Source organism: Pongo abelii, chromosome 3 (genome assembly GCF_028885655.2).
Source record: "Pongo abelii isolate AG06213 chromosome 3, NHGRI_mPonAbe1-v2.0_pri, whole genome shotgun sequence".
NCBI classification, from domain to species: Eukaryota; Metazoa; Chordata; class Mammalia; order Primates; family Hominidae; genus Pongo; species Pongo abelii.
In genome coordinates, this window is record NC_071988.2 from 157865296 (window position 1) to 157937384 (window position 72089).

The following is a 72089-nucleotide window of genomic DNA, read 5'->3' on the forward strand; positions in this document are numbered from 1 at the left end:
TTGATATGCCCATCTATAGTGATGGCACTGGTAATTTAAACTGAAGCTGCACTTTGATTACAGTTGAGTCTAGATAAAATTAAATCAGATTGCAAAGATATGTATATATAGACATACACATATGTGATTTTTTTAAGGTGATGTATCTAAAATACTCTATTGATTTCACCATAGTCACGTTAAAAACATTGAATTTGCAGGACATACGGATTAGGATTGAAGTTTTTGAGGTGGATAAACTAGAAAATTAATTATTGTCTAGTTTATCAATTTTTAGAATGTAATTTAGGTGTTTAATATACATAGATGATAAGAAATAGTCTTTAAGGAGCCTCAAGTTTAGATAAGGTTTAGGCAGAGATACTGTGCAATAGCGGTACGAAGGCTTTAGGGCTAAAGTAAGTGTTTACCAATCTTACTGTTAAAAAAGTTTCTGGAGGTTTTCTGGAAGAAATAATAACTGAAATGAGTAATGAAGGGTGGGAAATAATTGTACATATACACATAAATAGGAGTGGAAAGAAGGTGGTGTGTGGTGAAGACGGGAGGCAAGATAACATTATACGACAGTGAATATTAGCTCAGTATAATGCAAAACAAAAATAAAGGTCATAGATGATGGTAGAGAGCTAGCTACAAGTAAGCAAGAAGAGAACTTGTAATATTTACTATTGTGAATTTTATTTTGAAGAATTTGGGGAATATTAAGAGATTTTATATATGATATATACTAACCATATTTGTAGTTAAGATATCCATTAGTTTGAGGCCACCCCGGGATGTGTCTTGGATCCAGAAAGCTTCCTATTTACTTGAGGCACAATTTCTTTCTGGTACATAGATATGGGTTACATTGTTGATAAGATGCAGTCTAAAAATCTGGCTAAAGAATAATGTCCCAGTTTATGAGAAGGGAAAATTTTGAATTTAATGTGAAGCTTGCTTTGTGTTTTTCTTTAGACTTGATTCAGACTTTTCTTAAAGACTAATTACAACTCCAATTTTAAATACTTATGATAAGCTAGTATAAAAGGGGAAGTGTGTGAAGACAATAGCCTTTGGACCAAAAACAAAAAAATGTACATTTTGCACAATCTTAACATATTACTATTGTCAAATTTTCATTTTGAAAGGGTGGTAAGTCTGTTTATTGATTATAGTTAAAAGGCAGAAAAGTACGTATTTTTTAGCTGAGATTATTACATATAAAAGATTCCTCTCTAATAGCATAACAAGATAAATTTTATTGTTAACCTCTTATGTGCCAGAAAATTTTCTAAACACTTTATCATTACTTACTTCACTGGCTTATAATGTAAAGTTAGATTTTTTTAACAGTTATATTTTGTTAATCACTAGTACTGAAAATCACGTCTGATTTCTTAAAAAATAAAAGTAATAAATGTAAATGTTTCATTAAAACAGACTCATCTGTTGTGAGAACAAGGTATCATAACTATAGTGAACCTAGTAACCACCAATGGCTTAGGCAGTGATTGGAGGCAGTGTTAGTGGGCTTGAGACCACAAAGGAGATTGAGCTCTTGGCAGAAAAATAAATGCTTTAGACGTCAAACCTGAGTAGTAGCAGTAGTGGAGCCAGACCTGGGTATAAATCCCAGTGATGAAAACTAAGTCCGTGACTTGCTGAAGTTACCTAGACTGAATCGTTCTGCCTCATTTTTAAACATTGGAAGCATAATACATTTTGAATAACAGGGATGACTAAATATATGAAAGCATCTAGCATAATTCCTAGCCCATTAGATGCTACTGAAAGTTCATTTCATTCCTTCAATTGAATATTTATGTTTAAAAGTATTTCTGTATCTTTTTGTGTTTCTCTGTGTGTGTGTGTGTGCGCCTGTGCCTTTGATTGTGGTGAGCAGTACTTTTCAGTGCATGTTCTAGATTGGAGGCTTTACATTTCTTTTTCTTTGTTTTTTAACTGACCACAGTAAGCTTACACACACACACACACACACACACATACATTATTACATCATATATATATTACATTATATATATACACATAAAATATTATTATTCACAAAAGAATATTTCAAGATTTACTTAGGTGATGCCCTCTAATATTTAATTTTCTATCCTAGCCTAGTCTTTTTTACTTTAATTTAAAGACAGCTCTGGTTTCCACACTCTCCAACATCTTCCCTAAAGGATTACACAATCATTAATAAGTCACAATGTGCACATTGAAAGCACTGTCCTAGAAAGGCCTAGGCAACTTATTCATTTCTCATTAGTGTGCAATGAGAAAAATAAAAATATTCTAGGAAAATGAGGAGCAATGCACCTTTCAGAGGTAAAGAAAGGCTTTGACAGGCCTTTCTGAATAGATAATCATAATTGTCTTAAACCCTGTGAAGATACCAGATGCCAGCTAATAGGCTGTTGTCTCCTTATAATTTGACTCCTCTCTGTAAAGCCTCTGAACATAACTGACACAAAGGGAGGTAATGAAACCTGAATTTTAATAAACAGTATTTTTGATGAGACTTCCTTATTGTGACTATTCAGTTTTAGAAAATAATTTTTTTTTGTCTAAAAGCACTCATCAGCTCTTAATTGAAAAGGAGTATTCAGGCAGCACTGCAAAAATGTGAACATTTGCCTAATACATTTGCGCTTCAAAAACGTTGGTCAAGATCTTGACCAACAAGAAGTAGTGAATTATAACAGATAAAAGATTATATGGATTGCTGAAATATGACATGCCTCTTTCCCAAAAAAAACTATTAAGGATTTTTATCATAAAATATTGACATATTTTAGTCTCCGTTAATATAGTTCAATAAGGCACTTCTTGAAATAAATATATAATCTTGGGCATTCATGTGAAAGAATCTAGAATGTATTTTTAACATTTGACTTATAAAATTAAAAATGTGTGATATAAAATTTTCAATCATCTGAAGAATTGTTATTTTATATTTAACACTAAATACATAATGAATAACCATGGCCCTGAAACAAGCAGAATGTGAACTTTCATGCTTGGTAAACTGATTGTGATCAGAGCATAACCTGAAAATTGAACACGAATTGTACCAGAAATATGATCTATTTCAACTTCTGTATAAATTTTTTTGTGATTTTTGGTATTGACTTGACTGGAAAGCATGCATTGAAAATTGTAATGTTTATGTGATGCTGGTTTTTAAATCAAAGACTTAGTAAAATTTTAAATTAAAATATGTCTGTGAAACCACTGGAAATAGCATGTGTTTAAAGACAACAGCCTCAGGGCAAAAATAATAGTAATAATAATCTTCTGTCTGCTTGCCAAATCTTATTACTGTCAAAATTTGAATGGAGTAAGAAGCCCAATTACTCACGTATGATAGATTACAGGATGCAAAGCAGAAAATTACTTAATTTTTTTACCTTAATTCATTGCATTTAATGATTCCTGTATGAGAAGAATAAAAGATAAAAAAAGTATTGCCTACCTGTTATGTCAATCCATTTTCTAAACACTTTACAATTATTTGCTTCACTAGTCAATGGAGTTGAGGTTGATTTTTAAGCAACTATTTTCTTAGTTGCTAAAAATTTGTACTGTTCTACTTGTACTTTTAAAAATAGAATGTTTTATAATTTTAATAATTAAGCATATAATCTCAAATTTAATATGAGATGGTATTCAGTAAATTCTATTTACACTTCAGGAAAACTACATGACATAGCCTTCAAGTTACAAAATCAAGCCACCAACTCTTTCTTCATCATAGAGTGTCTAATATAGAGTCTATCTTGAGCTGGAGGAAATAAAGTGATAATAAGGAAACCTATCTTTTCAGGCTGCCTGAGACCCAGGAGATACATCTTGTATTAGTCTGTTGTCATGCTGCTAATAAAGACATGCATGAGACTAGAAAATTTATAAAAGAATGAGGCTTAATTGACTCATAGTTCCATATGGATGGGGAGGCCTCACAATCATGGCAGAAGACTAATTAAGAGCAAATTTACATTGTATATGGCAGCAGGCAGTGAGAGCTGGTGTAAGGAAAGCGCTTTTGTAAAACCATCAGATCTGCTGAGACTTATTCACTATCATGAGAACATCACGGGAAAGACACATCCCCCACGATTTAATTACCACTCATGAGGTTTCTCCCACAACATGTTGGAATTATGGGAACTATAATTCAAGATAAGATTTGGCTGGGGACACAGCCAAACCATATCACCCCCTCTTAGTAGAAAAGGTGGTTCCACAGTTCCCTGAAATACTCTGAGGTCATGCTTCTTTCTCTTACTCAATAAAAACCACAGGCAGAGTCATTACTGCAAGTATTCAGGGCATACTGAATATTTCTGTATTGCTATTTAATTATGTAAACAAACTTTTATACTACAAATGTACTTTTTAAAGTGGACATTTGAAACTTTGTTAATTAAAATATTTTAGGAAAGGTAAAAATGCTAATAATTTCTGAATTTGTGAATTTCCATGTAAATCATCTTTTGCTACAGCATAAAATATTTGGTTTGTAAGCCTTCCCCACCCTTCACCTCACCAATTAATTCATTTCATATTCTATCCATCTTTTGGGGTTTTCTTGAGTCTAATATGAGTATTATGAAGAAAAATTGTTTTGCTTCATTTTGTAAACCAAAAGGTACTGAGACAGGCCTCAATCAATTGAAAAGTTCACTTTGTCAAGGTTAAAGACATGCCCAGAAGAAAAGCATATATGAGATCACTAAAACAGTCTGTGATCTGTGCTCTTCTTCAAAGAAAATTTTGAAGGCTTCAGTACTTAAAGAGGAAAAGCTGGCTGGAAGGGAAAGAGAGAAGGTATGGTAATCCACATGTTGCAAAGGAAAAGGAGCTAGTAGGGATGTAGTTATTTCTGTATTCCTTGTCTGGAGCTCAGTAAACTGAAACTTTACATTAAGGTGACGTGAGCATAGAGTAGATACCTGTGGATATATTTACCCTTTTATCTGTAGCTATCTGCTTAGGAACAAAAGAAAAGGCAGTTTCTTGCATGACTCGGCTGTCAGCTTAATTTATTTTCATTTTTGGGAGAGAAAACTGGGGTCCCAAAATTGAGGTCCCAAGTTTTTATTTGTCTTTCATAATTTATATTCATTTAAACATATAGCTGTTGTCATGCTGATAAGATCATTTAATTTTGCCCTTTTGAGTTTCTTTAAGTAATTTTCTTATTTACACACCTACTGGCTTATCTTGCTTACTTTCCTTCTCACAATTTCCCTGTTTCATTTATGCTTGATTTTCCAGTACATTTTTGAGAACACCCAAACTGTGGGTTTATAAAATATAAGAAGCCTAATTATGAGAATAACAAAATGGTAGTTACTTTCTCTTTTAAGCTTATTACTTTGTATGTTTAAAATTTCTATTAGAAGGTCATATAACAATGACTCAAAGCCTACAAGTGAGTACAGCAGGATAAAAAGCCTTAAAGTCATTACAGAAGTAGAAAAGTATTGGAATTCTCAATTATTTATGGGGAAAAAATATCAAGGATATATGGTGACCTGAGCTTTGAATATAACCAAATATGGGTAACATGTCATATGAGAGAGAGAGATTAGTTTCTTCCGTGGAAACATAAGAAATTCTGAGACCTTATAGCAATATAAACATAGATTCAGTTAACAAATATATTGTATTATTCCGCTCTTACACTGCTATAAAGGACTACCTGAGACTGGGTAATTTATAAAGGAAATAGGTTTAATTGACTCACAGTTCCACATGGCTTTAGAGACTTAGGAAACTTACAATCATGGTGGAAGGTGGAGGGGAAGCAGGCAGCTTTTTCACAGGGCAGCAGGAGAGAGAAAGAGAGCAGAGAAACCTGCCACTTATAAAACCACCATATCTCATGAGAACTCACTGTCATGAGACTAGCATGGGGGAAACTGCCCCCATGATCCAATCACCTCCCACTAGGTCCCTCCCTCAACACGTGTGGAGATCACAGTTTGAGATAAGATTTGGGTGGGGACACAGTCACACCATATCATATCTAGAAATAGAATTATAGACATCTCAAATTTAACTCCACTGATACTAAAACTAATAACTCTCTAACATCAAGTTCAATCACTTTGGACAATTATATGTCATATTTTCTTTGAAGGAGAGTTGAAATAGATAAAATAGAAGTACCTCTGTAAATCTTAGATGTTAATCTAGAGAGTTAAAGATTCCTGGTGAAATTGTTTTACTTGACAGATACGAATAGAAAAAGAAAGAACCAAAATGCAGCATACAACTTGACGTATGAGGGTATGAAAAGTGGAATTTGATTTTTGAGGATTTGTTTACAGGCTTACTCAACTCAGGACTACTTTAAACATCAAATAGTGTGCTAGTTCTTTCTTTCTATCTAATATCTCACAGATTTATCTGGAAATCATGAAGCTAAGGAAAATTTTTGTCATGCATTATGTTGTAGGTATGATCCTACTTACCATGGCTTAGGGACCTTTTCTCATGTTCCACATGACAAGGTCCACAACAGGGCCCAGATATGCAAGGATGCTTAAAGCAATGTAAGTCATCTCAGAATAAGCTGAAAATTCTCTAGTGGTCAACAATATGTTCAAACTTGCAATATTTTTATTTCACATTTTAACAAATCAAATTTTAAAATAATCATTTAATATTAGTTTCATATTGATTAATAATTCTTATATAAATAACTCTTAACATACTTTATTTTACAGTATACATAAGTATAACAGTAATATTTTCCTCACTTTCTCTTCTCTCATCTGACTTTGAAATGCTTTGCTACCAAATAACCTGAAGTAGTTAATGCACTATACCCTGAGAGGCCTTCCATATCTGTAGCAAAAGGCTGTTGTTCCTTCAGTGCCACATCTGATTGGAGAACCCGCAAGTGCACTGTAGAAGATAGCTTATCATTTCTGCAAGAGCTATTGAAACATGCAACTAAATCCCTGCTTGCAAAAATTGACCGTGGTGTGTCCCTGAATTCTAGCAGATTGAAAATAGTGTCTTTTGTAAAATGTATTATAAGCTGTGTTTGAGGTCAGAAAATGAGGAAATGGAAGAAAGCAGTAAATCATATTCCAAGAAGAAGCAAATGGTTTTACACTTAGAGCTAATATTCCTTTGATTTATAAAAACTATAAAATAGAGTAATCATCATAAGAAAATTGAATGTGAAAGTAGCAAAAATTTAGTTATCCTAATGTACGACTCAATGCTGGTCTATTGCTTAATGAGTATTAAAAAAAGAACAAAAAAAGGTAAACTAGAGGTAACATATCACAAAATTTTATAAAATTCAGTTAATAAAAACCAAGTATTTAATGGCACATACAATATGTTATCATGTTTTGGAGATGCTAATTTCAACTTCTTCTTTTATTGATTTATTAAATAGAATTATGATTTCTGGTATGCTTGTCTATTTAATACATCAAGTATATTTGTGAGTCCCTCAAAGTAGATTCAACACCTGCACATACTTCCTAACAGTGCACTTCTTCAAAGTCAAAGCAGACATTTGCAAATACAGCTAATTATCTCATAAATACAAAATAGCATAGGTCAATCAATTAAAATCAGGTTATTATTCCTATATCAGTAGAGAAAAATTATTTTGCATGCAAGGGATAAATTTTCCAGGCAATTTGTGAAACTTAATGAAACAAATTGTACCTCATATACATGAACACAAAGCTGTTCAGCTTTCTCTATAGAAAACAAAAAAGTATTGGTTCATTAAGTTATGACTATTTCTTTTTATAAGCAATATAAATCCTCCAATTTATCCCTTCAAATCTATGTTTTATTTCTTATTTCTAAAGCTTGTATTCTTATAAACATTAGATTAAACTCTTCTATGTCCTGGGGGAAATAATGCAATAAGTATATTACATGAGCATGGATAATTACCTCTCCCCCACCTAATGTGTTTAGAAGCAAACTGCCATCTTGATGGAAGAGATGGAGAAAGAAAACTCACTGAAACCAAGATTTAATGGGTGGATATGAAAAAAGAACCTTTCTTCTTGCTAACTCACGCCTATGCTATGTAGTAACTGTTGGTAGTGTAGGAACAACAACAAAAGAGATACTCTAACATTTTGTGTATAGCTAAGCCTAGATTTCATTCAGGTAGGAGAAAATTGTAGTTTGATGGAAGATATTTTTACAAGAAAAAAGCTTATATTTTCCTGAAATAAAATGTCTTCATACTAATCTAAGACACGAACAAACAAACTAACTAACAAAAATATAGTGTAAGTGGCAAAGCAGACAGTAAATACTTGGTGGAATAGCCATGAGAGATTTCCAAAGTAGGGGCTAGTACCTCCAACCTTCCTCCAGCATCATATATATTTTGTTGCTAGCTATGATGCAAACAAAAATGTTGAGCATTTGAAATATGAACACCAAAAATTCTTGATAAAATATTTATTATTAGATAAAGGATTCTGGAAAGTTGGCAATTAAAAAATGGTTTTTCATTATTTCTCTGAAAACGGAAATCTTTCCGCTTCTCCTGAATCAAGTTGTGGTTGGATTTTATGGGGGACAGAGTGTAAATGATGTATTGGACTTTATTTAGTCATGAAAAATAGATTTGATGTGGTTTTTGTACAATATGGACTGTGTAAATATCTGTATCAAGGAACATGGAGGTCAGACACCAGATATCTGGGTCCTCTTGGTAGAATGACCATATGACCACTTGACTGTGTCTGTTCTTCTTGGCCTTCACGAAGCTATGAAATAAAGGTGAAAAGGTGATTTCAGTGTCTTCAATCTCCAAAGCTGAAGATTTGTGGAATGGCAGAAGAAATTATGATGAAAGTTTACTATGAAATTCTATAGAACTACTAAAATAAAATCCTGACAGTTGACTTGAAGTTATTTGCAATAGGTATTGATGACTAAGAAGATAAAATGCACTGAAGTGTGTTTATTAAAATATCAGTTTAGGAAAACAATAACCTCAATTTTCTTACATACATGTATCTGTGTTTATTCATACTTATGTACATTTTTGATATTGTACACTCATGAATAAAATGTTGAAAAATATATTTCAGAATATATTTCAAACCTTAATGTTGTTTTTTTATGAAGGAGTGTGTGAGTGAGTAAGAGTGTGTATAAGAAGAAGAAAGGTGTGAGCGGTGGCTCACACCTGTAATCCCAGCACTTTGGGAGGCCGAGGCCGGGGGATCACGAGGTCAGGAGACCAAGACCATCCTGGCTAATTTGGTGAAACCCTGTCTCTACTAAAAATACAAAAAATTAGCCAGGTGTGGTGGCGCGCGCCTGTAGTCCCAGCTACTTGGGAGGCTGAGACAGGACAATCGTTTGAACCTGGGAGGCGGAGGTTACGGTGAGCCAAGATTGCACCACTGCACTACAGCCTGGGCAACAGAGTGAGACTCTGTCTCAAAAAAAAAAAAAAAAAGAAAAGAAAAGAAAAGAAAAAAGAAAAAAAAGACAGCATACATCCAGTTAATACAGAAAATTAAAGGAAGGCGATGCCATACAAGTTACAAATTCCTGCACCTATGCAATCCAACTCTTTTGTATGGACGTGAAGCTATATTTTTAACATATCCTTCAGGGAATCTTGTGCAAAGCAAAGATGTATAAACTGTTCCATATTAAAAAGAGTAGGACATAAAAAATTATAATTGTGACTTTAAATCTGCTCCCATTTCTAGGGAACATGTTTAATTATTCTAGAGGATAAATCAATTTCTCCTCACTATAACATTTCCAAAACGAAGTCATAATTTGGTTATCAGATAAATTAATGAACATACATTTTCAGCTTCTTCTGTTCAATTTTGAGATCCAGAAAAAATGGCACTTGAAAATATATTTGTACATCTCAACATAAACATATGTTATCTAGATTGTGACTAAAATTTTCCTAACGATTTTCTCTGCTGATAGAATGAAATTTAAGAAAACGGTTGATTTACTTATTGAACATTAATTAATTCATATCCTTGTTTCCACTTATTTATTCATTAATATATCTGCTAATTTTACAAGAGCATGTAGATGTTTAACTATAATACATACAAAAAACCCACAAAAATAAGAGTATAATTTTAATTATTTAAACAAAAATATTGTAAGCCAAAATGCTGTCTTTGTAAGAATGTAGGAATAGTAATTCTTACAGAATTACTATTATCACCATTTGACTGTCTTCCATAAGCCCTCTGGGAACACAGGGACACAGGAGTAATGTAAATACTAATTAACAGTTCATTGTATTCAGTACATCAAACACCTACCTCCATAATCCTTAGTATCTTTTGTTTTCAGCTTTTGAAGCAACCACATTCTTTACTGTCTTAGAAATTCCACAGTTCAAAATTGTCTTTTTTTTTCCTGAAATTTCAAAGGAGCAAACTAATTTTACTGTTTCAATGGCAAGTTTCTCTCAATGCAAGAGAGCTGGAATGAAGAGAAATTCACTTAATAGTGAGGCTAGAAATTTGAAAAGTTTCTCTGCAACTAATATTCTAATTTGATAGTGCCCACTGGTCATCTGCAATCACCACGTGCAGTAAGGGTAAATGTTCTTTAAAGTAATTTTCCTGTCTTGTAACTTCACTAAATTGATTACACAAAGAACAAACATCGTCATTTCTGTTATAATCCTTTCTTCAATATACATTAAATCTTAATGCCTAACACCTTCTAGAAAATAATAGCATTGTCTTTCTTACATACACAGTTCTGGACCACTAGAGATAAGTGCTGCCTAGCATATTTATCCAACCATTTAGTTTAACCTCTTTCTTATCATATAGAACTTGATATAATTCTTAAAATAAGAGCAGTACTTCTGCAAAAAAAAAATCCCCAAAATTATACAATTGATTTTTGATTCTACGTGCTATTTTTGTGACATAACAATAACTTACAGGGTTCTATTTTTTTCTATACTCTTAACCAATATTACTATTTGAATTGAGGAAATGTCTATGCCATAGTGATAATTGTCTAAATTTCTAAAGATAAATCTAAATGATGCAGCGACTTGGTAAGGTATTGTTTCATACACAAAATAGTCAGCATTTTTTTAAAGAAAATCACCAGCTACTTACTATGCTCACTCACCTTTCTTCCTAAGTGCTTTCTCTGTTTACTGAAGACAATTGGTTAAAAAAAAAAACAGCACTCAGCGAACAGATTAGATCTTACCTACACATGTAGTCTTTAGTATATTTTTTAATTATCCAAAACTGTTAAAAATCTAAAAGAAAGAAACAACTGAAGTGAAGAAATGTTAACTGTTAAATAACAATAAAGTGATTTGCCATTGGGGCAATCTCCTTCACTGCACAACAAAACTCTTAAAGTATGTCTAATACATTTTAAAAATTCATTAGCTTTTTGAAGATACTGGATACTTAGCAAATAATTCTACTTGTCTAAAGAATAACTATAATCTGAAAGAGATATAATCACTTTAAAAGGTCTTTAATTATTGTAGAAATGAGTTCACAAACTGCTGGAAGCCACATAAGAAAGCCATTCTATGTCTTAAGCTGTGCTTATGCTGTCATCAAACAAATTATTATAATATATAATTTTCATTAGGTCCCAGAAGCAACAAAAGATGTGTTGAATATGACATTAAAAACTGATTTTTATCTAAAATATTTTGCAAAATGAATATTTAGCTACCTAGTTGCGGAAACTAAAATATAATAGGCTATTAAAACTAAATCATTTTATAAATCTCTTCTGAGTTATTCACATGTTTGAAATTTATTTCGTATGTTATCTAGGACATTATAATTGAGAACTTATTTAGTTGCATTGCAATTATTTGGTTAGGTGTCAATCTTCTCTAATAAAATATGAGTTATGTTGGAGCAAGACATATGTCCTAATTATTTTTTATATGCAAATAAATTCCTATAAAGAAAGGAAAACCCTGGGGAAAAAAACTAATATTTACTGAATACAATCTGTTTCTCCAGTGTACTGAAACCATAAGATAGTAACCCACTTTATTTTTACAGTACTGCTATGTTACAATGTTGTTATCACCATAATATAGAGATATTATGTAATCTGTCCAGTATTATTGAAAGGGTATACATTGCACAGAACTTTTTTTATTTTTATATTTTTACAATTCTGGGTGCCACATTTAAAGTACAAAACTTACAAATTGAGACAGCATCCAGGGAACAATAAAGAGGATGGTTAGTGGTTTGAGAATGAGAATACATGGCATATGTTTATCCAGAAAATAGGAAGATTGGTGCAATTGGCATGTTAGAAAGTTAAATCACTTGAAGGTCTAGCATGTAGAGGCTGTCTATTTGTCCTCTGATGTCTGTGCAGATTGGACTATAATCAGTAAAGATTAAAAATCAGATATATTTCAAAACATAAAAGTTTTATTCCAACTAGTAGTGTCGTCCATCCGTGCAATACCCTGCTACAGGAAGTATTCTAGTTCCCTTCAGTAGAATTATTCAAGCAAAGCCTAAATGGGCATCTGTCAGACACAGAATAAAAGACATATTTCATTAACTGGGAATTGAACTGAATGTCCTTTATGGCCCTTTTCAGCCATAACAATTTGCAATTTTATGATAATCATCCAAATCCAAAATAATCACTATGACCACAACGTATTTCAAAATATCTTTCAGAAGCTGAAATTGAGCACAATTATTTATAGGATTATAAATAATTTTGAGTTAGAACAGGGATCAGCAAACTTTTTCTCCAAAGGACTAATAGTACATGTATTAGGCTTTGCATGCCATACAGTTCCTGTCACTAGTGTTCAAAGTGGCATTGGAAAGGAACCATAGAAAATAGGCAAAGGAATGAGCATAAATAGGCATGGTTGTGCTCCAATAAAGCTGCACATTTAAACACAGGCAGCCGACTGGCTTTGGCTCCATGGGCCATATTTTGCTGACTCCTGAGTGAGACAATTGCTGCAGTATGGTGCAAATTCTTTAAAACTGCCTCTTAAGAAACCTTAGTTTAATCTTATCTCTACTGTCTAACATCTTGGCTAATCTGGCATGAAATGCTTATTTATATTTATGTAAGAATATTTCTATCAGAGCATCTCTAAATTTTCTCCAGCACTAACGTTTTATGATTGTGGACTAGTATTTATTTATTACAACTTGTTTATATAATTCCATCTCTTTCATCTTCCAACACTCTCTTCTTTTCACAAATAATGTTTATATATTTCTTGAGCAAATAGATTAGCTGCCTCCGATTCAAATAAACAAATAAATTGTAATCCTTGGTAAGAAATAATTCAGAGTTTTGAGACACAAGATATGTATGATGGGCACAGCCAGAAAAACTGAACATCTGGAGCAGCAATAAAATGTATGCCAGAAACAATAGGCCATGAGAACAGTGACACATCTGGTTAAACCTACTAAGAGCTTAAAGCCAGAGAAATTAAGTCATCTGAAATAGAGCATGAAGATGCACAGCTTTTATTGGTCTCATTTTGTCAATGTTGAGTAAGTTAGACTTCTCTTGCACACTTGCAGTTTCCTATTTGGACCTACAAAATAAGATGGCTGCCCTCCAGGCATTCACTGGCACTATTACTTTTGATGGATTTTTGTTGCCTTGGAGATTTTTGAAAGATATAAGTGTTGAAAGGATTGATTTATACTTGACATAAAGCTAAGGTTTCTAATGTTATTCTGACAGCATTTATGAGCACTATTTTCTTTAATAATGTCTTCATTCATTTGGAAAGAGATCACTATAGTTGCCTGAAATGGTTTCCAGCTCTTGAAACTTGTGAGTATTATAATTTTACATTTTTGTTGAGATAGCAAGTAGACTAGCTCTCTCCCCAACTTTTAAATATGTGTCTGACTGAGTTCCACGTATTTTTTTTTATTCTCAGCTTAAATATAGCATTTTCACAGTGTACTTTCTTGGGTTCCATGGTGTAGTCCACCTAAATGTATTTGTGTACACGCATTTAAGTGTATTTATGTATGTGTTGCATGTTTTGTTTAATAAACATGTCTCTTTCTCTGTGCCTGTATGTGTGTGTATCTTGCACTACACTGTAAGAAAGGCTACGTATTTTTTGTCATTGCATGCACAGATTTAGCATACAACTCTTGGTACTTAGCAGGCTCTTGATCAGTAATTACTTAACGTGCAAAGATATTATGAAATAAATTATAATTGAATAAAGACAAAATGTGAGATGTAATAACTTCATTTTCATGTTGTTTAAAGATCACTACGGAAATTACTTCTACAATTATTTCAGTGTTCTGTTCAAATCAAGCGAAAACTTGTGTAATAAACAAAACAGATTTTTTAATGCATCATTTTATGTTCATAATATTAAGATGTAATTTTGGGAATAAGCATCATTGTAGAGTTTAAAATAACTAGAATTTGGAAGTAATAATACTGGTTTTGGGCTCCTGGCTTTCTCATTGTAAATGCTGATGGGAATTCCTTATGAAATCATATTCTTGTACATGCCTGCTCTTTGCACATTCCAGTTACATGTGCATGTGCTGGTGAATGCAGGTGTTTGTGCATGTGTGTGTGTGTATTTGCGTGTGATGAAAGAATTTACTTTGGTGCTTTTTTTTTTTTTTTTTGATGGACTCTCACTTTGTCGCCGAGTCTGGAGTGCAGTCACGCCATCTTGGCTCACTGCAAGCTCGCCCTCCCAGGTTCATGCCATTCTCCTACCTCATCCTCCCAAGTAGCTGGAACTACAGGCTCCCGCCACCACACCTGGCTAATTTTTTGTATTTTTAGTAGAGACGGGGTTTCACTGTGTTAGCCAGGATGGTCTCGATCTCCTGACCTCGTGATCCACCCGCCTCGGCCTCCCAAAGTGCTGCGATTACAGGCGTGAGCCACCGAGCCTGGCCTGGAGCTTTTGATCCACTTAATTTTCCATCTCTAATTTTATAGTACAACCCATCATCAGTGTCTGCCTCTTAAATCCTTATAGGCTCACCCTTGGGTAAACAAGAGAAATAACAAGACATAAGTTTCTTTTCCTTGATTTTAGAAATCCCATGTAAATTGTATAATTATTGTGACAATATGACTTCGAGAGAGATAAGAATTAATTGAGGAAAAAATGGCTGCTATATTGTGAGATAAATGAACGCAAATTTTGGACATAATGCTTCTCAAAGGTTAAGCAAAATCTTACCTACAATAACACTGTTTAGATATAGCACACCTAAGCCCAAGAGGAATTTTTTAAAAAGCTATTTGAAGTCTAGGGAGGTAATGACTAAGTCTGATTAAGTTCAATTAACATTTCAAATACCAGGTGATCATTGGGTGATGATGGAGGAAAGGTTAACCTAGAACATCCGCCCAGTATGGAGCAGAAAAGGGTAACAGTGATAGATAATGATTATATACTTTCTGTATTTAAAAGCATTTTACTTCTCTAATATCATATTCTGCAGTAATTTCCAAGTGCATTATTTTAAAATTACTCTTTTTAGATTTATATTTTTTTTAAAGTAGCAAATGTAACAAAAAGTGTTCCATTGATAACTGTAATGGTATTTTAAATATTAAGAATAATGTTAGCAGTAGGTTTTTTTCTGTATGTTTGGAATAATTTTAAAAGCTGATGATATTTGTGCTTTAAAAAAGTTCAATTAGAATAATAAAGAAAGAGAACAGCACACTATTGTAAAGTACTGATTTTAATTAACCTGTGGTATTCAGGGGGCAACCATGGAACATTTTTTTAAAGAGTCTGTACACTGTAGATCCATCTTTCTTTTCCCCTCCTCATGAATGCAATATCAATTTTCTGCATTAAAAAATCAATAGTCAATGTTTTCCAAATAGTGAAGACGTTCAAACACAATTAATGATAACCTAAAAGTATAATCTGAGAAACAAACAGCAAGAAAGGTCATCTAAGCATATAAAAAAGTTCAGTCATCCCTACTGCTTATAATAGTTCTTGGGAGAAAAGCTAAACATCGAGTAAAATGCAACTATTTTAACAAAGATATTTAATGTAAGATTTTAATAATCTAAAATGTATATTATCATTTAGAGAGAGCTAAGGGGAAGATACAACAAGCCACATTTCCACTATTTCTGAAATTTACTAAAAATTACATTAAATACTGGAAAAAAGGCAAAAAAGGATCATCCAAGCACATCAAAGTAACTATTGAAAGTTATAGATAAAGCATTTACACAAATTTCTGTAATATCCTGATCATTTTGTAAATTTTATTCAAATTTAGAAATATCTTAACATCTACCAAATTGCCAGTCATAGGTCAATGACATACCTAATATGAGAGTTTTTTGAGCTATATAAATACTATACACATATACATGCAGCAATGAAATTTATATTGGTACTTCGAGGTACAATATGTTCTGTATAGAGATACCACAGTAATATTCCAAATGTGTCATTGTTTTTTAAAACCTGATGTTCATTGCTGTCAAGTTTTTTACTGTGGAGTTTTAAAACTTTTGTTTTTCTCATCCTAAATCACTTCAAGTTGCTGCTTTTATTACTCTTTATATAAGAACATATAAGATAATTGCTATGGCCTATCTCAAATTTTACTCATTCTGTGAACATTTATTGAGTTCTTAAACTCAATAAACTAGGTATTGTGCTAGGTTTTGGAGGTAAACATATAAACAAGACATGTCTTTGACCTTGAGGAGTCTACAGTCTGAGAGGGTGAAAAAGATATATATCTATATATCTATATTTATATATAAATATATAGTCATGACTGTATACATAAAAGTGCTGTGTGTGTATACACACATATATTACAGAAATACAATAATCAGGCAATATAAATACATATATAATTTAAACAAATAGTCTGTACATAAACTTTAATCTATACCAGAAATTTAAATAAGCTATGCTACTTAATAACTTGTACTATATAGAAAAGGTTATGAATAAATATAAAGTACATTTTCTAACATGATTGTATAACTTTGAAAAGTAAAATCATTGTCAAAACTGAGTACTTTCCAAAAGGTTAAATAAATTGTACTGCCACTGAATTAAAGCTGTTGAAGGCTCTTAAAGGTCACCTTTCTGTATGCTTTTACTTGTTTACTAGTCACATTATTTATCAGAGAACTATAAGATATGCTTCACAGATTGGTAAAAACATTAAGGTATATATGACAAGATAGTATATGTGATTTAATATTAAGATTAATATTCTCGAATTCTAATTTTCACACCAGTAAATGCTCAAATAAGGACTGGCATCAACAAAAGTTACATTAATAAAATATGTATTTTAAGCTAGGGTTGAATGAAGTTATCTCACCTTACACATACATGAACACACAGCCACACACTTAGTCATCTTCTAAATGCTCAAAGGCCAAATGGCAAGTTTCTAAAGTTTACCTTTGTGACCTATTGCCTCCCTTTTTCTTTCTTTTTTTTTTTTTTTTGAAAAGGAATTTCGCTTTTGTTGCCCAGGCTGGGGTAGGATATCATCCCGGCTCAATGCAACTTCCGCCTCCCGGGTTCAAGCGATTCTCCTGCCTCAGCCTCAAGAGTGGCTGGGATTACAGGCACGCACCACCACAGCCAGCTAATTTTTTGTATTTTTAGTGGAGACGGGGTTTCACTATGTTGGTCAGGCTGGTTTCGAACTCCCGACCTCAGGTGATCCACTCACTTCAGCCTCCCAAAGTGCTGGGATTACAGGAATGAGACACTGCGCCTGGCCCTATTGCATCCCTTTTAATCCCACTTATCTCCTGGTAAACTTTTCCACCTTCTAGTTCTAAATTAGTGGTGCATTTTATTAATTGATACATGCTTCATATTTTATTTTTTAAAGGATTTATAGTAAAGTGACTACTTTTAAAAATTGTGAAGACTTAGAGCAAAGGGTATAAAATGTAATTAGGTTCCATTATGAATCAGTAAGAAATTTGGGGGATTAGGAAGAATTGCATAGCCCTTCATTAATCACACTATGTGTGAAATTTCCTCCTTTCATTTCTCATTATTTAGGAGAATTAGTTATTTTTTTATTAGAGCAATAAAATATGTTTCTGGAACATATTGGATGCATAATAAAAATGTGTTTAATGAGTAAATTAGTAAAATTATTAGCTATTATATCTTCAAACATCACTGGGATGACTCCAAAATTCAAACAAAGGCCAAATCATTCTTAATTCATTAAGAAAAGCAATAATTTAGACACTTGGCTAAACTTGAAGATTAACATAGAAAAAAATGATCTATGACCTCATGTTGCTCTTAAAATAAATCTATATCAGAATAGATACGTTGGCAGAATGAGTGATTATAATGTCCCAAAATATTTTATCCTGAAAATGCTTTATGAGGAGCATTTAGTTATTTATTGTCAGTAGGGTCATGTAATTATTTATTTATCAACATTTATTTTAGAATCAGGAGGTACATGTGTAGATTTGTTACCTGGGTATATTGTGTGATGCTGAGGTTTGGGGTATGAATAATTTTGTCACTGAGGAACTGAGCATAGTACCCTTTAGTTAGTCGTTCAACACTTCCCCCTCATCCTCCCTCCCCAACTCCGGTAGTCCCCAGTTTCTATCACTGCCATCTTTATGTCTGTGAGTACCCAAAGTTTAGTTCCCACTTATAAGTGAAAACATGCAGTATTTCTGTTCCCACTTTAATTCTCCCAGGATAATGGTCTTCAGCTGCATCCATGTTGCTGCAAAGGACATGATTTTGTTCTTTTTTAGGGCTGCATATGCAGTATTCCTTGGTGCATATGTGCCACATTTTCTTTATCCAATCCACCATTAATGGGCACCTAGCTTGATTCCATGTCTTTGCTATTGTGAATAGAGTTGTAATGAACACGAGAGTGCATGTGTCTTCTTGGTAGAATATTTTGTTCTTTTGGGGGGGTATATACCAGGTAATGAGATTCTTGGGTTGAATGGTAATTCTGTTTTAAGTTCTTTAAGAAGTCTTCAAAGTGCTGCTTTCCATACTGGCTGACGCAGTTTACATTCGTACCAGCAGTGTATAGCATTTCCTTTCTATATAGTGTATGCAGCCTAGTTAGCACCCATTGTTTTTAAAATTTACAATAACAGCCATTCTGACTGGTGTGAGATGGTATCGCATTGTGGTTTTGATTTGCATTTCTCTGATGATTAGTGATGTTGAGTATTTATGTGACAACATTGTATCTTCCTGTCTCTTTGACTTAGGAGAATATGGAGAAACTCACTTATACAAGTGGAGATTCTTTGTGACTTTTCAAAACTGTTTCTTGTGTGTACTCTCAATTCTTCAGTTTCTCCCTTCTCATAAATATATATAACATAATATATGCCATATATATCATGTATATATAATATGTATCATATTATATATAATATACACACACAAACACTCATGCAAAACACTCAAAAGTGACTGTTACTTGATGAGAGAAAAGTGAGAAGAATGAATGCTATGTAAAGGTGGCAAAACATCTCGCTTTTATTCTTTTAGAATGACCTATGATAAAAACAAATATTCTTTAAAATTAATATAGATTACTTAGGGTTCACAACCTGGATTTCTGAAAAATATCTTGATTATTTGACTCATATTCAGTCTCTAAGTGCTAGTTTCTTAAAATAAAACTGTTTGCAATGGTTGGTGTACTTCATTTGAATAAAACTCCTGAGTCAACTTTATTCATACTACTGATTTTTAAAATAATTTCCATTAATTGTGATCATTTTATTTCCTCATTCATGACTGCATTTATTTCCTGACATATGATGCTCACAGGCTTGCTAATCTCAATACCTGTTTTTTTCTTCAAATATATTGCAAACTCATGCTATATAGAATAAACATTTTTAAAGGGAAAAACCATTAAAGTAGAAGAAAATATAAAATTATTCTATGGCTAAATATGAGTAAATATATTAAGCTTTTGGATCAATATAAGCCTACATTTTATTCATAATTATATAAAAATCTCACTAATATTCAGTTACAACATGAACATGAAGTAAGGGTAAGCATATGGGATATGGAATTCAAAATGGAACCTATTTTGTTTTTTTAATGCAGCCAGTGCCTTCACAATGAACCCTGACAAAATGAGATACTTAAATGTTTAGATGTCATGGTGTTCTTGGGTATTATCAAGAAAACTTACAGTAATGGACTATTTAATTACATAAGAAATTCTACCTTTGTATACACAATTCTCAATTAAATTCAACAAACAAGTTGCCTGTTATTCTCATTAAATATTTTAATTTCTTTTAGTGCCTTAGTTTGAGTTTCCTCTTAAGCAACCTCTGAGACAAGATTTTGCTTAAAGGAAATTTATGAGACTGCTTTCTAGAAGGAACCAGTAAGGTAATGGGAAAGTGGAAAGGAACAAAGAAAACAGTCAAGCAAGTGTGGGAGATCAAACACCACAAAGAGAATGACTTTGTCTCAATTCCACGGGGAATCTCTGAAGGCAATTTGGGTAATATCTGCAATTATTTCAATCAGTTGCAAAGGAAGCAGAATGTAAATAGCTCCCCACCTCTCAGTCATTGGTTACATTCTACCCATTGAAGAAATATATTCCTGGATACTCCACTTATTCACAAGCACAGACAAAGCATCCTTTAACTGATGGTTGGTAATGAAAACATGCTGAGAGCTAGCACCTAGCACAAATAGAAAAGAGCTCTGAGGGCATTTGCCTGGAGCACTGACATGGTTTGAATATAGTTTAAGTTGCATGAAATACAATTTTAGCATTCAAGAAGCTTAAAGGCTGCTGGGTAAAGTACATAAAACCACAGGTGCTTGGAACAAATATTTCTCCACAACGTTAAATGAAACCTGCCTTGAGATCCAGTCACACCTAGTTAGGAGGAAATTAAATTTCTGCAAGTAGTGTTAAACCCTTCCCACCACAGTGCCTTGTGTTGGTTATGAGGAACTTACATATTTCTCAATTTATAAGAAATGGTTCCTGATGTTTAGTGTACTGATTTTAATGCTATTAGTGCTATGCTTATTGTCATGGTATGTCAAGCTACATAATTTACTGTATCCAGTGCAAATAAAAGTGTAGAACTCTTTGTTCAAAATGCAGGAAACTATATTGTAAAAGTACTAAAAATGAAACTTTTTCTTCCCACTATCTTTTTCTTAACTTCTCATGGTGTTTTTTTTTAAATTTGCTATTTAATGTTCTAAGAAAAGAAAAATTAAAATTTTAAATTTTCATCATGAATTTTACCATTTATCTTTATATGTATAGTGAAATGCCAGTTTTAAATGCAAATATAAGAGCATTTAACTCATATGTTGAATCACTGAAATTATACAATTTATATTTCAGAGCCAGTGCATCCATATGTATTTTGTTCTGACCAGAAGAATAAAAACACTGCACAAAACTAACTAAACTGTTTATATTTCACTTCTTGAGACATGTAAATTCTACCTACCATTTCTATGCTCTGTTACTGAAGAATAAAGAATGAGTGAAAGTTAAAAAAAAAAACAACAAAAACTAGATCTTTCTTCTTTCCTTCTTCATTTTCAGCTTAAGAGGTTGACTAATACCAAACATTACATAGTTTTAAAAGTATGTGAGCAGGTTTCCTGGTTGTTTCATAGAACACTATTGACTTCTTTCTATGTTTAAAGAAATTTCTGATTTGAAAAAAAAAAGAAAGTGATCTCTAAGGGCTGTCAATGCCACATTTGCTGTTGTAGACATAGCAGTTTATCTTAAACTCATTTTGAGCCTTACTTGAACTCCCACATTCATAAGTCCATAGGAAATCTGTGTTCATGGGGCATCACAAATGCTGTATGTGAATGGCGTGCAAGAAACATGCTCCACAGACTTCATTCACAAAACACAAGGTCAAATATAAAATTATTCAGAATTCAGGAAAACATGACAGCTTTCAATCAAGCGTGGTGCCCTTTTGAGGGCTGATCCTATGCAAGTGTATAGGTAGCTTTGAAGTTTAATTCTAGACTTACATATAAGAGTACTGGCCTTATTTGACAGACCAAACGCATGTCGGCTTCCTTGTGTGTACATAATAGCTGTTCTCCATGAAGATCCTGCCAAGTCTTTGGTTCTTTCATAAATGTGAAAGTTTATGGACATTTTTATGCAAGATCTGCAAAACCCTAACTACATTGCAATCTTAAAAGAAATTCCCCAGACTTCCACCTCTCAGGATTAATTCTCCTTTTCACACCTAAGCATTGTCATAAATCTGTCACCATTTTCAGTCTACCATACTTCTTAAATCACCTCAGGTTTACCCAATCAAAAATAAAAGCTAATTGGAGAACTGGCCTCTGGTTTCTAAGAAATTTTGTCTCTGGCCCTGCAAAGCAGCTGTCCCTAAAGAAAGAGAAACAAAGTACTAGCTAAATTGCTGAGATCAGGACGATGAGACAAACCTATATGAGATAAAGTAGCATAAAATTTATTTTCCCAGTGAATAGTTCAACTGCATAACATCACCAGATAAATCAGGCGTTTGGAGAAGGTACCTAACAAGGAAAGATGAAAGTGTGATCCAATGAGTTAATTAAAGAGCACAAAATAGCTATAGGATTCAAAAGATGAAAACAATGAAAAGATTTCTCTGTTTAATAGTCATAAACATTCATGAAACATTCTTTAAACACCAGAGAAAAGCAATATAGACACAATGCAAAAAGTAATATACTGGCTTTAATTTTTATACTGAAGGACAAAGAGTTTAGCTAATCTTACAATGATGGATGACGTCATCATTATAAACATATATCATTATATACATGACCATCATTATAAACATGACAAAACATCTCTTTTTAATGTCAGTAACATATAAATAAATGCAATTTATGAATTATAAGTTTCTTTAGTAACCGAATGCAGTTATGACTGCACATTCAAGACATGTTATACAAAACTTTATGGAAATAAATTTTTCATTTTGGATGGGCAGACATAAGACATGTATTAAAATACTTTGATAACAAATAGCCATTATTCTTTTGAATTGAATGTGGGACAGAGAACTATAACCAAAATTTCTTTTCTATTTTTGATAGCTAAATATGGTTACAGTTAAGATTCTTTGTGATCATCTGTTCAACTTGAGTAGCTATATAATCCAGATTCTTTTATTAGGAACTATTTTTGAAATAAGGAATTACTGTTTTCACAGAATAACACACTTACACTAGTTTAGGTGTTCATAAGATTTTTTTTCTAGTGAGTTTCCTGAAATGAAATTCAATTCCTTTTTTAAAAAACACTCATTCGTAATCTCATGTTTTTTTAAATAAACAATGAGTTTATGTTGTTCTTTTTCTACATAAGAGTCCACATATTCTCAAGATAATACTTACTTATGAGAGGAATTTGTAGGGAGAAGCCAAGAGTAAGAATATCTTTGCAAAATTTGTCCAAACAAGTTGAGAAATGAAAGTAAAAAAGCAACTGACCTTGGTGTTCAAGAATAAAAATAAAAGCCAGAAAAAGTAAAACACAGTTTTGAATCTTTTCAAATTATAAAAATACATAATATTTTATGCTGATCTATAAAATACCTACATGAAAATAATGTCAAAACATAAAGCCGAAATTATCTTATGCAACTTATCAACATATTGAACTTGAAATCTCTATCAATTTAACATTTATGATTGGAAGGAAATAAAGTAATACTGAACATTCAGAGTCTGTAAGGTATTGTGACCGGAATTGGTGGGTTCTTGATCTCGCTGACTTCAAGAATGAAGCCACAGACCCTCGCGGTGAGTGTTACAGTTCTTAAAGATGGTATGTCTGGAGTTTGTTCCTTCTGATGTTTGGGTGAGTCCCGAGTTTCTTCCTCCTAGTGGGTTCGTGGTCTCCCTGACTTCAGGAGTGAAGCTGCAGACCTTCATGGTGAGTGTTACAGTTCATAAAGGTGGCCCATCCAGAGTTGGTCGTTCCTCCTGGTGGGTTTGTGGTCTTGCTGACTTCAGGAGTGAAGCTGCAGACCTTCGCGGTCAGTGTTACAGCTCATAAAGGGGCGTGGACCCAAAGAATGAGCAGCAGCAAGACTTATTGAGAAGAGCGAAAGAAAAAAATCCCCTACAGCATGGAACGGGACCCCAGCGCATTGCCCCCGCGGGCTCCGGTGGCCTTTTATTCCCTTATCTGGCCCCACCCACATCCTGATGATTGGTCCATTTTACAGAGAGCTGATTGGTCCATTTTATAAAGAGCTGATTTGTCCGTTTTGCAGAGAGCTGATTGGTCCATTTTACAGAGAGTCGGCTTCACCTCTCAGTATCATGAAAATTATTTTATGTTTCATAGTATTTTATTAAATCTTCATGGAAACAATATGACAGCCTCTGATATCCTTGTTTTATTAATAATGAAGTTCAGTGTCACAGAGTCTAAGAGCTTTCTCAAGGGCACATGGCAAAGCAGTAGTGGATCTGAAATTCAAATAGCAGTCTGTATAAGAAACATTCTGTGGAGGCCAAATAAACACTAGCAGCTTTAGCTTTCCCACGTTCATATTAATAGGCCATAGTAATTATGTTTAACTATACAAGTTTCTCTTTCTGATTTCAGAGCCTCCTTTATGGAATTAAAAATAAAATTTACTTTGACCAATTGAAATTTGAAAGCAACCATTCAATTATCTAACATAGACCTTCTTTAAGCGATGATTTTGACGATATAAGGTGAGCATTATATATTTCAAATCAAGTATTGGTTATAGTTGGAATGTACCATGGTATAGTTTTCCTTACACCGGTCACCACAGTGTAATTATCAATGCTATCTTTTTTTTTCTCTCCAAAATGTACTGGTTTGAATGACAAATTATAAAATACCCTAGTTACGTGCAAAGATTAAATTATGCAAAACAAAGAAACCCAAAAAATAAAAAAAGTTGAAAATGCTTACACCAGAGAGTAAAATGTAAAACATCCAAATGTAATACTGAATCTCATGCGAATCAAGCCAATAACATGTCAGAACAATAACATTAATACAACTGCAACTATAATAAAGCTTAATTCTATTTATTTGACCCAACGACATGAAAGAAACAAAAAAAAAAATGTGACTTTCAGAATAGTTCATTTCCTGCTCTTCTAGTGATGCTCCTAAGCTATGAGACAAAATGCAAACCTTAAAAATGAGTTGCTAAACAAAGCAAGAAACTTAGCCTAGCATGTTAACTAGTAGAAATTAAAATAAGTATATAATGAATATATAGGAAAAAATACATGTAAAAAACTAATAGCTTACTGGTATACAAAAACTGTCTTTTTTGCCTTTTTTATTCAATAAAGTTGCTGTCAGTTTGTATTCATTAAAAATTTTCTTCGTAAAGGTTTTCTAAAAGCCACTGATTTTCAAAAATGCCTCTCTAGCGTCCTTCACCTGGGTACTTACCTGTCGAGTGTTCCACATAGCAATTATTGCTCCAGTCAAATTTTCCTGCCCTTATGTTTTCTAATATTTCCTCCGTTTCCACTCATATATTAATAGTTTTTATCACACTCACATAAAATTGTCTGTTTTTTATTTGCCATTTTTACTAAACTATAAGTTCCTTAATGGAAGAGATGGTGCTTAGCATAGAAGAGTCATGGAGCTAATTCGTGTTGAATGGACACATGCACACACACACACCCCTTAACTTAATTGATGACAAAGAATGGACATTTATCTTCTAGACTTCATATTTACTACACAGTATTATTCACTGAGAGAATATGATATAGCCTAAAACACGTCTGAGTACATGTAAAATTTACCAATCCAGACATAATTTGTTAGCGTTTCTATCTTTTTAATTGTGAGAGAGGCAGAAAAATAAAAACTTTATTTAAAGGATTGATTTACTTATTTATACATCCAGGTCAATATATATTTGCCATACATGCTTTAATTGCTAAATTTGTATTCTCTCTAACCAATTAAATGATGAAATACAAATCCACTAAATGAAGGTAGATACGAGTCAATCTACCACTATTTAAAAAAAAAAAGTATAAGCAGATTTCCTAGAAAATCTAACTCTTTTTTGGAAAACTCTAAATAATAAAAATATAAAATAACACTGATTTTTAAAACTACAATAATGATTTAAGCATATTTCGAATTTCCTTGTGACAAGGCTAGCATACGTTAGCCTAAACTTGAATTAATCTAGTAATTCCTAGAGTCAACCATTACGTGTTTGTGTATATGCCACTAGATTTGGGTTGTATGTTTCTTAGGGTTACTCATGTTCTTAGATAGTATGGGACTAGAGAGTATCAGTAGATGAATTTTGAGGATATTCAGAATATTTGCAACTGTAGGACATATAAGGAAAATAATATGCACAGTTTCTGAAAACCAGTTGATTATCACAAAAGTGGGACATAATAGTCTCTACTGAAGTACAGTTTATAAGGTTTATCACATTAATGTTGGATAATGCAAATGTAGTACTTTTACAAAATACTATTGTTTGAACGTAGAGCCTTAGCTAAATATTTTTAATTTGATTAACCTGTTGTTTTATAATTTAAATTCTAATGAATATTCAAATATTTATAGAAGCTTTGTAAAAATGTTTCTCCACAGGAAAAATATAGATATCAAATTGTTTAGTAACATGCACAAAAATATTTGGGTAGGATAATATATTTTATTTACCTTGTTTATAACTACTCTGTAATTTTCTATATCTTCTACTGTGTAACTGCATAAACATCAGTAATAATCTGTGTTTGGTTATCTGCTTTATATGTGGATCCTTCATATTTCTTTAATTTCTGGCAATATTCCACAACCTACACCTCATCTATGGATAAATCTCAAGACATTGAAATTAAACTTTACCCCTCAGCTTTTTTGCATACTAATATGTAACTTTGAGCAAAATGGAAATGTTCTTCTTTCTGTGCAGGCAATGTAGCCCTCTTTTAAATGTAAGTTCTAACAGTTACTTTTTTTTCTTTCATTCTGAACAGCAGGATTGGCTATGGCTTCTGAGTCTTTGAATTTTGTCTCAATTATATCTCTAACATTGCTCCTTCCAAGTCTGTATCATCAATTACGGTAAAACATCTTTGAAAATAAGCTCACTGATTGAGCCAAATTCAAAGAGACATTCAGTAACACATTCACATTTGTTTAATAACCTCATCCTCATCTCTAATCCATGAGTTTAATTAAACTCTGTGCTTTTATTTCCAGGCATACATTTTCAATGTTATCTTCGTGAATTCAAACCAAGGCTCTGTCCCAGTCGAATGAAACCTAGAAGAATTATAAGCAAAAGCAATGAGTCAGTGCAAACCATGGAATACAGATTTCAGAGTCTTGTATTAGATATTATTCCCCAAGAATGAATTCTACAAAGCTTTTTCTCATTTATGCCATTTAATTGAAAGTATTATGGGAAAAAAATGGCAAGAGTTGGGTCTCTGACAAGAATATTGAAATACAAATTTATTAACTGAAGGCCTGTATGTTTAACTTCAGTTAGCAGAAAGCTAAGAAAAATTAAATAGAGAAAAATATTTGATATAAAATTGAACATTGGAACATGTGTAAATTTAGCCCTCTCTGTGTATATCTACATTTTCCCCCACCCATCACATTTGCCATTATTTCATTGTTAAGTGTCTAAAGGCACAATGAAAAGAAACAAAATGTCATAGGCTACTTAACACATTGCTTTCAGATACTACAGAGAATTGTAAAGCTGACTAAACAAACACACAAAACCCAAAAGTTGCCTATACTTTGGTGATTTCATCCTCACAATTCAACCTGGAAAGTTCTCAGGAAGCCTCAGACTTCCCCAGTCAGGAGATTTCTCAATCAACTCCAGTCCCCTTCAGCTTCCAGTAAGATAATTCGTTACTGCTAATCAATTTGCAAGCATTTTTTTTTTCTCTCTAAACTTCAAACTGGTTAATTTTCAGGGACGTTTACCACAGGTTTTGATGAATCTAGTATGGTTGCAATTGATTCTTCTCATGAATGCAGTTCTCTTGTGGGATCAAGATTTAATTCCTGCTCCCAGATACTAAAGCACCTAGGGAATTGGTGTGATGTTAATTATAATCAAGTTTCAATTGGAGAAAAAAAAATCAATGTTTTTTTCTTTCCTTTTTTTTTCTTTTTTACTTTTTTGCAATAATGGTAAGAAAACTTGCATATACTTTTAAGCGTGGCTTAAATCTATATACACGTCAGACATCCTGTTTAGTTGGTACAGTATTTCTTTGTTTCTTATCATTTCGTAAACTTCTTTTCTGGTTTTGGTTTATGAATTTTCTTTTCCCTTTTACTAGAATAGCGTTTCCAGTTTTCAGGCAGAACTCGGCCTGAGCACTTCAGAACTGCAGATGTACTAGTGATTTGACAGTTATTCTGAAATTTTTTACTTTGTATTTCAAAATCTCACTTCTTTACCTCCTGTCTAACTATCAGCACCAAAAAGCTATTTCTTTCCGAGGCATTTCTTCCCCAGTGTTTTCTTTCATTTTTAGTATCTATTACTTTGGAATTAAAGTTGCAATTCTACTTATTTTATCCACCTATAGTATAGTAATGAACTAACTCTAATCAAATAAATATATAAGTAAATAAGAATAAACCTACTAAGTTTACAAAGAAACCAGTTGCCATAAAGCTCATGCATCAATACTGCATGTATTTTAATCATATTACTTAGATATCTGAAATTTCATAAATATTAATCAGGGTTTAGCACAGGAAATGGAACAAGAGAGGTTTTAAACAGAAAGTGATTTTATTGTTAGAAAAAACTATAGCGGGAGCTAGAGAAACTCACTCTGAGCTAGAGAAACTCACTCTGAGCTAGGCATTCCTGAGTTACTCTCAGCATGTGGCAGAACTCATTCAGTTCCGCAACATGAGATACCAGTGAAATACAGATATCAAACAATATCTTAGTTGAGATATAACACTCAGGAAGCCGAAGTCAGAAAAATGCCGCCATTGTTCCTGCCTACAATGGAGCTGTCATCACGACTACAACTGACTCTCTCTCAATAATGGAGAAAGTCAGAAAATAGATACTGGATGTTGACTTCAGGAAAAAAATTTACAAAAACAAAGATCAAAGCAATGTCTCCACAGGTTGGTCTGGTGCATGCAATTGTCTGAATTTGACCCTTATCCACAGCACTATCTTCAAGAGAGTCATAGAAATGTGCAGAGTCAGGTCATTCTATTATAGAAAGGCTCATGAGAACATGTGACATAAGGCCAAGTGCTTAATTATCTCATCCTATTTAATATTTAAAAGGAATATTACTTACATTATTTGGTAGAAGATAAAGAATAATGACTCATTTAAGTAATGTAACAAAAGATTCCTTAAAAACACGAAATCTCTAAATTCAAAGGTAATGAGAAATATAAAAAAGGGAAACATAGACCTACTCATTACATTAATTTTAACATTATCATTCCATGACAACTTTACAAATAGTATTTGCAAAATCAAGGCAGTCAAGGAAACTGCAATAGATTCCTATGTTTGGTGTCAAAGGGGGACTTCATTACTCAGGGAAAAGACATTGCAAGATAGATATTTAAAAGATGGTGCTTTTGTTAATGTTAAGTGTTTGGAGCAGTTCTCTAGATCCTTGAAGGAATCGGAAGAAAAAAATTAAACCTCTTTTTAAAAAAGGGCTTGCTTTTTGAAAGAAAACAAAATCCTTTCAACTACCTACTAATTCAATGGCTATCAATAGACAATTAATGTTTGAGATTCACCATGACAGCCACAGTATTTTGCAGATTTTGAATGAGTGGACGGGCATTAAGTAAATGTTTGATTAATAAACGAATACCATTTTAAATGACTGATTAAATCAACAAGAAAGAAACTAAATTACATTTGCTTTACTATATAATGAGTGGGAAAAGTGTGTCATAAGTTTTTGGAAGATTTCTAACAGAATTGTTATAGTGAAGGTTCCAGTTAGTTACTGGGAGAATTGCAATCATCTAGACAATGCATGTTTGTGAAATAGCTAATTTGCCAATGATGACAGATAAAGAAAGCAGAATCACTATATTAATTTTGGAGAAATATTCTCAATTTAATAAAAAAAGCTGACAGTTGTTCTGTTTTTTCTGTTTTAGTATCAAGGCCTTATATTTTGTTCACTCTGTTTCTCTTGTAATACTGGAAGTTAAAATAAATATGGTATTAATATGGAACTTAACTGTCACCTTAATAATATATGATTAAATAAATGAAATAGACCCTGAACTTGACATTATTTAAAATATGTCATCCCTGAGATGATAACTTCCAAATAAGTATTTTGTCATTTCTGTAGTCCTGAAATGTAGTATACCCTAAACATTATATATTGCTGTCAAATCCTCTGCTAGAAATAATACATAATTTCAAATTTATTTTAGTTTTTATACAATAAACCTCTATAGAAATTTGCTAAATATAATTAAATATTTTCAAACAACTATTCTCTATTTTCAAACAACTATTCTCTAGAAAGTTCTATTCTCTAGAACTTTTTTTTATTTTTTATTTATTGATTTTTAATTTAATTGAGACATAGTCTTGCTCTGTCTCCCAGACTGGAGTGCAGTGGAGTGATCTCGGCTCACTGCAAGCTCCGCCTCCTTGGTTCACGCCAATCTCCTGCCTCAGCCTCTGGAGTAGCTGGGACTACAGGCACCCACCACCACGCCAGGCTAATTTTTTGTATTAGTAGAGACGGGGTTTCACGGTGTTAGCCAGGATGGTCTCGATCTCCTGACTGTGATCCGCCCGCCTCGGCCTCCCAAAGTGCTGGGATTAAAGGCATTAATTCAAGATGGATTAAAGCCTTAAACGTTAGACCTAAAACCATAAAAACCCTAGAAGAAAACCTAGGCATTACCATTCAGGACATAGACATGGTCAAGGACTTCATGTCTAAAACACCAAAACCAATGGCAACAAAAGCCAAAATTGACAAATGGGATCTCATTAAACTAAAGAGCTTCTGCACAGCAAAAGAAACTACCATCAGAGTGAACAGGCAACCTACAAAATGGGAGAAAATTTTCGCAACCTACTCATCTGACAAAGGGCTAATATCCAGAATCTACAATGAACTCAAACTAATTTACAAGAAAAAACAAACAACCCCATCAAAAAGTGGGTGAAGGACATGAACAGATACTTCTCAAAAGAAGACATTTATGCAGCCAAAAGACACATGAAAAAATGCTCATCATCACTGGCCATCAGAGAAATGCAAATCAAAACCACAATGAGATACCATCTCACACCAGTTAGAATGGCAATCATTAAAAAGTCAGGAAACAACAGGTGCTGGAGAGGCTGTGGAGAAATAGGAACACTTTGACACTGTTGGTGGGACTGTAAACTAGTTCAACCATTGTGGAAGTCAGTGTGGTGATTCCTCAGGGATCTAGAACTAGAAATACCATTTGACCCAGCCATCCCATTACTGGGTATATACCTAAAGGACTATAAATCATGCTGCTATAAAGACACATGCACACATAGGTTTATTGCGGCACTATTCACAATAGCAAAGACTTGGAACCAACCCAAATGTCCAACAATTATAGACTGGATTAAGAAAATGTGGCACATATACACCATGGAATACTATGCAGCCATAAAAAATGATGAGTTCATGTCCTTTGTAGGGACATGGATGAAATTGGAAATCATCATTCTCAGTAAACTATCACAAGAACAAAAAACCAAACACTGCATATTCTCACTCACAGGTGGGAATTGAACAATGAGAACACATGGACACAGGAAGGGGAACATCACACTCTGGGGACTGTTGTGGGGTGGGGGGAGGGGGAGGGATAGTTTTAGGAGATGTACCTAATGCTAAATGACGAGTTAATGGGTGCAGCACACCAGCATGGCACATGTATACATATGTAACTAACCTGCACATTGTGCACATGTACCCTAAAACTTAAAGTATAATAACAATAAAATAAAATAAAAATAAATAAAAAATAAAAATAAAATAAAATAAAATAAAATAAGTAAATAAATAAAGGCATGAACCACCATGCCTGGCCCCTCTAGAAGTTTCAAACTATTCTCTAGAACTATTCTCTAGAAGTTTTCACAATTTTTACTTACATGATTTGCAATTTTCAATGTATTGTAAAGAATAGTATACTTAAATTTTATATTGATATACTTGTTTGACATTCATGAAGATTTATTAGGTTGGTGCAAATGTAGTCGCAGTTTTTGTTATTACTTTTAATGGCAAAAACTGCAATTATATTTGCACCAGCCTAAGGCCTTAAGTGGAACCTAGAACCTAGCTTTGGGCTTTATATCTAATTTATACTACAATTCATTAAATATGCCATGCAAGTTGATCACATTCTCTTATTAGTGAGTTGATTTAATACTTACAGATGTGATATATATATTTCATCTTAATTAAATATGTAACATTAATTTATGTATTATGTATTACATATTACACATATATTTTTAATTACCAAAATATATGACATTAGAGAAGGAAATTATAAGGATATTAAGAATATGTTAGAGAATAAAAAACAAGAATAAGAAAGAAATAGGTCTACTCCCACTGTGTGCTCATGGATACAATAGTAAAATACATGACATCCAATTCATAAAAATAAAACTAGATCTCAGAGTTTACGGCTCTGAAATTCAATGTATTACATAGTGTATTTATTATTTGATATTATTGAAAATCTCAGTATGCATTATGATTTTATTGACATAGATATAACAGATACAATTATTTACTAGATATACTCGTTTAACACATTTTTACTCTTTAACTGATAAGACATTTTTATTGTGACTAGCCTGAGCAACATAGTGAGATCCTGTGTCTCCAAATTTTTTTAAAAAAAGACATATTTTTATATACCTCATAGCTATTCATTGTAAAAGTAATTTTCTCCTTGTCAAATGTATAATGAGAAATGCCTAATTATAGTCTATCTGTGCTAGTTGTAAGTATGAAAACTCTTTTGAAAATAACTATTGTTAGATAAATAGACTCATTGCCTAACTTATACGTGATCAATACCTATACTAATCCTTCCTTTCTAAATATTACTCATTTTCATTTTCTGAAACACCTGTTTCTTATGGTGCTCAGTGTTTTTGAAGTTTTCTTCCCCGACTGGAGAGCATCAGTTCTATCAGATGCACTAATAGAAGGATTTGCTGAGCCCTTGCTGCTTAGATAAATGGTCCTCTGTTAGAGCCCGTTGTTTTCTTAAGATGTTTCCCATACATTTCCAATTAATCTCCTTTAGCTTCAATTGGCCAAAGCTGGTTTCTGTGGCTTGCAAGAAAGCTAAATTAACTGATTCCACTGATAGTTAGAAAAACGGATTGAGAACAAGTTCTACAATCTTTATCAATTTTAAATGGTCACTTACCTTTGTAGCTTATTTCACTGATGATGGGTGCAGTTTGAAATCATAAAAGTAAATTAAAAAGTGATCGGGTTTTCTACTGACAGTAATATTATCTTTACACCATTTTCAAAACAAAGACAAATTACTCACCTGATGACATTTTACAGCATTTCATGATAATTCTGACATATGATTTTGGTGAATATTGTGTATACAAAAATAGATTTCATAGAAATACAAATAATTAAATTTATTCTTTAGAGGGTTATTGACATTGCTCTAGTATAAGCAAAATTTGGTCATAGGTGTAGTGTTACATTGATCTTTTTTATAAATATGTGAATATTATATTTATTTGTTCTACTTATCCTTTAATTGTACAGTATTCTACAAAATAAATTATTTCAAGTAGATGTAAAATTCCATTCAAAGAAGTACACAGAATCTTACTTTTTCCCATTAGGTAACTTTTTAATTTATTCATTTAATGCTGTCTTCTCTCTTGGGCTTTCCAGTTTAACTTTATAATCAGATCTGTACAATGGCATGTGTAGGAGCTTTCATATCTTTGTTCTATCACATACCCATCATGCAATTTTTGGCAAGTTGCTTAATCTCACTAAGCCTCAGTTGCTTCATGTATATGTATATAAAATATCCATTTCTAATTTTTGATGATAAAATTAGAAAATTTATCTAAAATGCATAGACAATTTATCTACGATGTGACTGATGCATATTAAGAATTCAATAGTTAGTTCTCCTAGGTGGAATTTTTAGTTGATGCCAACTGATATAGTAAGTGATGTGTTTAAATGAATGAAAACAGAGATAACTGAGAATGGATGGGAATAATTCTCTGGTTATCTAGGGTGAGATAAAATATATTTTGAGTGCTCAAAACTTTTAAAAATCTCTCTCTAAAGTAATTGAAAAGATAGTAAAGATTATGTACTACATTGGAAAATCTGCTTAAGAAAATCCTTTTTTTCCTTAGCCATCTATGTGACTTTTTACAAGACATTTTACCTGAATTGTCTTCAGGAGCTATAAGAACTGAGTCTAATTTAGTGCCATATTTTTAAATAGCATATGTATTCATGATGGTACAATAAATAATCACTTCACAAAACTCTTTCCAATAAGAGTTTGATTTTTTCTCCTATGATTGAATTGCTTTAAAAATAAAATTAAGGAATATAATAGCATTTTTAGTATAATATAAAAGTAATTTTAGAATTAAAAATATCAAATTACTATACTATGTGCTAGTTGTTTACAAAATTATCAAGTAGGAGATATTACATTGGTTATCTTTATAATTTTATATATAACATTCTTTGATACAAATCCCATTGTAAAATAACAAAAATTTTACATTTTTCAAAGTTTCTGTTGTAATCTTTGAATAAAAACAAATAAACAAGCAACAACAAGAAAATTCCATGAACTCAAAAATAACTAAGAATAAGAGATGTATAATTTTGAATCAATGGTTACTTTTTGGTTACCGTTGCCATACACGATATAAATAGTTCAGTTTGAAGAAAGAAGAAACACACTTGGCCCTCAATTGCTTGCTACTAAATTCCTTTGTACAGGTATTTCTGGTTCATTTTCTGTCATTTCATTTTACAGTTGATCACATGTAACTTTATATATATGTTTAAATTCTTTAAAAATTTAACTAGACTCAAAGCACAACATGTTTATAACTATGTAATTTTACATATGCTAATTTGTTTTTCTCACAATATTTCACTTGGAAAATGTAGTCTTTTCTTCTTTTACTTTATTTTTTAAATTATGCAAAGTAAGTATGTGACTAAAACCCTGAGCAAAACTCTTCTTAAGTTATTGTTACAAGATAAAAATGGAATAAGTGGGCATGTAGGAAAAGTTGAGTGCACTTTAAAAGTTAGTCATTAATTTAAACGTATTAATTTTATCTGCAAGAAGAAATGCTAATGCATTGGTGTACAAAATGCTGTACATAATAAAAAGCTAACAACCTTCAGGGTATCCATTCACCATAAAAGTAATTTCACACCTAGTCTATTATGTAATGTGCTATGAAAATAGCTCTTTGCTTCAAGATATTATTATATTAGCTTGCACGAAAAATTGGGTTTGCCTCTCTGAAATGAAGATTGCAAGCATAGTAATAATCAAACACCTGGACTTGATCGATGAATTCATTCTTATTTTCCATGTTTAGAAAAATTATTGTTTCTGTAGTAACCCAATTATAAGAAAGTAAATAGAGGAAAAGAGATAAAACTATTTGTTAGCCATACATCTCTATATTTGATGGGAGGGTAGAATAAAATGCATGGCAATTTCATTGCATTGACCTTCTTTCCTAGATATTTCCTTTTATCAATTTCTGGCAGGAACGTCAAATAAGAATATTCCTCTTTTTTTTTTTTTTTTTTTTTTTCAGACAGAGACTCCCTCTGTCACCCAGGCAGGAGTGCAGTGGCGCAACCTCAGCTCACTGCAACCTCCACCTCCTGAGTTCAAGCGATCTCCTGCCTCAGCCTCCGGAGCAGCTGGGATTACAGGTGTGCATCATTACACCCAGCTAATTTTTGCATTTTTAGTAGAGAAGGGGTTTCACCGTACTGGCCAGGCAGATCTCGAACTCCTGACCTCTGGTGATCCTCCTGCCTCGCCTCCAAAGTGCTAGGATTATGGGCGTGATCCACTGTGCCCAGCAAAGAATACTCACTAGTAAAAACATCATCTTACCCTGACCATATGCACTTTGACACTGAATGATAATGAAGAAACTGGCAATCACATTTGAATAAAATATGTATTTCAAAAAAGAATACAGTTAGGTAAAATAATAGAAGCCTCACATAGTACCTAAAATGTTTAATTTTGTATATCAGAATTCACCATTTGAATTTTATTCACCTAATATTATTATACAAAGCTTCCCCCAATTCTGTTAAGTCACATTAGGGAAACAAAAAAAATTTTTTTTTGACCAAGAGAAGATCCTCATTTTCCACTTTTATTTTTATTATTTTTTCATCAATATTCTATTTGGAATAGATTGGATTAACTGGTGATTTAAAAACTGATGTGTAGTGTTGCAATCCCTGGGTTAGCAAGTTTTTTATTTTTATTTTTTTACATATCCATAGTTTACTGTCATAATGGGAAAAAAGAGGAAATAAAAGGAAGAAAAAAAATCCCTCTGGATTTTTGAAGAAAAGCTGATGACTATAAAACAATTTAAAGTCTACTAGATACTACTTCAAGATAAGACACAGTACTTAAATTTAATGTTATTTTTATATATACAAATACATGTAAATATATATATAATTTTACATATATTTATATATATTTTTTTTTTTTGAGACAGATTCTTGCTCTGTCACCCAGGCTGGAGCGCAGTGCCGCAATCTCTTGGCTCACTGCAACCTCCACCTCCCGGGTTCAAGTGATTCTCCTGCCTCATCCCCGAGTAGCTGGGATTATAGGCATGTGCCACCATGCCCGGCTAATTTCTATATTTTTTAGAGGAGACTGGCTTTCACCATGTTGGCCAGGCTGGTCTACAACTCCTGGCCTCGCCTCAAGTGATACACACACTTCGGCCTCCTAAAGTGCTGGGGTTGCAGGCTTGAGCCACCTCACCAGGCCAAATTTAAGATTTTTATAAAGCATTGACTGCACAGTTTTATGGGAAAAGATATTAATAAATAAATACACTGTAATTTATAGATGAATTTATGTCCACAAAACTTTTCTTGTATATGTGTCTATGATTCCTTAATAATTAGGTTTGTAAACAAAACCTGTGAGAAAAAAAATTAATTTTAGGTAGAATATAATAGTTTTTTCTGTATTCAGATACTGTGTTGATTATTTTGATTGATTACTGTTTATTTTTATTTGTTGATTGTTTAATTTGGTAATGGTAAATATGATACTTGATAGCAGGCTCATTATATCATGAAAAATTATAACTTTTAACTTTAATGATATTTTAGTGTAATAGTACAAAATGTTTCATAATATTGGGCTCATATTGGCTCCCGGTATAACCATGCAAATTATTGATAACAATACGCAGATACTTAAAATCAACTTTCAAAATTACTAAAGTATGTAACAAAATGAACTAAATGATAATGTTTTTACTTTAAAAAATAGAACTATGTTTCTGAATCTAAAACTTTTCAACTTATATTTCTTATTTCATTTGGAAAACATTAGGAAATAACATTTATTTTGACAATATTTAACATATATATTAAATAGAAAAAAGTAAGCACAACTATTTAAAGATAATAAGTCAGTAGTGTCCAACAACCTAGATGAGGCCTCTAATTATTTTTCTATTAAAATAACATGGAGTAATATTGGGCTAGGTAACTCTGACAACAAACCTGTAAAGCCAAAAAGAAAATCTGCCACAATATATCTATTTACTAATATTCAAAATATCAAAGACCTAATGAAAGGGTAAAACAAAAGGATTATGGGACAAAAATTTAGGGAGATGATGGAAATATGGAAGTTAACCAAGCATTTTGGAGCCTCATGTTCCTTAAATCAGTCTGCTAATTCTCAGAGATACCTGTTAGGATAATAAGGAGAAAAGGGTCTTTGAGAGAGTCATAAGCCTGAGAACATAAAAATTGCAGATCAGGTTATGTCAAGGTAGGTCCTTGTAAATCTCTCTTATTTTGGGCTTGGACTTTTGGGGTCTACACTCAGAAATCTACTTACTATTCCTATAATTAAAATAGTTCTTAAAGGAAATTAAGTTTAACTTTTAATCCTCTTAATTTCTGAAATTGAAATAAAGATAATCCCAGAGAGAAAATATAAATCCTTCTTTTGAAAAATGAGTATATAATCCTAAGCTTCTCATTATTTCTACATTTTCTTAAATATAGTTTTAGTCATTCAATTAAATAAACCAGGCAACTATACAAACCAAGAGTTCAAAGAGGAAACAGAAATAAATCCATAGAAGTTTCTAAAAATTTGACTTTTTAAATGCAAACTCTAAAAGAAAACCCACAAACCACAAAGTAATAAAAATGCAATAACAAGGCTCATCAGAGTAAAACTGCTGAAAAGTAAAAATATTGAGAAAATCTTATAAGTAACCAGGAATAAAGATGAATTACACTCATGGGAGCAACAATTATATCATCCTCCACACAAATAAGAGAAATAAAATAAATATGGGAAAGAGAAGACAGTGGAAGGATGCATTCAAAGTGTAAAGAAAAAGTTATCAACCCAGCCAAAATATTTTATAACACAAGTGAAATAAAGTCAGCTTTAGAGAAGCAAAAATTTTAGAATTTGTCACCAATTGGCACACAGAAAAGGAAACAGGAAATTATATTTTTCAGGAAGAAAGAATAATGTCCAGATGATAGCACAGAAATGTAGAAAGACATTTGAAGATTGTAAATATGTAGACTAAGAGAAGGTTAACCTTATAAAATAAGAGATGCATGAATACATGTGTTAGAATTTAAAACACTAAAATAATTGCATATAATTTAGGCTTTGCAGAAAATGGAATTTTAAAAAATCTGTTAAAGACTTTGTGTTACCTAAGAAGAAGACAAAAGATCAAAGTAATATTAGGATTTCCTTAGCCAAGAAAGTATGATGCAGTCTGTACACAAACATTGAAAAACAACGTTGAATATACAGACACATGTATACCACAAAACTGCCAAGCTAATTATAGAAGGAACATAGAATAATAAAGAACATCAATTCATCAAAAAGACAGAGGAAAATAAACATTGAATAAGTAATGCAAATAAGTCACCATATAATAAGTTAGTATACTTAAACTAATATAGATTAGAAATCAGGTTAAGTGTAAATTAACTAACTGCTCAAATATAAAGAAAAATAATTGACAGATTATTAAAAACTATGTGCTATTTATAAGAAACCTGTATAAAATGTAAAGATGTAGAATGTTTGGAAGTTGAGTGATAGACCAAGATATGTTAGGAATAGTAGACAACCTCTGAGATGGCCAACAATGATTCTCACCTCCTGTTCACATAATATCTCATGTGTAGGACAAAATTATATTATCATATTTAATAGAGTTAACCTGTGTTACCTGTAGAATTTTGAGGCAATGTCAGTGTTCCATAGTCTAGATTATAAAACATATTATGATTTTTACATTGTTCTCTTTTGGATTGCTTATTCTGGAGGAAGGCAGCCTTCATGTCACGAACACGCAAGTATCCTGGAGAGAGGAAAACTGAGAAGAAATTAACACTGCATGCCAAGATTCAGCACACTAATTCTAACCATGTTGAGAGTCAATTTTGAAACTCATTCCCTAGCCACTGTCAACCCTTCAGATAACTGTAGCCCCAACTAATATCTTGATTGCAAACTCTTGAGAGATGCTGAAGTTGGAAAAGTCCAGCTAGGCTGCTCAATCACACAAATTGTGAGAAATAATAAGTGGTTATTGCCTTTTTTAAGTCACTTAGTTTTGGGATGTATTGTTACACAGCAACAGATAAATGATTTACCATGTAAACAAACAACAACAACCTACAATGAAACAATGAGTACATCTATATTGATAACCAGTAAAAAGGCTTCTAGCCAAAAACCATTACTAGAGATAAATAGGGGCATACCATAATAATTACAGGATCTACTCACCAAGAATATATAAAAATTCTAAATATCTGTGCTCACAATACTAGAGTTTATCGGTAAAGCAAAGGGATAACTGCCTCTCAATCCAATAAAGCTACATATTCACAACTGAACATTACCTGCAAAATGCCTACATATTTAAAAAATAATACATAATAAGATCTGAGAGACCAAAATAAACATTGCTTTATCAACTAAGATGGACCTTAAGGTTAAATAAACAAAAGTTACCTATGAGTATAAAGTTCAGGGCAGCTAGCATGGAAACTCCCTAAGTTCCTATGGCTACAAGAAAAAACACGCTGTCGTTAAATTTCGTAACAATTGGAGCTATCAGACCAATTATCAGACTCCCCCATAACTCTGATTTACAGCCTAGACCACTACAACTCCGGACAAAGGATCAGCCTTTCAAACCTTTTTTGCTTTTTTATCAGCAACTGCAGACCTGAAGCCAGTTTCAGCCAGTTTATAGGCGCTGCACAAAAACTGTCTTTGTGTCCTATAGTTCACTATCCGAAACAAAAAAAATTCCACCTTACTTCAATGCTAAAACCCTGCTCCAAAGTGAACATGAAACGTATGTTACATATATGTTTATCCATTGTGTATGTGCCGGGCTTTCATAAATATGCATAGCTTTTCCCCTAAGCCTGATGAATATGTATGACTCTCTTTTATAATATGGACCCTGTGAGGCATAAAACCCAAAGCCCTTCCCGTCTTCAAAGAAAGAGCACCTTCAGTCCATGCCGGAGACTCTCTCCTCCCGATTTTCAAACTGATTATCATCAATAAAACTATCCTTTCTATTATTTAACCACACTGGTGGTCTTTTGGATGACAAATATATATTGTATATGTAATATAAGTAATATATAAATAATACTATATTATTGGCCAGTGACAAAAACACCCTAGAAATTGGGTTATATTTTTGACTGTGTGATATGGAAAATACTACAAATCAAAACAGTATTAAGTAATTAAAGCCATTTTCAGAGAGAAATACATAGTCATAAATATATTATACACCAAGAAAAAGAGATCAAAAACTTGAGGGTATATTAAAGAAGGCAGAAAAATCACACCTTATTAAGCCTACAGATAGTAGAAAAAAATAATAACATAAAAAGTAAAATAATAAAATAAAAGCATAAAATATATACTATCAAAGAACAAATTGGTACTCTATAAAATGATAAAAATTTTAACTCTTTGGTAATACTAATAAAAATTAAAAATTGAGGTGCAATAATTATTGACAGACTAAAGAATAGGTAGGTCATCACTATAATCCTGTGGACAATCAAAAGGCAATAAATTAATACTATGAAAGCATAGTACCAAAATAAGAACATTTAGATTTCATAGAGAAATTACTAGAAAAACACATCTTAAAAAACTGAAAAATATACAGTATCTGAATATTCTATTACTATTTAAGAATCAGAAATCTTTTTTTTTTTCATTCGAGACAGAATCTCACTCTGCCACCCAGGCTGGAGTGTAGTGGCACAATCTCGGCTCACTGTAACCTACGCCTTCTGGGTTCAAGCGATTCCCCTGCCTCAGCCTCCTGAGTAGCTGGGATTACAGGCATGTGCCACCATGCCCAGCTAATATTTTCGTGTTTTTAGTAGAGACAGGATTTCACCATGTTGGTCAGGCTGGTCTCAAACTCCTCACCTCGTGATCCACCCGCCTTGCCCTCCTAAGGTGCTGAGAGTACAGGCATGAGCCACCATGCCCGGCCTAGAAACCCTAAATAAAACCATTTCTACGATCAAAACTACAGGCCCTGATGGCTTCACCAGACAATTGTAAGAGTAATCTATTTAAAGGAGTGATTTCAAAACACAAAAATGTTTTCAGAAAATGAAAAGAGTGAAAACATCATCAGCTCACTTTCATGATATCAAAAGCTGACAAGAATATTAGAAGAAAGGGTAATGCAAATCAACATTCAAAACTTTAAAGCAATTAGCAAATGGAAATTATTTTATTGGACAGTAAGAAACTAATTTCCTCAATTTTATTTCTGCAAATATTGGCATTATCTATCACCTAGTTCTTTTTTATTCAGTTTAGAATTATTTTTGGAAGTTAAAATATTTTTTAATGCCAGTCAACTCCACGAGCTAAAAGTTCTGACTGCATTTTTTTTCTAAGACTTGCCTCTTCCTCTATGAGTACTTAGGCTCTTGTGATTGGTCTAACAGTTTGGTCCACAGTAATCTACATATCTCCATGAAAGTATTCTATAGATGTGATAAACATTTATAATCATTTGGCTTTAAGTAAAAGAGATCAACCTTTTTAATATACATAAGCCACTTCCAATCAGCTGAAAAACTAAAGTGTAAAAGCAAATCTTCTGCAGAAGAAATTCTGCTTTGAAATTGTAGTCTTCGTAAATTTTAGACTCCAAACTAAAACAGTAACTCTTGCCGGAGTTTCCAGTCTGCTAGCCTGCCCTAGGCATTTCATACTTGTCACCTGGCAAAATCTCATAAGGGAATTCCTTAAAATCTGTCTATCTTATCTACCTATCTATCTGTCTGTCTATCTCTCTCTCTCTCTCTCCATCCATTTATAATCTATCTAGTCTGCCATATTATACATATATATCTTCATATTATCTATATTCATATCTATCTCATCTGGTTGTGTTTCTCTGGAGAAATCCTAATTGATACAGACATGTTGGAGTTACCAGTTTCTTTGTGTCCGTGGCTTTAATCTTTCTAGAAGCCTTCTGGCAAGCTAGAAGGATCTAGAACAGTTCCTTATCCTTTCAGAATTCTTAAATTTTGAACGATAATCATATGCGTATTGGAAATCCCCTAGTTTTAGTCTATCTCCTTCCTACAAGTGTATTATCATGGTCAAGCCCTTGTTTTGGAGAAAAACAGCTTAATTATCCAAGCCTTGGAATTTGTAAACTCTCTATTCCACTTTAGCTCTATTTGCATATCAGCTTATTCTATTTTGAGGGCATCTCTTTCTTGTGTACCTTAGTGATGCAGCTAAGAGTAACTAAGAAACATTGTCAATACTTTGCCTTGAAATGACCGTGCCCAATTTTAGAAATCTATCAGACATATTTTCTGAATTGTAGGATAATACAAGCCACTGCCTTTTCTGTGAGAGTTTCCTTTTGACCTGCTGCCCTTCTAAGATACTGCTATGTATTTTAGATTTAAGCTCTTGGTACCAATATCTATATAATTCAATTTAGTCATAATAGTGCCATGTAAAAAGCTATCCTAAATTTCAGTAGCTTATGACAAAACGTTTACCCCCATGAGGGTTCTTAAGTACAGGTGACTACAGTTTAGCATATTCAGTAGTTAGATGGCTGTGCTTTAGGTTGCAGTTGGTTTTGCTTTCTACAAAGCTGAAGAATTAAGTTCACATCTGTTCTATTTTGTACTTACGTTTAAAGGGAAGCAGTTACTGAAGCATGATGTTCCCATGACACCAGAATTGTAAGAACAAACAAAACTGTGCAAATATCTTTAAACCTTCTGCTCAGATTACAACTGGTTATATTATAGTAGACTATTCAAATCCCTTTACCAAGCTGAACATCAACCAGCAGAAAATTATATTCTGCCCATAGTGTGAGGGGATGAGAAGGGAGCCATAAGTAACCCATGTCACAGAGAAAAATTTGTTATAACTCTGCATTTTATCTGGAATGTATTTTTATATGTAGAGTCAAGCAAAGTTTTTCCTTATTCAGATACATGTTCTTCATTGCCATAAGCAGTTACTATACCAGAAGAGTAACTTCCGGCCTTTACTCCTCCAATTAAACACTGCCAGGAGGTTGTCCATGATGCCAACAACAGCTCTGACAAATGGTGAAATCACTGTAAATCTTATGTTGAAAGTTTTAAGCAGGTAAACATTAAATGAAAAAGACAACAGAAATTGAAGGTAGTATCTGATGTGCTCTGAAGTAACTATTCCTGATAAATTAATGTTGTGTAATTATCACTGGTGTTAGGATGGAAAGTCCAATGTAAATTATTATAGTGAAGTTTGTAAAATGTTTGAGACTTGAGGAAAGGGAAACATTGTTTATTGAGATCCATGGGGAGTAAAGAGTTTGTTTAATACTGGAAGCACAGCCAAATCATTTCAATAAAGTTTAATGTAATGTAACTATTAAATACTTATTATATACCTGGTTTTAAAATAGGGGTCACAATTTCATATTCTTGAAGGGAACATTTTTATAACTTAAAAAATATTGGAAATATATATATAATATTTTTAAGTCTGTAAATTGTTTGGGAATGAAAGTAGCCAAACTAAATCTTTTGCCTAAGAAGACCAATGAACTCAGTTTGCCTGCGACTGAGGAATTTCCCAGGATTTGTGATTTTCAGTGTTGAAGTCAGAGCAATCTCAGGAAAACTGGGACAGTTGATCACACTGTTTGTGTCCTCTGCAAAGACCAGGCTTCTGATATGACAGTATATAGCAGTTCCTGTGCTGAGTGATAAAGATTTAAGAATTGATCTTATATATTCTCTGCAAATAACTTAAATCTAGGAAGAAAAAAATAGGTATATTGCTAACTGCAACAAATTGTGAATTTAGTGCTGCAGGCTAAGGTGGAAAATGAAATCTAGTGATGCTTATCTAATGCTTTACAGGGAAATACACATTTGATATTTGTTTTGTGAAACAATTGGGAATTTATAAAGTAAGCACATTGCATAAGTATGTCTTGGACAAAGAGATTAGAAAGAAACAAAAAATAGACTTTTAGAAGGCTCTGTCTGCCAAGTTATGAAATATAGACCAGATACAAAAATTGCAAAGGATTTATTACATTTTCACAAAAATCATGCCAACATTTTTCAGAATTTTATTTTCTTTAGTTTTCATCTTTTTAAAAATAATTCAGCTTGCCTGATCACTTGCTACCAAGTGAAGTTTTGAACAAAATATTTAATTTTATAATAACCCACAATCTCAAGATACAGGTTATTCTTTTTGTTTTAGACTGTGTCTCTCTCTGTCACCCAGACTGGAGTGCAGTGGTTCCATCTGGCTTACTGCAGCCTCAAATTCCTGAGCTCAAGTGATTCTCCTGCTTCAGCCCCCTGAGCACTTGCCATCATCCTTGGCTAATTAAAAAAAAAAAAAAAATGTAAAGATGGGGTCTTGCTGTGTTGTTCAGGCTCAAACCTCTGGCCATAAGCAATCCTCCCACCTCAACCTCTCAAATTGTTGAAATAAGAGACCTGAGCCCCCGCAACTAGCCAAGGTATGAAATATTCATTTAAAATGTATCTTCTGTTCTATTTAAATGTAAAATTTCATATTTGTATTTTCATAACTAGTGCATATATTTAATGCTATTGCCACCACAAACATTCCATTTGAATGAAATTTAGAACTTATACACAGTGAGACATAATATATGGTAAACTAAAATTCTATTTGAAGTAAAATATGAAACTAGAAAGAATTTTAAAGGTTCAAACAGTGTGAATAATATATGAGCAGTGTGGGTGACGCAATTTTATGTATATGTTGCAAAATGCATTTTAATTATCAATGATTAATTTATGAGATTTACTTCTAACTAGGTGTTTTAGGATTTAATAAAAACTGCTATTTCAATGTTTTTCCACCCAGCCTGTTTTGTAGTTGTTATAATTCAGGTAATTTCTGAAGAAAAGGAAGAAGCTATAAAGTATGGATAATATATCAATTTTGTTCTACTATTTAGATTATAATAAATTTTTATAGAGAGAAGAGAAAAAGTGTATTATATTGATTTGTCCATCTAATGAATATACAGTCTGAACATCTTTAAATAAGGTTTTAAGGTTTTCTGGAAGTTTTATTTCATCATAAGGAAAGTTTAAAACTCACTATAAACCGTATATTAGGTTAATTTGATTTTAGGTTTTATAAGCCTTACTCAAACTGGCTAAAACCCAAGGAAAATTGATTGGTTTGCATAACTGTAAAGGCTTCCCAACTGAAAAGGTGCGTTCTAACATTGGATATGAATGGATCCAGATGTAGGATGAAATCAGAATGCTTTCCCTTTACTCTCTCCAGCTTTCAGCCCTGCTTTGCTCTGAAGTGGTTCATTTTGAAACAACCCCTCTTCAGGTTGTAACCACCAAGAGTTCCAGCTTAGAAATGCCAGAAGAAAACATCTTCTTTCCAATTTTAACAATTTCAGCCAAGAACAATCACAGTGACCAAGGGAACCTTGAATCAGTCCACACCCCGTGTATTGATTATAGAAGAATGTGTTTTCCCTAAAAGGAAACTGAAAAGGTCTAACAAGAAGAAATATGAATTTGTAGGCAGCAGGAAAGACTGTTTTTTTTCATGCATTGATATTTAATTTATTCTGCCTAAGAACAAATTTCTATAATAAACAGATTTTGTCTTTTAAAAAAGTAACGCAAATTTCATGCAAATAAAACATGTAATGGTATCCCAAATGGTTTCAAATTTCAAAATGGGGTTTTCTAAATAATAAAAACAAATCAACACACACAAAATGATTTATTATAGTAGTTATAGCAAAACAGTCTCCAGACTATCCTATGCACAAGTATTGTATTGACGTTATGTTTTTCTTATGACATCAGCATGAAACAATAAACAGCAAACATAGCAAGGAAGAAAACAAAACAAAAGCCTACGTTAACCCATATATTTGACATTTTGAAGAAAAACGTATTAAAAATGGGTTGAGTTGCTATGCTTACACAGCAAGTGACTGCTGTTACCTTGAAAGTGGGCTACTCCTTGCTAGATATGTCTAAGAGATCAAATCTTCCCTTATAAATATATTTAAGTACTTTTCTATTTAAAACCCAAATTAATTCAATCTATTAATGGCTGAAAAAGTACATAAAGCTGATATACTTTTAATCAAATATCTACTGAATTTTCTGATTCAACTCTTCCTATTATTACCAATTAGGCTTTTAAGAGTAAATCCTTTAAAATGTAGAGTCATATTAACACTAAATATTAGTTCAGTGACAAATTTCAATTTGGTACAACCTAGAACATTTACTAAAAAGCCTATGCTTGAAGTAAAGTGGAATTGCACAAAATTAAAAGAGCAGTCTATTAATTTAATTTTACCAATATTGGTCAATAAATAAACTTTTAAAGTTTTATATATTCCCGTATATACTAATTTATGAAACATGGATAGCTAGTCATTTTTAATTTTGAATAGCATTCATATACTGAACAGTTTATAAAAATGTGAAAATGTACTTAAAAAATATCCACTAAATGTTGTTGAACCATTCTTCTGAAATGATGTGCCACATAACTAATATTCAGTAGATATAAGGAAGTCATGATTCATGGATTCAAAACATTAGCAGATATGATAAAAGAAATCACTGATGCAAATCTGAATCCTGAATCTGTCATGCAATAGTTGCTTATTGAATATTTGTCAACTCATGAATCTAGAGCCAAGAAATAAAAATGATTAAATGATCATTTTATAGACAAATAATTTTAGAATTCATATTGCATAAAGAAAGGCATAAGTGCCTTCACTAGACCAAATATCTATAGCTAATATCTTTAGCACTTAGTATCTGCCAGACACAGTTCTAAGTACCTCACATGTATTAAAGTCTTCAATCTTCACAACAATCCTGTGAGGCATATGCTATCATTACCTCCAATTTAACACTTGAAGAACTAAGGCACTAAGAGCTTGAGTATCTATTTCAAGGTCACCAGTTAGGTAAGAGGCATGACTCAGACAGAGGCAGCAGGGCTGAGTCCACACCTTTCACCATTAAGGTATAATACAGCAAGCTAAATACAAGAAACATTTTGTAAACTTCGAACACCAAATGTAAACACATAACCTAACCAAAAAAGAGCATCTACTATTTACATTGTCAAACAAAAAGTATGTTCACTCAATCAATTAGCAAATAGTATATATGTAATAATTTTAACTTTTACTATAACTATAGTTTTGTCATTAAAATATCTGAAATTTAAAAAATCATTTTCTATGTTTCTAGTGGTCATTCTGCTGTCGCTCATACATTATAATGGCTTGGAATTTAAAATATTATCTCTTTCAAGGGGTTACAATAAATTGGATTCGACTTTCATACTAGAGAGCCAAAAGATTGGATAAAACTCTCTGCAGAAACCAATTGAGCCAATTGAACTGTGTGTGTGCGTGCTTGTGTATGTGTGTTAGAGAAGTATTAACAATTACAGATAGGTCAGTCTAATTCTGGATATCACAGACCTTGAGGTACCCTTCAGCATTCATTTTATCAAAACAAAGGAACACATACTTTAGGAACATGTCTTTGGAAGCTCCAAATGCTGAAGTAAGCTGTGCCATCTGTGTGGAGTAAGCATCTTCACTCAGTTCCAAGAACATTCCTGCCTACATTTGTCTGAATATTAATGACATCAAACTGTGACATGTCCCTTGTTGGAACTGATTTCACAGCATTTCTCATTTGGACAAATATCATGATAAGGGTACATTTTAACCATTTTTTCATAGTTCCTGGCATATAACATTAAGAAAGGCATTGAAGCATAACTATTTTGATATTCTGCTGATATGGAAAATGCTAAAAATCTTAATAAGCAAAATACATGACATGTAACAATTAATTAGGCTGAAAGAACGTGTCAGATTTCTAGTGACATTACCTGAAGCCTAAAATTTTTATGAAAAAAGACATTAAAGCAATAGTCATTGTCCATTCTATCTCAGTACCTTGTAAGCGAACATATCAGCTCTACGTATTTTCTATATTTTGTTTCTAAATAGAAGTTTTAAATAACGTTGCTTTCATAATGTTTTCCCTAGTTACTTAATGTACACATATAGAACATATCTGTAAAGATCATCCACATTCCTTCTTCTATATATATCAATTGTCTTTCTTATATTTCCTTTTATATTAACATAGATCTTTATAATGAAGAGAATACCAAATATTGTTAATTTGCTTTTATAGCTACCATATCTTCTGAATAATTAAAAATCTCTACTTGTTACATGATACAAAAATTTCAACTCTGCAAATGACTATTTTTATACAGAAATACTACCAGTGAGAAACATGTTTGAAGGTTTCATACACATTTACCAATATCAGTGGAGTTAAAACACTTGAATCTTGTAGGTATGGTGTAAAAACTGTATTCTAACCTCATATACCCTTAAATAACCCTTAAAGTATAGGAAATAACCTTGTTACATTGCTAATTCCTATATGCTTGCTATTGAAAATAATGATAAATTCCTCAGGAGTTATACTTTTATGCATTTCTATTTTGAAAGGCATGTAATTGACACAGGTAAGGTATTCTTGCTTTAGCAAAATGACTAATAGCTGAGAAAAAAAAGTTACATTTTCATTAAAATATTTCAATTCTAAAAGAATATTTCAATATGGCTGGGCACAAGTAAACACAACATTTCTGTAATGCCATAATTTGCTAATAGCTACGTTTAAAGCCTAAAAAGTTAATTCATGCTAATAGATAAGTCAACAAAATTCTATTTTTATAAGCATATAAAAAGCAAAACTATATAAATAATAAGCTTTCTATCAGAAAAATAGGTTTATTGAATTTTTAAAAATAAATTATCAGAGATTTATAGACAAATGAATAAAACCCTACAATATTAGATCTAGTAAGAAAACATTTAACCAGAAAGAAAAGCTATTACCTGGATCACCTCAGTCTTCCCTAGTCATTCCTCTACTAAATTTTTAAAGAGCTTTTACAAATTTCCAAGTTTCTTGTTTTTTAAAAATGTATTGACAACCTTAAAACAAAACAGTTCTCTCCAACTACCTTCCCTGTCAGCAATCTTCTTAGATCTCACCTTCTGTTAAGAGCTAAACTCTTGATTCAAGGTTAATTCATAATTAACATTAACTATTCTTCTACTTCCTTCCCAGTTTCCTTCAACATACTTTTACTCCCATAAGCCATCAAGCCAACTCTAGATAAATTTAGTCAAATTTATTGAGTGAAATAAATATCTGTACCTCATTAAACAAAGATTATGTGTCAATCCTAGCCATTTTTGTTTTCTAAGTAATTTGAAAGACTGTATTCATCACTTTTTCTTTAAGACATGCTTCAGCTTTTGTGATAATACAATGTATTTGTTTTCTATGCTGTATAACAAACTACCACAAATTTAGCAGCTTAAAGCAATATATATCTATACCTACATACTCTATATCTTTTTTTTGTTTTTTTTTTTTTTTTGGTCTCACAGTTTCTATAGGTCAGGAATCTGGTAAAATCTGGATCCTCCCTGGAGGATCTTAAAATTTTGCAATCAATCAAGGTGTTGGCCAGGCTGTGCCATCATTTGGAGCTCAGGTTTCTTCATGAAGTTCTAAATAAACTTTATAGTTGTTGGCCTAACATTTCTTTCTAGTTGTAACAGCCCTTAGTTCCTAGAGAGCAGCCCTTCTCCATAAGCAATTCACTAAATTGCTACTTGCTTCTTTGAGGCCATCAGTAAAGCATTTTCCTTTGAAATAATTAACCTGATTAGGTAAAGGCTATTCAGGATAATCTCTCTTTTGACTAACATAGCATTAACTAATTAGGAGCCTCTATTCCATGTGAAAGATCCCTTCCATATTGGTATGTGAGCAGGTGCCATCTATTACTTCTGCCAAATAACCCAACTTAATTCCAGGAGTAACAGCAGGGCAGAGGTCATAGAGTCCAGCTAAAATTCTGCCTATCACATCTAGCTTTCTGGTTTTTACTAAACCTCTCTAGGCATTCTTCCTCAATCTGATTTGACAACATATCCTCTAATCATTACATATTCAAGTTTCTGCTAAAGGCCTAGGGTCCATTCTAGTCAACTCAAAACTCAATTTCTTTCCATTCTGATATATGCCCTTGGAACCTTGGAACTGTTTACTACTCAAACATAAAATGCTCACAGATTCTATAGAAATTAAAATAAATATAAGGAAACGTTAACAAAATTATACCAACCCATTACATAACTTAGATGAATACATTCTTAAAAAGATATAAACCACTAAAACAAAAAACCCTATATAGATAGATAGATAGATAGACAGATAGATAGATAGTCATTTATTTCACAAATAGTATATATATGTATATATCATGTATTTGGAAACTTAGAACATTAAACATAAAATTGATTTTTTCAGCAATTTAAATTCCATGGAGACTAAATTCTAAATAATGCGTTTTTCTTCAAACATTACCTTAAATATTTTCTAACAGCTCCCTTTCGAAACACTTAATTATATCTTTAAAAGATTTCTCTGATTTCTGGTCACTTTTAGTTATTAAGCCTCAGTTGAGTTTAGATATAAAATCGTATAGTTGATGTTTGAATCTTATTTTACCCTCCTCTCTCCAAGAGTAGGCTTAAATTTCAGCCCTACAGATCTGAGGTTGAAATAGTGATTGGCCTCTTCTTTCACTCTTTATTTCTAACATCTTGAAATGGAGTGCGAGAAGGAAGTTTGGTTAAAAAACATCTCTTTGCCTTTCCACTTATAGCTTTGACTCTGCTGGCATTATGAGGCTGAACAAGGACAGTGGGCAGAGAGAAGGCAGCTGTAAGTGGCCCACTGTTATATATGAATGAAGTAAAATGTCTAACTTGCTCTGGTTCAACCTATTGCCATCTTCTGTTTGCCAATGTGGTGAGTGTGGTTGCCTTGGCTTATTATTTATCTTGGCTCTTTCATCCATTAAGAATACTCCAGGACTTAATACGTTTCCTTAAGCCCCACTTACCTGAAGCTCACCCAATAGCCTCATGGCAGTTGCCGCCTCATGAGGTGTGGCAGTCATTACTGAGGTCATCCCAGTGCTCTTTAAGGGCTACAGGGAATTGAGATGGGTTTCAATCAGTTGTCTCCTTGGTAATGATATGCAAATTTCCCTTATTTCCTGCTGGCTGTGTAAAGGTCTCTGTGATCTTCAGAAATTCTATAACACACAGATAACATTCTGTCTTTTTTCATAAACCACAAACTCCCAGGGATGAACTCCAGATTCTCTCAATAACTCCCACAATGTACTCTGCTCTAAGGAAAGAAAAGAATGGACCCATCTAGTTTAAGAGTTCAAGATTTCAGCTTGAGTAAGATATCAGGTGTATTAGTCAAGGTTCTCTCAAGGGACAGAACTAATAGCACAGATAGATATATGAAGGGGAGTTTATTAGGAGAATTGACTCACACAATCACAAGGTGAGGTCTCACAATAGGCCATCTACAAGCTGAGGAGCCAGGAAGCCAGTTCGAGTCACAAAACCTCAATAGTAGGGAAGCCTACAGTGCAGCCTTCAGCCTGTGACTGAAGGTCTGAGACCCCCTGGCAAATCATTGATGTAAGTCCAAGAGTCCAAAAGCTGAAGAACTTGGAGTCTGTGTTCGAGGATAGGAAGCATCCAGCACAGGAGATGGAGGCCAGAAGACTCAGTCAGTCTAGTCCTTCCAAGTTCCTCTGCCTGTTTTTCTCCTAGCTATGCTGGCAGCTGATTAGATGGTACCTACCCAGATTGAGGGTGGATCTGCCTCTCTCAGTCCACTGACTCAAATGTTAATCTCCTATGACAACACCCTCACAGACACATCCAAGACCATGACTTTATATCCTTCAATCCAATCAAGTTAACAGTATTAACCATCACACCAGTCATTGCCAATCTCCAGGAATTCTGTGCTTAGATTTCTACTCATTGTGCCAGAAGTGGGAGTGAAATATAAGAAATTATCTTCTATGCCACAAAACAGGAGGGCAAAATATTCTCCCCAATGACTTTCATCTCTTTCTCACAATCATCTCCCTGTTTTGACTATGGATGTTATGAAAGACAGTTGTTTTACCAGCAAGCCCTGTCTGTCTTCCATTCTGGTGGCTTTTCATGGCAGGAGAGTCTTGGTACAAATTCTGGCATATCTTCAAAATCCTATACTGTTGAATCTGTTATGGTCCCTGATATGCTTTGGCTCTGTGTCCCCACCCAAGTCTCACATTGTAGCTCCCATAATTCCCATGTGTTGTAGGAGGGAGCCAGGAGGAGATGATTGCATCATGGGGGCTGGTTTTTCCCATGCGGTTCTCATGATCGTGAATGGGTCTCAGGAGATCTGATGGTTTTAAAAATGGGAGTCTCCCTGCACAAGCTCTCTCTTTGTCTGCCACCGTCCACCCAGGATGTGACTTTCTCCTCCTTGCCTTCTGCCATGATTGTGAGGCCTCTCCAGTCATGTGGAACTGTAAGTCCAATAAATCTCTTTCTTTTGTAAATTGCCCAGTCTAGGGTATGTCTTTATCAAGCAGCGTGAAACCAGACTAATATAGTCCCTGTACCTATGGTAGAGCAGTAAAAGTTCTATGCAAGAGTCAGATATATATTTATTGTATAAATAATCATTACAAAAAAGCCCTATAAATTCAGTATTACAAACCATTCTCCTTTATGCTCCCATTATATAGATGAGATTTATAAAAGCTAAGTAAGCTGCCTAAGTAGCTGCACGGTATCTAAATCTATTTGGCCCCCAAATCAAACTGTAAACCACTATAGTAAACTGAAAAATGTACAAAAGAATATGCAAATTGCCTACACATATTTGTAATACAGCAAGGTTACTGATAGAGAAATACAATTTTAAACAAGGAGATGCATTTTTATCTATATACTTAAAAGATGCTTTATAATAAAAGAATATCCAATGTTAGGCATTATACACATAAACAAGAATGCCTATAAAATATTCGAAGCATTGTAAATTACTAAATTTCCTTTGAAAATGACTTAACAATGTTTATCAGAAGTCTATAATAGATTGTCATCTTTTTATCTAGTAATTACACTGCATGTAATATTTTAAATAACATTTTTAAAAGAAATAGTATTACATACACATTTATTGGAGCATATAGAATAATGAAAAATTTCAACAATTAATATTAATTAACCAAATTACAAAATGTCCTATTAAAATAATATTATAGCAACTAAAAACAATACTTATAATTTATTTTACATTAGGTGGAAATTGCTTGTTTTTATGGTTGTAAGATAATATCAAGTCATAGCATATATTTTTTCATATTATGTAAAAATTTAAAAACCAAAGACAGAAATTTAACATAGCAGCCATATTTGTTTCTGGAAAAGGGATTACATGTTTTTCTTCATTTAATTTGTGTACTTTTTCACATATGCTCTAAAATGTATAAATGTTTCTTTTTTTGCAAGAATGTAGAAAAGATATTAAATAGCATAGATTGTGAAAAAGCAGTTACTACTTCACTACTCAGGCTAAAAGTAAGAAAGACTGTTAGACTGACACAGAAGTTTTGCCAAAGCTAAAAGCATTAGAAAAGACAATTATCCACCTAACACATTTTAATGACAATCATGAGAAATATCATGTTTTTTCTCCTCTTATGTCTTATTCTCTTCTTTCATCTTAAAAGCAAATTCAAAATGAGAATATTACTTATTTAGAACAAAAAAGTCTAAAAAAATTCTACAGTTTCTATGAAGATTAGACTAATTGTTGCAGTAAATAAAAACAGGACAATGTTTATTTTGGGGCGTGAGGTACATGCTAAACGAGACAGGTATGGTTTGGATGTTTTGTGTCCTCCAAATCTGATGTTTAGATGTGACCCCCAATGTTGAAGATGGACCTAGCAGGAGATATTTAGGTCACAAGGGTAGATCCCTCATAAATGGCTTGTTGTTGTCGTTGCAGTAATGAGTGAGTCCTCACTATATGAGTTCCTGTTCTGTTTGTTTGAAAAGAGCCTGGCACCTCCTCCGTCTCTCTTGCTGCTTCTCTTACCATGTGATATACTGGCTCCCCTTCTTCCTCCCGCCATGATTGGAAGCTTATTGAGGCCGTCACCAGAAGCAGATGCCGGCACCCTGTTGGTAGTACAGCCATGCAAAACCATGAGCCAAATAAACCGTTTGTCATTATAAATTATCCAACCCAGGAATTCCTTTACAGCAATGCAAACAGAGTAATACAAAGGCAATCACTGATTTTTTATTATAGGTATTACTCCCTGGTAATGTGTCTATTTTCTTGAAAGGAGTTACTTGTCTGTTATTTTTAACTATTATTTCAAACAATCTTGGTTAATATTCTGTAAGTTATTTTAAAGACATAAATTTACTTTTTAATTCTTAAGATGTGTTTTATTATTTCTATTTTATATATTTTTTCTTTAAGTGCTTTGTTTTCTCAGCCTAGAACTCCTACTTCAAAGAATTCTGAAACATTTACCAGTTTGGAGGGATGTGTTTGTTTTATACACTTTCTTTCATATTTCTCCACCCTGATTTTTGTCAGTGGACTCTCAGACTTTCTTAGATTGATCTTCTACCATAGTATTAGAATTTTTAATTATTTTTATTCAGATTAATATATTTTAAATTTTGTAAGATGTTTTTACTTCCAGGTGTGCTCATCTGTGTTGCTGGTACTGGCATTTTACGTAACAGCTTTTCCTTATCTCAGGGACATAATCTCCTCTCCAATTTTCGAGAAAATTCTTCCCTTTAAATATTGTCTTCTTTTGTACTCTTAGTTCTCTTATACTAGCCCTGTTTTCTCATTTCTTGAGTTTGGTGCCTCTTTATCATCGTGTTCATTTACTTTAAAATTTTAATTTTTTTGTTTTCTATTGTGTTTGCATTTAATAAAGTATTCAGCTACCTACCCATTTAGCAATAGGGATTGACTACTTTATGTGCCACCAGATACTACTAGGAATGGCCATTAAAGTTTCTGTCTCATGGTGATATACTACAGTGAAGGGGGAATTAGTAAAACCAGATGAAAACAAATCTTCAAATAAACTTCCAATTTTATTTTTATATGTACATTAAATAAACAGCCTGATGAGCTAGTCAGTTACAGGCAATGGTGCTACTTTGAGAGGGTAATTATTCATATTATCATAGATTTCAGGTTTGCATATATTTATTTTCTGTTTCTTCTAGCCTTTCTCCATTTTCATGGCCTCTGGGATAGAGTGTTCTCATTTTTTTAAGTTGTAGAGTCTTTTCATTTATGGGCTAGTGAACTGGAGGCATTGTTCTGCCATTTTAAGTCAAGGCCAATGTTTCTTGTTCTTGCCTAAGGAAAGGATTGTTGTTGACTACTGGTAGGTACAATTTATTTTCTCCCAAGTTATGTCATCAACAGAGCTATTCTACTATTTGACCTTACAGCTTGTTAAACCTATTGTGTTTTCTTGCTAATCATATTATTTCTGCTTTCAGTCTTTCAAGAATTCTTCATAATTTCAGATCTAATATGAATGTTCTTTTTCTTCATCAAAGCATGAATTATTTTTAAGTACACACGGCCTTCATTTCTATGCATATGTGGTCATAAAAGGAGGCTGTAGGCAGGTATTATACCTAATCTTCCATCCTGACACAATGCCCTTTCCTGGGACACTTTGTTTTGTACACCTTTGGTCATGTAAGATGTGCCAGGTTTATTAGGTATGAGTTAAAAACAATACAAGCAAGTAGGATGCTGAAACTCACATTTTCCTTCCTGGCAAAAAGCAATCAGTGCCTCCCTTATAGAAAAAGGTAAACACAGTAAGGCTCTCATATCACAAAATCAATCCTATGTACATTAAAATATGCTGAAGGGTTAGATAATGACCTCTATCCCATTTTTGTTTGAGTCTGAATATTTATGTCCTGTTATCTCATCATTGGCAGTCTCAGTTTTAAAATTTTCTTCTACTAGGGTCTCTTTAGAAAGAAATTCTGGTAGGAGAAATTTATGTGGAGTACAGAGTAGACAACCAGACATGCAGCATCCCTATTTCTCAGTGGTTGTGTAGATGTGTCTCTCCTGTGTGACCCCTATAACATATGCACTTATCTTTTTTCACTGGTTGGTAGCTTATTGGTATTAGGCTCAAATTTTTGCTGGCTCAAATTATGTCCTTCTAGTTTCTAGCACTGTGGCCAGTCAATAACTGTGGAGTCTGAGTTTATACTTTACTTGCATACTAACAAGTTAACCAGCCCACATTTCATGGATGCAGACAGAAGACATGAGAATCCTGAGTACAGACCAAAAACTTTATCACTTATCCATGGAAGGCTGCATGAACTTCTTGCTCAACTTGGATTTCTATGGGGATGATGCAGGTGGACCTAGAAGAATGCTATTGAAATAGTGGCTTTGTGCCCCAGCTGAAGAAATTTAAGAAACCACAATTTTTCATAATGTTTACAACCACACCTTACCTTTTTCCTCAAAAAGAGACACTGTCTCTATTACATAGGACACAAACAAACCTGCCCTCTGTTCCATAGTGAGACACAATTTCTAGTTTCCAAAGATGCTTCCTTTACAAACATCCTTGAAATGACAGCCCAGAACAAAAGTTGTCAGTGCATCATGAATCTGAGTGTAAGATATTCAGAAATGAGAGAGGCACAGAGAGAATTGCCTTTTAACATTGCAACCCAAAACTTCAACGTTTATATAAATGAAGGAATAAGGAATTGAATAATTGCTTATACTTAATGACATTTATAAAATTTTCTTTAAATACCTATCTGTGTGTTTTAGCTTATTTGGAGAATTTCCACAAATATATATGTTATTTAAGAGCATAGAAAAAATTGGCATTTTGTATTTCTGAATAATTAGCATATTTATAATAATTTTTAGACATGTTTTACGAAGGATTCCTTAGCACAAAACTGTCTAATATTATTCATCTCTATTAATGATATAAACCTTAAACATAGTTATTTTTCATTTAATTAGACACAAGCTGTAAAATCAATGCTACATCCTTATGGGAAAATTACATAGGGAGTGAATTTTTCAATAAGCAATTAAATAATTACTATTTATTGAAATTGAGTAGACTACAAATGGTGACATGTATAATATATAAAAACTAAATTAATGGTAAAAAGGATAAATTTCCAAAGTACATTTGGTTGATCTGTCTTCATGGATATGCTGGTATATGTAGGTGTTTTTATGTATGCATGCATGTATGTACTACATAAATATCTTCCAGTTAAGTCTAACTCATTTCACTCGGTGACTGGGAAGTAATCTCTTTCCTCAGTAAGTCTGTTACTGAAGGTCTGAGGCTACTGTAAGTCATATTCAGTCTTGTTAGCACTATCAAACCTGCTGGTCCCTTTTAGCTGATATGACCCAAGGAATACTCAGCTGAAGTGAAGATATTCACTACCAACTTCAGTAATATCTTTCCTTTGATCCCAGGTCTGGACTATATATCCCATAATTTGTGCTGCATAATCACTCTCTTCAGCTTTGTTCTGCAGAGATTTAGGTAAAGAAATTTTATTTTTAAAGGAAAACTCTTAAACAACCTTTCTTTGAAATTCGTTGAATTTGAAACAAGACACTGTGGTAGTTTAAAACCTCATTTGGTTATGAGTTGAAATGTGTCATTGACTGCTTTATTCTGGAAAAACTATCTTTAAAAATTTTGTTTGTTTTTCAGTGTATATGTATATTGTTTGCTAACCCTCCTAATACACTGAATGCTATTTAAGTAGCAAAAACATGCTAGTAAGAATGGTCTCTCATAATTTAAAAAATCCAACTGTAGTGATTGTTACCACGGAAAGTACTTAAAGCAATGAAATGGAAGAGAAAATATATCTTTTACATATATTATTCAATGGTAGCATTCAAAAGTGTTTGTGGCTTAGCAATGTAAGTTCCTCCCTTAAATGGCTTATCGAAAAACTTTATATTTAGTTTGATATTCTCTTTAAAGAGGAGTTGTTTTTCTTTAAGAAGATACTGGAATAATATAAAAGTTTCACTCACATTTCCCAGTAGCTGGGAATGCTTTAATCAAAGCATTGTTTTTTTAAATGGATTTACACATAGAACTACTTTATGAGCTTGATGTGATATTTTATCATTGTCTACATTATATATGACATATTTCATATAATACATGTATAATATATATAAAAATTTGTAAAGACTAACTTGTAAAACACTGTATTGGCTTATTAATTTTAATATAAGAATGATGAACAAAAATACTGTCAAGTTTTGCCTACTTAAGATGACTCAATTAGAAATGCAAATTATAATTTATACAAAATCTAATACATTCATTAACATATTTAAATATTTTATTGAACAAATATAATTAAAACTAAATTAAATCCTCTTATACATATCTTGAGTTAATAACTTCCACTGGTAAATGATTTTTAAGTTTTTTTCTTATGTTCTACATGTTCAAAAAAGTTTAAAATTACAAATAAACATCTAAATAAATTATCTAAAAGTGAACACCTGTACACTACTATTTCAAAATAGATCATTGCCATCATCACAGAAGTTCCCTTCATACCAATGCAGATGGGTCTGAGTGGTCAAAGTTAATATCCTGAACTTTCAAGAAGAGGGTCCCTGGACTTTACACAGTGCGAGCTGAAAGCCCAGAACTCCTCACTACATGACTAAAGTTGGACTGGAAATGGACCAGCTGTCACGGAGACTAAAGTATAGTTTCAAATCACTTTAATCTCTAAGCTGAGATAAAGGTATATATATGAATTTTCTTGAATCATTTTTAGTTAATTAAAATACAAAATTGGTCAAATTGTTTTTCTACTAATGTAAATCCTAGTCGACATATTCAAAGTAAGTATTATTTTTTAATTAAACTATATTCCATCTTTGTCTACAATCCAAAAAGAATAACAAATGTCCTAAATGCCCATCAACAGAGAAATGCTAAATAAATAATGCTTTGCGTAAAATTTATAATACTACATGAATAATTTCTAAAACAAGTTGTATCTGTATTTCACAGCTGAAAGACTTGCCATAATGTATTATTAAGTGAGAAAAGTAAGTTGCAGAGTGATATATCTATAGGTTCACAATGCATTATTTGTACTTCAGAATCTCTCCCGTGAGTTGTTGAATTTTTTTCAATAATGTAATTTGCTGTAAACTCATTTGCTGATAACTGTAGCCTGAACTGATGTAAGGTTCTTTATACTATTTGTTTACTTTACTAGGCGTAAAATTTCATATACTGCACTGCAGACATATTGATGTGTTTGATAAAGGGGCGCCGCACAAGTCCTACTGAGTTACTTACATCACATCACTCTTCTGAAGTCTAAATAAAATCCTTAATTCTGAAACATATCCAGTGCCAAGGTTTTCATATATGTGATTGCAGACAAGAAACATGACTCTATTTTCAGAAAATAACCAACAATCCAGTAAATATATTTCAAATATTTTTGTACATACATATGAAAATAGGTAATTATATAAATACATATATACCATGCTATTAACATTATTTACTTCAGAAGACGTGGAAGTAGTTATATTTAAAGTTTAACATTCTAAATTATATATCCTACATGATTTCATTAAAGATAATGTTGAAATTCTGTAACTTCAGTGTTTGAAATAACAATTTATATGGCAAACATTTTCCTTACCGTGTGCTTAATTGACATGAACAGAGTCTTTGCTTCCATGAGGCATGAAATGTCCACTACATTTTATGCTCTACCTGTGCTTTCCTTGAAAACTTCTTGGGCTCTTTCATCCATCAGTAAATTCTCACTGGCTTCATTTCTTCCTAGCCTCAACCACCCACCATATTTCTGAGTCCACTCCTCTCTCATCAGAAACCTGTCTTCTTAGCTCATTTTGCAAATATGTCTGTTGTTTATTTTTCAAACTTCCTATTAATTTCTAATGTCAGTAATTTAATTTTTCTTACTTTAAGCCTCACTCACCCATGTAATCCTTGAGGTGCCATAGTTTTATACTGAAAAGGAACCATAAATATGTCCTGTACTGTACTTCCCCTGAGATATTTTTATAACTGCATCAAACTTTTTGTTGAGCTTTTAAAAAATGTTTATTAAATGTTGAGTAGATACAAAATAATTTATAAAACATCTGTAATGCTTATGGAATAACTATACAGAGAACATTTGTGTACCTACAGCCCAGTTTGAGAAAGCAATATTACCATTACTTCTAGTGTTTTCTGTGGGCTCATTCCTGATTCTATGCTTTTCTTGTACCCTCAGAAGTAACCAGAGTTTTAAATTTTGTGTTAATAATTCTCTTGCGGTTCTCAATGGTTTTCTCACATTTCTATATATCCCTAAACAGTATATTGATTAGTTTTTCATGTTTTCAAACTTTATAAAAATGAAATCCTATTGTATGTCTTTTTCTGGGACATGCCTTTTTTATTTTATTATTATTATACTTTAAGTTTTAGGGTACATGTGCACAATGTGCAGGTTAGTTACATATGTATACATGTGCCATGCTGGTGTGCTGCACCCATTAACTCGTCATTTAGCATTAGGTATATCTCCTAATGCTATCCCTCCCCCCTCCCCTCACCCCACAACAGTCCCCAGAGTGTGTTGTTCCCCTTCCTGTGTCCATGTGTTGTCACTGTTCAATTCCCACCTATGAGTGAGAAAATGCGGTGTTTGGTTTTTTGTCCTTGCAATAGTTTACTGAGAATGATGATTTCCAATTTCATCCATGTCCCTAAAAAGGACATGAACTCATCATTTTTTATGGCTGCATAGTATTCCATGGTGTATACGTGCCACATTTTCTTAATCCAGTCTATCGTTGTTGGACATTTAGGTTGGTTCCAAGTCTTTGCTATTGTGAATAGTGCCTCAATAAACATACGTGTGCATGTGTCTTTATAGCAGCATGATTTATAGTCCTTTGGGTATATACCCAGTAATGGGATGGCTGGGTCAAATGATATTTCTAGTTCCAGATCCCTAAGGAATCGCCACACTGACTTCCACAATGGTTGAACTAGTTTACTTGGATTAAAGACTTAAACGTTAGACCTAAAACCATAAAAACCCTAGAAGAAAACCTAGGCATTACCATTCAGGACATAGGCATGGGCAAGGACTTCATGTCTAAAACACCAAAAGCAATGGCAACAAAAGCCAAAATTGACAAATGGGATCTAGTTAAACTAAAGAGCTTCTGCACAGCAAAAGAAACTACCATCAGAGTGAACAGGCAACCTACAAAATGGGAGAAAATTTTCGCAACCTACTCATCTGACAAAGGGCTAATATCCAGAATCTACAATGAACTCAAACAAATTTACAAGGAAAAAACAAACAACCCCATCAAAAAGTGGGTGAAGGACATGAACAGATACTTCTCAAAAGAAGACATTTATGCAGCCAAAAAACACATGAAAAAATGCTCACCATCACTGGCCATCAGAGAAATGCAAATCAAAACCACAATGAGATACCATCTCACACCAGTTAGAATAGCAATCATTAAAAAGTCAGAAAACAACAGGTTCTGGAGAGGATGTGGAGAAATAGGAACACTTTGACACTGTTGGTGGGACTGTAAACTAGTTCAACTGCATCAAACTTAAAAAAAAATTCATATATGTTGAATAAGAAATAAATATAATACATGAAAAAAGCACATCTCTGACATCATTGCACCATGGCAAAAATTAAAATGAATGTTAATATTAGAACACAGCAATAACAATTACATGAGAAAAATGCAGTTAAAGTTCACAGAATACTACATATACTATTTTGATATACAGTCATCATTTACTTAATGAGAGAAATATGTTCTGTGAAACACATCAAGTGATTTCATCATTGTGCAAGAATCATAAAGGGTATAAACGTAGATGGTATGGCCTACCATACACCCTGGCTATAGGGTATAGCCTATTGCTCTTAGGCTGTAAAAATCTGTACAGCATGTTACCATGGGTAATTGTAACACAATTAAGGATTTGTGTATTTAAACATAGAAAAGGTACAGATAGAATACAGTATTATACTTCTACAGGACCACTATCCTAATGTGGTTCCTTATTGAACAAAATGTTTTTATGTTGTGTGTGACTGTATTTCAACTATATGTAACTAATTTACATATTTATATTCTTGTATATCCACATACATAATTTAAATATATATAATTTCACAAATATCTATATAGGAAATATTCAAACAGTGTTTAGTTTTATTATTCAATAATTGTGTTTGTTTATTTTTATGAATTGGGAGTCTAGAAAATTCAGTTTTAGAATATGAGATTGGCCACATTTGTATATTGGTTTCTTGATTATTTTATATTTCAATATGAATTTTATTAAATATATTACATTTATCAACATATATACACACATACACACACTCATATATATTAATTCTAATTATTTTAATATTGGAGGTTACTGAAATTTTTTGGGTGAGTATATTAAATTTCCCAACCTTTATGGAAGATGACTTTTAAAACCAGGTTAAACCCACTGGAGTGTCTATGTTTATGATTATAACTACAAAGTATTTATTGTGGAAAGAAAATCAGCTGATAAAAACTAATAGAGACAGACTTTAAATTAGACTTTGATCTCAATCTATGGCAATGTACCCAACTCCTAGAATTCAAGAATTCACTTATTTAAATTAAGTGAATAAATCATGTTTCACTGTCAACCAGTTTTTTTTTTTGGATTATTTAAATTTCTGGTTTATTCAGTTGCTGTTCTCTTTTATTTGTGTAGATAAACTTTTATTATTCTATGATTCCTTCTTTGAATATTAAATGTAGGACTAAATAGCTAGATAATGTCCTGGAAATATATTTTAGAAAGTCATTCACTTTTGGAATCAGATTAGCTGTTATTTTGTTCCATTTAAATAAACTCTATTATTATACATTTATGTTAGTGTGTATTTTCAGCTTTTGTATTAAACATCGAAGCAACCACTAGTTTTAAACCATAAAGATGTCTCTTGGAATATTTAGTATAATTTTGCTTATGGAAATCATCTAAATGTTTTATTTTTAGGTCATGAAGGCCAGATTGAAGTAATCTTTGGCAGCTTTACATAACCCGTAAATGGATTCATTCCATCCTGCGATTAGACAGATCTACCTATAGCAGCCAAGCCATCTAATAAAACACCTGTGGACTGAAAAATGGAATATATACAGTCCATGCTTCGTGTGTGTGTGTGTGTATGTTTATATATAAAATATGTATATATATATAGATAATATGTATGAGAGTTGTATTTAAATTTCCTAAACTATGGGATTTATCTTTTTAATTGACAACCTGGACCAGAATGTATTTATTTGTCCTATTTATGATAACTGCTTAGAGAAGCATTAATATGCAGCTTTTGTGACTTGTGTTTAGAAATGTTATGCTTATGAACTAACTGACAGTATCAGTTGTCACACACAGTGACTGTATATCAAGGAATTACACTAGCATTAGGTAGAACAGCAGGTCCATTTGTTCAAATGCTCACTGAACATATGAGTGATTTTCTCTAACAAGGTCTCCAGGGAACCAGCTTGCATCCATCACTGCCTGCATTCTAACTGGAAGATAACTATTTTAAACTCCTGCTAAAATATGTGATGTTTTAGGATTGAAAGAAAGTATATGTCACGAGCCAGAGAGAAATATACTGTCGAAGTATACCAGAGAAATTCAAACAGAAACCAGTAACTGCTTATGTAATCAAATTTTCATTTTTCTTCTTGTATTTTATATGTTATAATTATATGTGATAAAAAATAAGAAAAACATAACACTTCACAAGATTATTCTACCATAAAATTAAACACTTTTGGTTTCCCTAAAATGTTTTCACATATCTACAATTTTAAGGTCCAAATGAATATAAAACACAAACACATTTTATATACATGCAATACAATATGCTAGCATTTTGCTGAATTCATTATTTATTCTATAATTAATTTCCTTTTTTCATGGGCTTATATTCTAGTAAAGAAGAAAGCCTTTAATTGGCGAATATCATGCCAGATACACCCTAAGGTGGACCCTAATGATTCATGTTTTTATAAAACACCCTCCCTTTAAATATATGTGGTTGCTGTGACTTATTTTTAACTAACAGAATATGACAAAATTAATGAGCGGTCATTCCCTTAATTAGGTTGTGTTACATGAAACTCCATGTTAGCATGCTAGAACAAAACAGATTCTCCTTGCCGGCTTTACAAAAGCAAACTGCCATGTGATGAGCTAACTCTGGAGAAGATGGTGAAGACCACAGGATACAAGATTGTGGTCTACCTCCAGAACCTGAGAGCAGGTCCAGTCATAGCCTACAAGGACCAGGTAACCAGAGGACCCAGTTAAACTAGAGTTGAACACTTGACTCATGGAAATGCTGAGATAGCAAATGTACCTTTTATTTAAGCCACTGAGTTTTTAGTAGTTTGATTTGCAGCACAAAAATATTTAACACTATATATAATTTATTTATTTAGGATTAATTTTAGTGCATTTGCTTGTGTACCTTGAAGTGGCATTAATGTTCTACCAGTTTGGCTATGAAGGTTGAATTCAATATTTGACTACCATATATTAGGTTGAAATGTCAGAACATTCTGGAAATAATTTAAATGAAAGAGTCCAAAGATTCAGGGAGATGATAATGTAAAATGTTCAAGGTGTTTAGTCATCTCTTGACCATATTTCTGAATGATAGAGATGAATACTTCTTCTATTTGGGCATTAATAGATGTGTGGTTGACTATCATTGGAAAGCTATATGTGGGCTGTCTTCTGTAGGCAGGAGATTATGCAGGGGAGGCTGACATGGAAATGGGCTCTCTTGCCTCAGTGGACTTAATGGGATTCAATTACGAGAGAGGTGTGGAGTGATATTAACTCTCAAACATAAAGTGAATTCACTACCATGGCAAACTAATGGACAACGAGTATACAGGGTGTTTTTATAGATGTGCAAACTGTTTAGAAATATATTGAAGAATAAACTCTTGAAATGTATTGTTGGAGGAAATATAGGCCTGATAAGCCAAGAAACAATCAGAATTGACATAGAAGTGACTTATAGTTTATTAATCTATTCCAAATGCAAGCCTGTTTACTTTCCCAGAGCCACTCAATTAAAGGAAAATCCTAGCCTCTTTTACAATACATCCACTGGTCTACACCCAGACTCTTTACTAAAGCCTTTCTCCAAAGTATTGCCACCATTTATAAGATGACCACATTGGATAAAATGTGATTTTATCTTTTATTGAAATTAATAGGTACTGGTCCTGTAGTGATACTAATCTCTGGTGACCAACATGTCACCACAGTGTATTAGTAGAAGACTATGAAGAAGATATGATAAAGATGTTCTGGGAATCTGGTAATCTAATGCTGTGTAACTCTAATACATGGTAGCTTAAAACAACAATGATAATTTATTTTGGTCACAGAAATTCAATTTGGACCTGGACCAGCAAGATGTCTTGTCTCTCCTTCAGCCAGTGTCAACTTTGTCACCTGAAAGAGCTCAACTTGAGCTGGAATAGCCACTTTGAATATGGGTCTGACACATGAATGGAAAGTTGGTATTGGCTATCAGCCAGGAGCTTAGACTGAGCAGTTCCCCATGAGCCTGCATTATTCTCCATATGAATCTCTATTCAGTATTAATTGGGCTTCGTCACAGAATGGTAGATGTGTTCAATATAAGATTATTTAAGAAGATATCTTAGTTTGTTCCTGCTCTGATAACAAAATATCACAGACTAGATAATTGTTCCTGCTCCGACAACAAAATATCACAGACTGGATAATTTTAAAGAATAGAAATTTATTTTCTCCTAGTTCTGTAGGATGGGAAGTACAAGATCAAGCTTCCAGCCGATTCAGTGTCTGATGAGGACTGTTCTCTGCTTCCAATATGCCACTTCTTGCTGTGTCCTCACATGGTGGAAGTGGGAAGAGCAAAACGGCCAAAAAGACCTAGTTAGTTCCCTCCAGCCCTTTTATAAGGCACCCAATTCCATTCATGAGGACTCTGCCCTCAAGACTTAATCACCTCCTAAAGCCCCATTTCTGAATGCTATCATATTGGAGTTAATTCAACCTATGAATTCTGGAGAGACACATATGTTCAAACCATAGCAGAAACAACAGAGACTGCACCTTTCAATCTCGGTTGAAAACAGAGAGATTAGAGACCCATCTTTGATTGCTTTTCCAAATCTTAGAATTTATATAGAAATAGTAATGAACAATAATTGGCAGAATTCCTATCTGAGTCTCCTAAATGATTATTTTAAAATGATATGTTAAGTGGAAGAATATTAATTCTTGCTCCTTCTACCTCAAGCAAGAAGCATAAGCAGAAAAGAAATATAACATCCCAAGAAGAATTGTAGAAATCAGGGTGTCACAATCCAAGACTTTGTGCAAGAGCAATGATTTTTACCATATCCTCAATTTTATAGCTAACTACTTTGGACATTGCAAAAGAAAAGTGAATCATAGGGAATATTGTGTAGTATTTATATTTAAATTACAAATACATCCTGGAAAGCCAAACATAGTTTATGCTCAGCAACTGGATTCACGAATAAAAAACATTTTTCTAAACAAAATCTAAGGTTGATAAAGTAAGGGTTTACTTACTCTGGGTCAAACTCTCATATAAATATCAGACCAGATATTAACGTAACAATTGATTATTTAATTCAGAAATATTTATTGTTTGCTTACAAAGTACTTGAGATACTGTGGAAAGCAGGAGAAATACTTTTTGCCCTCAAGGAGCTTTTATTTCAATTGGGAAAATGTAAAGTTAATAAATATAAATTGCTAGACATAACATACTCTATGAGGCATCAAAAGATTCTCTAAGTAGTTTAGATACTTTTAGGTTTTTAAAATGGAGTGGCAAAGAAAAACCAAAAGAAATGCTCCTCAAACAAGTTTAACAACACAAATAAGATATATGTAGTATATGAAACTGGTTCAGAAATAAAATTTTATGGCATATTATTATTCACCTTTGTTATAAAAATATGGGGACCTGAATCAGACAATTTCCTTGATAATATTGCCTTTGCTTTTATTTAAATACTAATTATAATGGAGTGGGCCAGAAGTCCCCAGGTCTGTGTCTCAGGAGGTATGGAGAGCAGGAGACTAGATGAAAAAAAATAAGATATTGATTAAATACATAACTTAGCAATATGGTAGCCGACTCCAGTCTTTCAAGACATAGAGAATGAAAGCTGTCTGAGCATGTGGTTATAATATAATGTTACAGAATAGCACTATTCTGTTTAGTAGGATTCTTCTGAACAGAGGTCATAAGATCGGTCTTTATTCCTTCAGTTCTACGACTATCAGAATGTTTCAAATTCAGATTTTCAAAGACTGATTGTCTTTGAAAATATAAGCAATACTACCACCACCACAACCTAAAGAAAGCCTTTTAGGGAGTTTATACAGTATGAATTTTTCACTTTTAAAAATAATGCCATAGTAGCACTAACCATTCTTAATGCTTTAGTTTTTATCAGCATGTGACTGAAACTTAAAAGAAAACATAAATATTAATATGCTTTTTAAAATTCTTACCTAGGGTTCTCCTTTTATTTAAACATTTAATTATATATATGAGGTTTTTAAAATGGGATAATTTTGAAATCATATTTGGTATATGAAAGCAAAATATATAGTAACAAATATTCTAATTAGCAGATCAATGGATTGTTTTTGTTATATATTTAAATTAACACAATTTATTTTCAAAATATGCCCTTTAACATTCATGATAATCATTTAAATACCTACGATTTTATTGGATGCACAACCATACAAATTTTACAGTTTTCATACACACAGGATAAATAGAAATATATTTATATTTATCACTGATTGCACACAAATCTTCGAATACATCTTGCACGCTCCTTGTCTTTGGAAATAAATGGGTGAATTACAATTATTATAGTAACTACTTTCCTGATATTTAAATGCTGAATTCTGAATCAATGACAAGACCCAAATTGGTTAGTTTACATAATGTGCAGAAGTATGAAATGAAAAATCTGCAGCATAATTACTGGCAGTTGAATAATAAATAATTTGTGCATGTTCATACAAGTCCATTAATGTGACACATAAATTCATGAACATTTATGAGCAATTAATTTTCTGAAAGTTAGTGGAACTGGATACCTTATATTATCTTCCTTAAAGTAAAGCTATTTATATCCTCTGACCAAGTTAAATACACTTGTGTTTATAGCTTTGATTTTCCTAACAAATATGATTTTTATCATTTCTAATAAACACTTTAAAATTCTATCACAGGTAAGACTTTATAAAATTTCAATCATATGTGAATATCTAAGAGTTTTTAAAGAGTTTTTAGCTCCATTCTTTTAGCAAACATGTCAAAACCTTTATATGAAAAGTGGGGTTTTTTGGAAAATTAATGACTAATCTCATTTCAAAAGCAATCTGAGTTTTAATACCAAATCTTCAAATATGTAGAAAAAATATTTTAAACAGTTTTTTTTTACTTACGTAGTTTTAGCAAAATTACTTCTACTATAGTATGAAAGACATGGGACATACCACAAGATTTTCTGTTTTGTTTTGTTTTTGAGAGGGAGTCTCAGTCTGTCACCCAGGCTGGAGTGCAGTGGTGCGATCTCAGCTCACTGCAACCTCCACCTCCCCAGTTCAAGCAATTCTTCTGTTTCAGCCTCCAAGTAGCTGGGACTACAGGTGCACACCACCAGGCCTGGCTAATTTTTGTATTTTTAGTAGAGACGGGTTTCACCATATTGGTCTAAATGTCAAGTTTGAAATCAGAAAAGGTCTCAATTGAAAAAAAAATCAGTATACCATTAAGAGCATCACTATTTCGGCAAATCTGCTTAAAAACTTATTTCAGAATGGATGGATTTGTCCCCTGTTTTGTTCTGGAAACACAAGCACACACACACACACACATGCACACACACGTGCTTATACACAGGTAAAATACAGATAATTTTTATGAGTTCAAACTTATTGATGGAGTGAAAAGAAGGGGATAGTAGGGACAAGAGGTGAAATCTATAACATGGAATAACTATATAATGCATATCAAGGTCCCCTATGACTTTAAATATTAAAATTTGACATTTAATAATTTAACTTTGGAAATGAGAAGAGAGACACTTTGGAGCAGGAATTAACATAGACAATTCCTGAAAAAAAATATTCCATTTATAATACTTGTTTGCGGGCTACCTAGGTGGCTGGATGGGTAAAGAGTATGAAAGGACACAACAAGAAGGGCAAGCAATACTGTGAATTGGGAAAACACAAAGACATAAATTTGATTGGTTTAAGAGGCAGATAAGACACCCTGACTAGAAGAGAATTTTTTTCTTCACAAATTATAGAAGAAAATGGGATTACATCAATCAGGGAGGAGAATTTGTTAAGAACTCTTGATGTCAAAAATAATAACCATAAGAACAATAAAGTTGGCCCTGTTCTGTATTGATGCCATATGGAGCAAAGATTTTTGAACCAATACTCAATACGTATATAATGAATAAGAGAAATAACATTTGATGATCTGGGAAAGATGACTGAGGTATTGAGGTAATCAGGATATAAAGAAAATTTATAGTATTGTGGCCTTGGTGGCAAAAGGAGATGATCATGTAAGAGCTAATTCAGATAATGAAACATAGACAAACAGTAAAGGAAAATCAAAATAAATGAAAGTTTAATACAAATAAAATGGGATCCAAGAAGAAAAGCATTTTGTGGCAGATATATAAAAGCAAGTAAAAATGCAATGTGTTTATTTACAAACATAAATTTTTCTTCAACAATTGTGTAAAACTAGATTTTCTAGCACTACTTGTACTCATCTAATATTTCAGACTATTTCTTTTTCAATATAGGAGGAAACACAGGCGAAAAATAGTACATTAGGAAATCTCAAGTCCAATGTTCTCAATATTAATATCAAAGCAAGTTTTATTGGAAAGAAGAGTAACATTGTTATAATTGTGTGTGTATATATGAACATATATACACATACACAAGATATTAGGAATCTCTCAAAGTAATGTTCATAGTGGAATAGCCCTCACAAAATAAAAGCATTTTAAGATTAGATTGGTCTTACCTATACTGAGGAATACAAAAAAAAAAATACTAAAACGATTAAAAGTCTACTTCGGTGCTTAAAAATAGGAACTCAAACACAATAGAGAATTCTCTGCAGCTTGTCAATTTAGCCTCCATAAATGAACATGGTCTCTTGGAGGGCACGATGACTTTCTCAGTTATAAAAAACATATACTGAGGTAATAGACTGGGTAGATTTGTCCAACCTATCTAGCTTATATCCTAAAATCTTCCAACACATGCTGAATAACAATGTCATCAATCTTGCGGCTAAGGGCTACTGAATACTGCTGTATATCATATCAACAGAAAGACAGCAGAACAGGTGGCTGTCAAACTAGCAGTATTTAGTGAGCAACAGGAACATAAATTCCCAATAGGAAATTTTAGACAGAAAAGTTGGTAAAGTTAATTAAAGTCATATATATTTGCATTTAATATATGTATAAATATGTAATAAATGTTTCAACACACATAAACATGTGTCATACGGTTATAAGTTTATTCTATCTTATATGTTATATAACACTAAATAATGTAAACTTAGTTGAAAGATTTTTATCAAGACTATGAATATAATTCTAAATTGTGTATGAATATTCACACTGGAAAGATTATTCATATCTCTTTCATAGTAGTTTGATCTTAAAATCATCATGTAAATGTCATATAAATCATAGACATGTCTTACAATCATCAGTTATTTTGTAAATATTTTACTACACCCTCTGGGGAATACAAATTAGAAGTCATTAACATTTA

At 32.7% G+C, this 72089-nt stretch overlaps 1 long non-coding RNA gene across 2 annotated transcripts; it reads right to left on the bottom strand.

The window, feature by feature from the left end:
* Positions 1-22863: 22863 nt before the first annotated feature.
* LOC129059082 (uncharacterized) lies at positions 22864-52150 on the bottom strand. 2 transcript variants are annotated; one of them, XR_008524771.1, is made up of 3 exons: positions 52032-52150; positions 27303-27359; positions 22864-24526 (listed from the first exon to the last, which is right to left on the bottom strand). It is a non-coding gene; the product is annotated as an uncharacterized LOC129059082 (long non-coding RNA). The 2 variants fall into 2 exon arrangements; XR_008524769.1 differs by lacking the exon at positions 52032-52150 and adding an exon at positions 39643-40769.
* Between the last annotated feature and the right edge of the window lie 19939 nt (positions 52151-72089).